This window comes from Hypanus sabinus, unplaced genomic scaffold (assembly GCF_030144855.1).
Source record: "Hypanus sabinus isolate sHypSab1 unplaced genomic scaffold, sHypSab1.hap1 scaffold_389, whole genome shotgun sequence".
In the NCBI taxonomy this organism is placed as follows: domain Eukaryota; kingdom Metazoa; phylum Chordata; class Chondrichthyes; order Myliobatiformes; family Dasyatidae; genus Hypanus; species Hypanus sabinus.
Genome location: NW_026781278.1, coordinates 361461 through 433549, shown reverse-complemented (window position 1 = coordinate 433549; position 72089 = coordinate 361461). Strand labels below are relative to the sequence as shown.

The following is a 72089-nucleotide window of genomic DNA, read 5'->3' as shown; positions in this document are numbered from 1 at the left end:
GATATGCAGAGGATGTTTCCTATAGTGGGGGAGTCTAGGACCAGAGGACACAGATAGAGTGGATGTGGAGAGGATGTTTCCTATAGTGGGGGAGTCTAGGACCAGAGGACACAGATAGAGTGGATGTGGAGAGGATGTTTCCTATAGTGGGGGAGTCTAGGACCAGAGGACACAGATAGAGTGGATGTGGAGAGGATGTTTCCTATAGTGGGGGAGTCTAGGACCAGAGGACACAGATAGAGTGGATGTGGAGAGGATGTTTCCTATAGTGGGGGAGTCTAGGACCAGAGGGCACAGAGAGAGTGGATGTGGAGAGGATGTTTCCTATAGTGGGGGAGTCTAGGACCAGAGGACACAGATAGAGTGGATGTGGAGAGGATGTTTCCTATAGTGGGGGAGTCTAGGACCAGAGGACACAGATAGAGTGGATATGCAGAGGATGTTTCCTATAGTGGGGGAGTCTAGGACCAGAGGACACAGATAGAGTGGATGTGGAGAGGATGTTTCCTATAGTGGGGGAGTCTAGGACGAGAGGACACAGATAGAGTGGATGTGGAGAGGATGTTTCCTATAGTGGGGGGAGTCTAGGACCAGAGGACACAGATAGAGTGGATGTGGAGAGGATGTTTCCTATAGTGGGGGAGTCTAGGACCAGAGGACACAGATAGAGTGGATGTGGAGAGGATGTTTCCTATAGTGGGGAGTCTAGGACCAGAGGACACAGATAGATTGGATGTGGAGAGGATGTTTTCTATACTGTGGGAGTCTAGGACCAGAGGACACAGAGAGAGTGGATGTGGAGAGGATGTTTCCTATAGTGTGGGAGTCTAGGACCAGAGGACACAGAGAGAGTGGATGTGGAGAGGATGTTTCCTATAGTGGGGGAGTCTAGGACCAGAGGACACAGATAGAGTGGATGTGGAGAGGATGTTTCCTATAGTGGGGGAGTCTAGGACCAGAGGACACAGTTAGAGTGGATGTGGAGAGGATGTTTCCTATAGTGGGGGAGTCTAGGACCAGAGGACACAGATAGAGTGGATATGCAGAGGATGTTTCCTATAGTGGGGGAGTCTAGGACCAGAGGACACAGATAGAGTGGATGTGGAGAGGATGTTTCCTATAGTGGGGGAGTCTAGGACCAGAGGACACAGATAGAGTGGATGTGGAGAGGATGTTTCCTATAGTGGGGGAGTCTAGGACCAGAGGACACAGATAGAGTGGATGTGGAGAGGATGTTTCCTATAGTGGGGGAGTCTAGGACCAGAGGGCACAGAGAGAGTGGATGTGGAGAGGATGTTTCCTATAGTGGGGGAGTCTAGGACCAGAGGACACAGATAGAGTGGATGTGGAGAGGATGTTTCCTATAGTGGGGGAGTCTAGGACCAGAGGACACAGATAGAGTGGATATGCAGAGGATGTTTCCTATAGTGGGGGAGTCTAGGACCAGAGGACACAGATAGAGTGGATGTGGAGAGGATGTTTCCTATAGTGGGGGAGTCTAGGACGAGAGGACACAGATAGAGTGGATGTGGAGAGGATGTTTCCTATAGTGGGGGGAGTCTAGGACCAGAGGACACAGATAGAGTGGATGTGGAGAGGATGTTTCCTATAGTGGGGGAGTCTAGGACCAGAGGACACAGATAGAGTGGATGTGGAGAGGATGTTTCCTATAGTGGGGGAGTCTGGGACCAGAGGACACAGCCTCAGAATAGAGAGAAGTCCTTTTAGAACAGAGGTGGGGGGATTTCTTTAGCCAGAGGGTGATAAGTCAGTGAAACTCATTGCTACAGACAGCATGGAGGCCAAGCCATTGGGTAAGTTTAAAGCAAAATCTTAAATATAGCGGAACATAAATATTTAAATGTACCATATCAGAATCAGGTTTATCATCACTCACATATGTCACGGAATCCGTTTATTTTGCAGCTAGAGTGCGGTGCAATAGGTAACATTACTACAGTCCTGTGCAAAAACTTCAGGCATCCCAAGTTAGATATGGCCCTTGTGGCTAAAGGGATCAGGGGTATGGAGAGAAAGCAGGTACAGGGTTCTGAGTTGGATGATCAGCCATGATCATACTGAATGGCAGTGCAGGCTCGAAGGGCTGAATGGCCTACTCCTGCACCTATTTTCTATGTTTCTAATTAAATATACGTGCCCAAGACTTTTGCGTAGGATTGTACACTTGGTGATAGTAAAACCTCATTCTTTTTCAGACATGCAGTGAAAGAATTTGTTGCTGAAGTGTTGCAGGCACATGGTTCATATAAATCTGTGGGTATTGCCATGGCAACGGCGGTTGTGATACCTGACAGGTTAGTCAAGTGCAGCTTATTGTCATACGCACAAGTACACGTACGGTATGCACTGGTGTAGACACAGAGGCCCCAATGCAGAGGGCTGCTGCAGGAGGCTGCAGTGTGTAGACTCAGCCAACGTCGTCACAGCGCAAACTCTCCCCACCATCTTCACGAAGCTGCGCCTCAAGGAGAAGCCATCAAAGAAAATTTATCACCAAAGTACACGTGTGTCACCATATACAGCCCCGAGTTTCATTTCCTTGTGGGCATGCTTAACAAATCTATAAAATAATAACCCTAACAGAAGCATTGAAAGACTCTGCCAACTTGGGTGTTCAACTAGAGTGCAGAAGGAAACAAACTGTGCAAATACAAAAAGAAATAAATAATAACAACAACAATAAATATCGAGAACATGAGGTGAAGAGTCTTTGAAAGTGAGTCCATTGGTTGTGGGAACAATTCAATGATGGGGCAAGTGAGGTTGGGTGAGGTTATCCCTTTTGGTTTGGTAGCTGTTCCTGAACTTGGTGGTGTGAGTCCTGAGGCTCCTCTACCTTCTTCCTGATGGCAACAAAGAGAAGAGAGCATGTCCTATGTGGTTGGGGTCCCTGATGATGGATGACCATAAGACAAAGGAGCAGAAGTCGGCCATTCGGCCCATTGAGTCTGCTCCGCCATTTCATCATGAGCTGATCCAATCTCCGCTTTAGTCCCACTCCCCTGCCCTCTCACCATAACCTTTGATGCCCTGACTACTCAGATACCTATCAATCTCTGCCTTAAATACACCCAATGCCTAGGCCTCCACTGCCACCCGTGTGCTGCTTTCCTGCAATTAAGTTTTATGTAGATGTAGTCCATTGTGGAGAGGGTTTACCCATAATGGACTGGGTTGTACCCATGGCTTTTCCATACAGGTCGTGCCCTCTTCTCACTGTTATCATCAGGTAGGAGATACAGAAGCCTGAAGGCACACACACAACGATTCAGGAACAGCTTCTTCCCCTCTGCCATCAGGGAGGAGTTACAGGAGCCTGAAGACCCACACTCAGCGATTCAGGAACAGCTTCTTCCCCTCTGCCATCAGGGAGGGGGTACAGGAGCCTGAAGACCCACACTCAACGATTCAGGAACAGCTTCTTCCCCTCTGCCATCAGGGAGGAGGTACAGGAGCCTGAAGACCCACACTCAGCGATTCAGGAACAGCTTCTTCCCCTCTGCCATCAGGGAGGAGGTACAGGAGCCTGAAGATACACACTCAACGATTCAGGAACAGCTTCTTCCCCTCTGCCATCAGGGAGGAGGTACAGGAGCCTGAAGACACACACTCAGCGATTCAGGAACAGCTTCTTCCCCTCTGCCATCAGGGAGGAGGTACAGGAGCCTGAAGACCCACACTCAGCGATTCAGGAACAGCTTCTTCCCCTCTGCCATCTGATTTCTAAAGGGACATTGAAACTGTGAATATCACCTCACTACTCTTCTTTTACACCATTTATCCTGAAGAAGACACACTAGTGGCCATTGGGAGCTTAATACAAAGTTCAAAATTATACAACCTTGAGATTTGTCTGCTTACAGGCAGCCACAAAGCAAGAAGCCTGATAGAACCCAAATAAAGAAAAGGAGCAGGACCCAATGAACAAACTGTTCAAACAATAAAATCAAGCACCATCATTCAGAACGGACACAGAGCTCAGAGCCGTCGGAGAAGACCCACAGCCTCGGCCTCTGCACCGAAGAGAGTGGAGTAAATGTTCTGGGGAAGCAAGCAGAACCAGGCCAACACTCCCCTACGCTCCCAACACCCTGCCCATTCAGCCATCTGACCCGGTGCTTCAATCATCCTCACACTAGGACTTGGGCTCTGCTGCTTCGATACGGGCCACATACCTGCACCTCGCTGTCACATTCTGTCCTGTACCCAGCCTTTCCAAATTGGTCCAGCCTCTTTCTCAGAGGCTCCAAAACTCCTCTGCTCCAACTATTCTATGCTCAGCTCACTCTAACTCCACCTCCGCCTCGAACATGCCTCGATCTTGTTTCAACCACTTCCCCTTGACTGTGCCTCAACCGCACTCTAACTCTGCATTGTACCCTCACACCTCAACTCTTTGAGTCAGACCCACCTTCACTCACTTCTTCATTGCTTGTGGTGATCGCCTACCACAATTTTCCACAGAAACAGTGTTATTGATAAAGTGCAAACACGAGGAAATCTGCAGATGCTGGAAATTCAAACAACACACACAAAATGCTGGTGGAACACAGCAGGCCAGGCAGCATCGATAGGGAGAAGCGTTGTCGACGTTTCGGGCCGAGACCCTCACAGACTCTCACAGCTACCTGGACTATTCCTCTTCCCACCCTGTCTCTTGCAAAAAGGCTATCCCCTTCTCACAATTCCTCCATCTCCACCGGATCTGCTCTCAGGATGAGGCTTTTCATTCCAGGACGAAGGAGGTGTCTTCCTTTTTTACATAAAGGGGCTTCCCTTCCTCCACCATCAACTCTACTCTCAAACGCATCTCTACCATTCCCCGCACATCTGCCCTCACCCCATCCATCCGACACCCCACTCGGGATAGGGTTCCCCTTGTCCTTACCTACCACCCCACCAGCCTCCAGGTCCAACGTATAATTCTCTGTAACTTCCGCCACCTCCAATGGGATCCCACTACCAAACACACTTTTCCTTCCCCAAACTTTCTGCCTTTTGCGGGGATCGCTCCCTACACAACTCCCTTATCCACTCATCCCCCCCATCCCTTCCCACCGATCTCCCTCCTGGCACTTATCCTTGTAAATGGAACAAGTGCTACACCTGCCCTTACACTTCCTCCCTCACCACCATTCAAGGCCCCAGACAGTCCTTCCAGGTGAGGCGACACTTCACCTGCGAGTCGGCTGGTGTGGTATACTGCGTCTGGTGCTCCCGGTGTGGCCTTTTATATATCGGTGAGACCCGACGCAGACTGGGAGACCATTTTGCTGAACACTGATGCTCTGTCCACCAGAGAAAGCAGGATCTCCCAGTGGCCACACATTTTAATTCCACATCCCATTCCCATTCTGATACGTCTATCCATGGCCTCCTCTACTGTCAAGATGAAGCCACACTCAGGTTGGAGGAACAACACCTTATACACCGGCTGGGTAGCCTCCAACCTGAAGGCATGAACATTGACTTCTCTAACTTCCATTTATGCCCCTCCTCCCCTTCTTACCCCATCCCTGACATATTTCGTTGTTTGCCTGTTCTCCATCTCCCTCTGGTGCTCCTCCCTCCCCTTTTCTTTCTCCCTAGGCCTCCCGTCCCAAGATCCTTTCCCTTCTCCAGCTCTGTATCACTTTCGTCAATCACCTTTCCAGCTCTTAGCTTCATCCCACCCCCTCCGGTCTTCTCCTATCATTTCGCATTTCCCCCTCCCCCACTACTTTCAAATCTCTTACTATCTTTCCTTTCGGTTAGTCCTGACGAAGGGTCTCAGCCCGAAACGTTGACGGCGCTTCTCCCTGTAGATGCTGCCTGGCCTGCTGTGTTCCACCAGCATTTTGTGTGTGTCATTAATAAAGTATTTAGTTGCCTTCCTTGTCTTATTATCCACCAGTAAGTTGTCGCCCATCTGCAGTAGCACCTTTCTAAACCAATAGAACATGGAAGAGTACAGCACAGGAACGGGCCATTCGGCCCACAGTGTTGTGCCAGCCCAGCTAAAAAGTTAAATCAAAAACACCCAAACACTATTCCCTCCTCCCTACACCATGTCCACATCCCTCCATCTTCCTCACATCCATGTGCCTATCCAAACGTCTCTGAAAAGCCTCTAATGTATTTGCCTCTACCACCGTCCCAGGCAGCACATTCCAGGCATCCACCACTCTCTGAGTAAAAAACTTACCCCTCACATCCCCCTTGAACCTATCCCCTCTCACCCTCTGGTATTAGACATTTCTACCCCGGGAAACAGATAATCCCCGTCTACTCTATCTATGCCACTGATAATCTTGTAAACCTCTATCAGATCTGCCCTCAGCCTCCGACACTCCAGAGAGAACACTCCGGGTTTGTCCGGCCTCTCATGACAGCATGTGCCCTCTGAACCAGGCAGCGTCCTGGTAAACCTCTTCTGCTCCCTCTCCAGAGCCTCAACGTCCTTCAATAGCGGGGGCGACCAGAACTGTACACATGTGGCCCAACCAGAGTTTTATAAAGTTGCAACGTAACCTCCTGACCTTTGAACTCAATGCCTCGACTAATAAAAACAAGCATTCCATAAGCCTTCTTAACCACCTCATCAACCTGTGTAGTCATTTTCAAAGAGCTCATGAAAACTGGTATGGTGTAAAAGATTCTAGCAAATTTCTACAGATGTACCATGGACAGGTTGCTTCACTGTCTGGCAGGTTTCGGATCGACAGAGGCTGCACAGGGTTGTAAGCTCAGCCGGGCACAGGGCTCCCCACCGCTGAGGGGGTTTCTAAAAGTGGTGCCTGACGACCAAAACTCTGCAGTTTAGAAACAGCTTCTTCCCTGCTGCCATCAGATTTCTGAACGGCCCACGGACATGGGCTTGCTAGTCGCTTGAAGCAACACGGATGCAAAATGCTGGAGGAACTCAGCAGGTCAGGCAGCATCTATGGAAGTGAATAAACAGTTGACGTTTTAGGTCAAGACCCTTCTTCAGGACTGAAATGGAAGGGGGAAGATGCCAGAATAAAAAGGTGAGGGATGGGGAGGAGGAGGATAGTTAGAAGGTAACAGGTGAAGGCAGGTGGGTGGAAAAGGTCAAGGGATGGAGAGGAAAGAGTCTGATAGGAGAGGAGAGTGGGCCATGGAAGGAGAAGAGGACCCAACGAGAGGTGATAGGCAGGAGACAAGAGATAAGAGGCCAGAGTGGGGAATAGAAGAAGAGGGGAGGGGGAAGAGGGGATTTTACCAGAAGTTAGAGAAATCAATGTTCATGCCATCAGGTTGGAGGCTACCCAAACGGAATATAAGGTGTTGCTCCTCCACTTTGAGGGTGGCCTCATCTTTGCACAAGAGGCCCCCATGGACCGACATGTTGGAATGGGAATTAAAATGTTCCGCCACTGGGAAGTTCCGCTTTTGGCGGACGGAGTAGAGGTCGCTATTCCTATCTTTTGCACTAATTTATTTAGTTATTGTAAGTTCTGGTAATTTTTTTATGTCTAGACCTGAGCTGCTGCCACTGGAATCGTCTGTGAGAACAAACCTGAATCCCATTCTGAAGCCCGATAAAAACTTACTTGCATCACAGGCCCAGAGCATACAAAACAACAATGAGAATATAAAGCCATTTTAACCATGAATTATACGTGTAGTATGCAAAAAGTGTACGAGAAACGGCTGCATTGCCGTCTGGTAGGGGCTGGGGAGGGAGCTACTGCACAGGGTCGAAGCAAGTTGCAGAGAGTTGTAAAGTCAGTCCGCTCCATCTTGGGTGCTCGTCTCGGCGGTCTCCCGCACACCTTCAAGGAGTGGTCCCTCAGAAATGTGACACCCATCGCATGTCCTTTTCTCATCAGGGAGTGGGTACAGGAGCCTGAAGACGCACAATGATTCAGGAACAGCTTCTTCCCCTCTGACATCCAATATCTGAGTGAGCACTACCTCACCTCTTCTAAGCACAAAGCACACTGCAGATGCTGTGGTCAAATCAAGGCGTACAAAAAAGCTGGATGAACTCAGCAGGTCGGGCAGCATCCATTGAAACGAGCAGTCAAACGGATGCTGCCCGACCTTTCATAATTTCTATTCCGCACCACTTATTCAACTATTTTATAAATATATATACTTACTGTAATTCAGTATTTTCTCAATCACATTGTACTGCAGCCACAAAGTAAAAATAATTCACCGACGTATGCCCGAGATATTAAACCCGATTCTGATTCTGGAAGAACGTAACGAAGACAGAAAGTAAGAAGTGAGAAAGGCCGCTGTAGTGCGACGTGTTGCTACCCTGACGAGGTGATCAGGAACCGAATGGTTGAAGGGAAGGAGCTGCTCCTGAACCTAGTGATGTGGGACTTCAAGCTTCTGCACCTCCTTCCCAGTGGGAGCTGTGAGAAGATGGCCTGGCCCGGATGGTGGGGATCTTTGATGCCTTCTTGAGGCAGCACCTCCTGTAGATACCATGGATGGTGGGGAGGGAGGTGCCTGAGACGCATCTGGTCTCTGCAGCTTGCACGATTGAATTGCCATACCAGACTAGTTCCCCAGGGCCGTGGAATGGACAGCCTGTAACTTAATGGAGGATCATACCCATTATATGTTTGAAGCTAATTCTGAGTAATCAAGGAGATGGGATGGGAAGGAATATTATCCAATCATCATTCTCTCCGGAAGAGAGGGGTCATGATTAGCTATGTTCAGGCATCAGATCACAAGACCCAACAGAGAAAATTAAAAGCCGCCAAGAGGAACATCTCCGCCATTGGTGACATTTACTAGGAACATTTTGTACGAAGGGTACAAAGCATTATTACAGATCCCTCCCACCCACCCCACAATCTCTCTGACCCACTACCGTCAGGAAGGAGGTACAGGAGCATCAGGATTAGGTCTGCAAGACGAGGTAACATCTCCTTCCCTCGGGCTGTGAGACTAATGAATACCCTGCCACCCCCAGGGTCTCATCACCTGGACAGAGAGCTGTTTACCTGAGCTGCACGCTACGTGCACTTTCAATGATATTTTATTAACGTATTTGTGGTAATATTTTGTTTTGTGTGATGTATGTTGTGTGGGTGACCTGTGGTCTGGAGTGATGTTGTTTTGTTTGGTTGTAGATACATATAGTCAGGTGACAATAAACTTGAACTTGGTTGGGTGAGAGTGTAAAATTGTTACTTCCAGTTTAACATTCGTATGTTTACTTGTATTTTTATGTAATTACTTATACACGTGTAATTATGCAGTGAATTTCCAGTAGTTAGAGTCACAGAACCTGCTTCCACGTTACATATAGCTGATTCTTCATTGTCTAGAAGCTTCTCCTCAGCCTTTCTCACGCCATGAATCTATTTCATAGATTACTCCTTATCACTGGGATGTGCGTTTTTCTCGCTGGTCCAGGGGCTTCCGATCTTTCTAATGCCATGGACCAAAACCGTTAAGCAAGGGGTCTGTGGAGCCCAGGCTGGGAAGCGGTGTGAAACGCAAGACAACCACAACATGATTCTTCTTCCTTGTTCTCCTTCTCCTTCGCACTCTACCTCTCTCTCTCTCTCTCTCCCTTACTGCAGAGTGAGTAGGTTATCGTCATTTTATTTGTTATGAACAACCAAGAAAACAGCTGTAATCGCAAGACTTGCGCCTCGTTCTCAACTCCCAAAAGATCCTTCTGGAACAAAATATTGACGCCTGATGGAATGAGGGACAGGGAAAGTTTTCCATACTGTCTGGCTATGCGTCTGATGAAGTTCGACTGTGTTCTTTTGGAACCTGGAGCTTGTGGGATTGACTAAAGAGTGATTTTTCAGTTTGCATGTGGTTATATTGCTGTACAGGAGATTATTCAGCCAGCTGGGTCAATGCTAGGGAACCTCATTGAACATTGAAAGGCCTAGATAGAGGAGTGGCTGTAGAGAGGATGTTTCCTATAGTGGGAAGTTTATGAGAATGATTCTGGGAATGAAAGGGTTAATATTTGAGGAGCATCTGATGGCTCTGGGCTTGTACTCACTGGAGTTTATGGGGGGGGGTGGAATCTCATTATAATATTATAATATTATAAAATATTATAATATTGAAATGCCTTGATAGAGTGGGTGGAGAGGATGTTTCCTATAGTGGGAGGTTTATGAGAATGATCCCAGGAATGAAAGGGTTAATGCACAAGGAGCGTTTGATGGCTCTGGGACTGTACTCATGGGAGTTCAGAAGAGCAAGGTGGGACTTCATTGAAACCTATCGAATATTGAAAGGCCTTGACAGAGTGGATGTGGAGAGGATGTTTCCCATGCTGGGAGAGTCCAGGACCAGAGGGCATAGCCTGAGAATAGAGGGACGTCCCTTTAGAACAGAGATGAGGAGGAATTTCTTTAGCCAGAGAATGGTGAGTCTGTGGAATTCGTGGCCACAGATGGCAGAGGAGGCCAGGTCATTGGGTACATTTAAAGTGGAGCTTGATAGGTTCTTGATTAGTCAGGGCATCAAAGCTTACAGGGAGAAAACAGGAGAATGGGGCTGAGAAGGAAATATTGGTTGGTTCTTGAAGGTAGGTGTTTGGAGGAGGGGGAAGGTGGGTGTGGGAGAGGGAATGAAATGAGAATCGGGGGGGGGGGTGATAGGCAAAAATCAATGTTGGGGAATAGGAGGAGGAGGAAGCTGCAACTGTCCAGAAAATTGGAAATTTATCATAGAACATGGAAGAGTACACACAGGAACAGGCCATTCGGCCCACAATGTTGTGCTGTACCAGCTACAAAGCAAATCAAAAACACACAAACACTAATCCCTCCTCCCTACACATGTCCACATCCCTCCATCTTCCTCACATCCATGTGTCTATCCAAACATCTCTAAAGCCTCTAATGTATTTGCCTCTACCACCGTACCAGGCAGCACATTCCAGGCATCCACCACTCTCTGAGTAAAAAACTTACCCCTCACATCCCCCTTGAACCACCCCCTCTCACTCTCAATGCACACCCTCTGGTATTAGACATTTCTACCCTGGGAAACAGATACTCCCTGTCCACTCTATCTATGCCTCTCATAATCTTATAAACCTCCATCAGATCTCCCCTCAGCCTCCGACACTCCAGAGAAAACAACCCAGGTTTGTCCAGCCTCTCATGACAGCACGTGCCCTCTAAACCAGGTATATCCTGGTAAATCTCTTCTGCTCCCTCCCCAAAGAATCTCATCATCCTCCCTATAGTGGGGCGACCAGAACTGTTTACAGTAGTCGTTCCTCCCGCTGCCGCTCCAGAATTTGCTTAAGTGGTCCTTAGGTTTCAGCAGGAAAGGATGTGGATTGATTTTTTACTAATTGCACACAAGATTTTGTGCTGTCAATTCGTTTTTAATTCCTGGAGGCCGTAGAGCTGGGCTGCCCTGCAGGAGAGAGGATTGGCCGGTTAGACCTCGGAGCTAATGTGTACTCATATCCCTCCAACAGTCATGGCAAAGACTGTCAGCCTCCAAGGGTCAGTGGTAATGAGGGAATAAAAGTCTCTGTGGAGGTCCATTTGAAGGCATTAGTCTCCATTCCAATTACTGTCTGGGGACTTCAAATTGCAATTAACACTTGAGGAACTCACTAAAGGAGAAGCAAAGCAAATTCCCTGGGAATTCCCGTCATAGCTGGGACTCTCTATGATACGCAGTATTTAATCCGAGAGCCAACGTTCCCTCTGCAGCCCTTCTCACCAGTAAATGGGATCGTCTTATTACTGCTCGGTCGATCAGAGGTCTGGATCGAAGCCCAAAGGCCAGTTGAGAGTCTGGGAGTTGAGGCCCAATGGAGAATTTCTGTGAGTCCGCTGGGACCAGCGTCCGCGAATCCGCAAGTCAGCTGGAGGCCGAAGGTGCTCTCTCTTGGCCCAATGGAGAATTTCTGTGAGTCCGCTGGGTCCAGCGTCGAATCCACAAGTCAGCTGGAGGCCGAAGGTGCTCTCTCTTGGCCCAATGGAGAATTTCTGTGAGTCCGCTGGGTCCAGCGTCGAATCCGCAAGTCAGCTGGAGGCCGAAGGTGCTCTCTCTTGGGGTGAGGACTGTATATGTGGGTGGCTGGGTCGGAGGAACAGGACGTGTTTCGGATTTGTTCATCTGTGCTGTGTCGAATGACATCATCATTCTGTGCCGCGCTGTGTGACGTGGGCGATCATGGTCTATCCATGATCGTGATTGTTCTTGGCAAACTTTTCTTTCAGAAGTGGTTTGCCCTTGCCTCCTTCTGGGTAGAGTCTTTACAAGACGGGTGATCCCAGCCATGATCAATACTCTTCAGAGATTGTCTGCCTGGTGTCAGTGGTCACATAACCAGGACTTGTGATATGCACTGGCTGCTCGTACGACCATCCACCACCTGCTCCCATGGCTTCACGTGACCCCAATCGGGGGTCTAAACAGGTGCTACACCTTGCCCAAGGGTGACCTGAAGGCCAGTAGAGCGAAGGAAAACTCTGTACCTCCGTTGGTAGAGGTGTATCTCCACCCCACCACCGACATCAACTCTTACCAAGTTTTACTGATGTACCATATGAAGTTTTCTACCGGGACACATCCTGGCTTGGTACAGTATCTGCTCGGCACGTGACCTCAGGAAACCGCAGAGAGTTGTGGACACTGCTTAGTATATTGCAGGAACCTTCTGTGGATTCCTTCTAGACCTCCTGCTGCCTCGTGTTATCAAAGATCCCAATCACCCCAGACATTCCCTCTTCTCCCCCTTCCATCACGCCTAAAAAAGGCTGAGATCATGTACTACCAGGCTCAAGGACAGCTTCTACCCATTGTTATCAGACTCTGGAACAGACCTCCTAGATCATATGACATAGGCGTCATGTTAGGCCATTCGGTCCATTGAGTCTGCTTCTCCATTCCGTCATCAGTCTTTTATTAACCCTCTCAACCTCATTTTAACCAAGAACCTATCCATTCCACGTTAAATACACCCAATGACTTGGCCTCCGCAGCTGCCTGTGGGAACGAGTTCCACAGAATCGCCACCTTATGGCTAAAGAAATTCCTCCTCATCTCTGTTCTAAAGGGACCACCTAGTATTCTGAAAGTGTTCTAGATACCCCCACTACAGGAAATATCTTCTCCACATCTACTCTGTCATAGTCCTTTCAATATTTAATAGACTTCTGTGAGATTCCCCCCCCCCATTCTTCTAAACTCCAGCGAGTACAGACCCAGAGTCATCCAAAGCTCATGATATGTTAACCCTTTCATTCCCAGGATCGTTCTTGTGAATCTCCTCTGGACCCTCTCCAATGGCAGCACCTCCTTTCTTAGATATTGACCAATATCTGTTCACAATACTCCAAGAATGGTCTGACCTATGCCTTATAAAGCCTCAGCATCACATGCTTTCTTTCATATTCCAGGTCTCTCAAAATGAATGCTAACATTGCATTTGCCTTCCTCACCACTGACTCAACCTGCAAGTTAACCTTCAGCGAATCCTGCACAAGGACTCTCAAGTCCCTTTACACCTCTGATTTCTGAATTTTCTCCCCATTTAGAAAATAGTCTACGCTTTTATTTCTTCTACCAAAGCGCATGACCGTACCCTTCTGGACACTGTAATCCACCTGATACTTCTAGCGTATTTTCCCAGTTGGTCTAAGTCATTCTGCAGACTCTTTTCTTCCTTCAACACTACATACCTCTCCACCTGTCTCTGTAGTGCTTGCAAACTTGGCCACAAAGCTACTAATTGTGTCATTATTGACATATATGTGAAAAGTACCGGTTATAGCATCACCCTGACAGAGCACCAAAGGTCAAGGCACCCAATCAATAAAGGCCCTCTTTATTCCCACTCTTTGATTCCTGCTCACCAGCCAATCTTCCATCCTTGCTAGTATATTTTCTGTAACACCTCCAGCTCTTTGCTTGTTAAGCAGCCTCATGCAGTCAAAGGTCTTCTGAAAATTCAAATACACAACATCCACCAACTCTCCTTCGTCTATCCTGCCTGTTATTTCCTCAAAATGTTCCAATAGATCTGTCAGGTTCCCCATAAGGAAACAGTGCCAATTTCAGCCCATTTTATCATGTGCCTCCTAGTAACCCGTAATCTCATCCTTAAGAATGGACTAATAAGTAATAATAATAAATAATCAATAACATCTTCCCAAACACTGAATTCAGGCTAACTGGCCTATAATTTCCTTTCTTTGGCCTCCCTCCACTCTTTAGGATAGGAGAGAGGCAAAAGGGAATCTCAGACAGTGGCCATGTAAGAAGATGTGACGATTTCATTTAGGTCTGGGGCTGGAGATTTAAAAAGCAGTGCTATGTGGCAGTTTTTGGAGTTGGACTGCACCCAATCAGTGAATGGGATCGTGGGAGAAGCAGTGATTTCACTTAGGTCCACAGTAATTTTTAGAGATGGGCTGTGCCCAGTGTGCAGGATTCATTAGAAAGGGCGAATAAGACAGGGCCAAGTACAGCGGCCATTGTGTGAATGGGCCTGTCTCGGAGTGGTTTTGACTCATCAGGCTGGGGCGAGGTAAGTGCCTGGTCAGTTTCTTCCTCTTTATTCTCCACTCGTCACCTGCAGGGAGAATGGCTCCAGGGGCCGTGTTTTGCTCTGTGTGTGAGACGTGGGAATCCTGGGAGACGTAACCGGGCACACTGAGCTGCAGTTATTCAGGAACTTGGGCTGCAGCTCGATGACTCATATGAGAGAATGAGGAGGCGATGGACAGGAGCTACAGGGAGGTAGTCACCCCTAGATTGCAGGACTGGATGACTATCAGGAGGAGGAGGGGAAATGCACGGTCAGAGGAGTACACCCCTGCGGCCATTCCCCTTGATAATAAGTATACCACTTTGGACACCGTTGAGGGGGATGACCTAACAGGTGGGAGCCACAGCGATTGGGCTTCTGACTGTGGCTCAGAAGAGAAGGGAAAAGAGAAGGACTGCTGATGGTGATGGAAATTCCATAGTTAGAAGAGCAGAGATGAGATCCTGTGGGCGCCATAGAGACACCTGGATGGTATATTGCCTCCCTGGTGCCAGGGTCAGGGATGACTCAGATAGGGTTCACAGCATTCTGAAGATGGAGGGTGAGCAGTCAAAAGTCTTGGTACTTACTGGCATCAATGACAAAGGTAGGAAAGGTGAGGGGGTCCTGAAGAGAGAGTTTAGGGAGCAGTTTAGAAGGCTGAAAAGCAGGGCCCCCAAGGTGGTTGTCTCTGGATTGCTGCCTGTGTTGTGTGCCAGAGATGAACGCTTGGCTGAGGGGAACTGGTGCAGGGGCAGGGTTTCAGATTCTTCTGTGGAACGTATGACCTGGATAAAAGGGATGTGTTACACCGACATCCTCGGGGGCAGTTTTGCTTGAGCTGGTCGGGAGGATTTAAACTAACTTGGCACGAGGATGGGGACCAGAGTGCTAGGGCTGACGATGAGGTCATTAGTTTACAAACCGTGTGTGGCGAGACTGTCAGAAAGGACAGAGATGACAGGGCAAAATTGCAGTCAACAGGGTGAGTTGCAATGTTAAAGGGGGGCAAAATCGCAAAGGACGATGAATACAGGACTGAAGGTGTTCTATCTGAATGCGTGCAGTATACAGAGTAAGGTGGGTGAACTTGCAGCACAGTTACAGATTGGCAGGTATGAAGTTGTGAGCATCACTGAAGTGTGGCTGAAAGTTTATCGCTGGGAGCTTAACATCCAAGGGTACACTTTTTATCAAAAGGACAGGCAAAGGGACTGGTGTGACTCTGCTGGTAAAACTGAAATCAAGTTTTAAAGAGGTGACAGAGGATCAGAAGGTATTGAATTGTTGTGGGTGGAGTTAAGAAACTGCAAGTGTATGAAGACCTCTGAACAATAACAAAGATGTGGTCTGCAGTTCACAATGGGAGATAGAAAATGGATCTCAAAAGGGCAGTGTTTGTTATGTTATGATTGCACTGCTCCTGGGAAACGCTGTCTCATTCTGCCCGGCAGAGCTGATGTACGGTTAGAATGACAATAAAGTTTTTGAATCTTGAATCTTACGGTAGTCACGGGGATTTCAATATGCTGGTACATTGGGAAAATCATGTTGGTGCTGGATTCCAAGCGGAGGAGTGTCCAGAGTGCCTGTGAGATGGCTTTTTCGAGCAGCCTGGGTGAGCCCACTGGAGGATCAGCGATTCTGCTTTGGGCGTTGTGCAATGAACCAGAATTGATTAGAGAGCTGAAGGCAAAGGAATCCTTAGGGGTCAGTGATCATAATACGATAGAATTCACCCTGCAACTTGGGAAGGAGAAATTCAAGTAAGATGTATCAGTACTGCAGTGGGGTAAAGGGAATTACTGAGGCACAAGAGAGGAGCTGGTCAAAATCGATTGGAAGGGAACGCCAGCAGGGATTGCACAGAAGAACTGTCCCAAAAAAGAAGTATTTTGAAGACAGGATGACGCAACCATGACTGACAAGGGAAGTCAAGCCAACGTAAAAGACAAAGAGAGGGCTCGTAATAGAGTGAAAATTAGTGGGAAGTTAGAGGATTGGGAAGCTTTCGAAAACCAACAGAAGGCAACTAAAAAACGTCACAAAGGAGGAAAAGATGGAGTACAAAAGCAATGGCGGACAGACTGAATAAGTATTTTGCATCAGTCTTCACTGTGGAAGACACTAACAGTATGCTGGAAGTTTGAGGGGGTCAGGGGGCAGAAGCGAGTAAACTTGCATTACTAGGGAGAAGAAGTAATGTCTGAATGCAGAAAAGTCACCTGGACCAGATAGTCTACGCCCCCTAGTGTTCGGAAAGAGGCAGTTGAAGAGATCGCGGAGACGTTAGTAATGATCTTTCAAGAATCAATGGGTTCAGGAAGAACGGAAAATTGCAAATGTTTCTCCAGTCTTCAAGAAGGGAGAGAGGCAGAAGGAAGGAAATTATAGGCCAGTTAGTCTGACCTCAGTGGTTGTGAAGATGTTGGAGTTGATTGTTAAGGATGAGGTCTCAGGGTACTTGGAGGCTCATGATAAAATAGGTCAAAGTCAATGTTATTTCTTTAAGGAAAAATCTCGAGTAACAGATCTGTTGGACTTCTTTGAAGAAATAACAAGCAGGATAGAGTAAGGAAAAAAACATCGGTTGTGTTTACTTTCAGAAGGTCTTTGATACTGCGCTACATAAAGCTACGAGCCCATGGTATTACAGGGACAATACTAACCTGGATACAACACTGGCTGATCGGCAGTAGGCAAAAAGTGGGAATGAGGGGAATCTTTTCTGGTTGGCTGCTGGTGACTAGTGGTTTTTCCTCAAGAGTTTTGTGGTGGGACCACTTCTTCTGATATTATATGTCAGTGACGACAGAATTGATGGCTTTGTCGCAAAGTTTGCGGATTAAATGAAGATTGGCGGAGGCCAGGTAGTTTTGAAGAAGTAGATAGGCTACAGAAAGACTTAAACAGATTAGGAAAATGGGCGAAGGAACAGCAGATGGAATACAGTGCCGAGAAGTGTACAGTCATGCACTTTGGTAGAAGGAATAAAAGAGTTGATAATTTCCTAAATGGAAAGAAAATTCAAAAATCAGAGGTACAAAGGGATTTGGGAATCCTCGCGGCAGGATTCCCTAAAGGTTAATTCGGAGGTTGAGTTGGTGGTGAGGTAAGTGAATACGATGTCAGCATTCATTTCGAGAGGACTAGAATATAAAAACAAGGATGTAATGTTGAAGCTTTATAAGGCATTGATCAGACCGCACTTGGGAGTACTGTGAGCAGTTTTGGACCCAATATCTAAGAAATGATGTGATGATATTGGAGAGGGTTCAGAGGCAGTTCATGAAAATGATTCCAGGTTTGAAAGGCTTGTCGTATGAGGAGCGTCTGATGTCTCTGGGCCTCTTCTCACTGGAATTCAGGATGAGAAGGGGACCTCATTGAAACCTAATGAATGTTGCAAGGTCTTGATAGAGTGGATGTGGAGAGAACATTTCCTTTGCTGGGGGAGTCTAAGACCACTGGACATGGCCTCAGAATAGAGAGATATCCATTTAGAACGGAGATGAGGAGGAATTTCTTTAGCCAGAGGGTAGTGAATCTGTGGAATTTGTTGCCACTGGTGGCTGTGGAGGCCGAGTCAAACTACTACTTTATCTTTGTTTACTGTCTTTTCTTTTAATGGTGGCTCGGCTACAGTTTGAGCCTGTGATCTACATCTCGGCGGTGTGTTTTCAGGACAATTGAGCGACCTGGCGCGTTGCTGTCTCCGACTAAGTTTAGTGAAGTAGCGAGCGAAGGAAGATACCAGTCTCTCACTCGATGCTGCCAAAGGATCGTTGGCAAAGTTTAATCGACGCGGTTTGTGGTTTGGACTCTGTAGTTCACGTTATGATGTGCTTCTGGTTTGTGATTGCTGCTATTTTTGTGCGACTTACATCGGGACAGACTGGTCCTGTGGCCCGCAGATACTGAAGACACAGTGCTGGGTTAGGATGAACTCGGCTGGACTGAATGCCTGGACTTCTTTGATAACTTTATGGTTGTGTTGCTTTATATTCTGCTTTTGTGGCTTGCTGTTTTTCCCGTTTGCATGGTTTCTTCTTTTCCTTGTGATTTGGGATTTTCACGTTTTTTCTTTGAACAGGTTTCATAGCTTTCTTTGTTTTGTGGCTGCCTATGGGGAAGATGAATCGCAAAGTTGTGTACTGCAGACATAGTTTGATCCTCCTCGAAGGATTAGAGGTGGAGAGGATCAGCAACTTAAAATTCCTGGGTGTTGTTATTTCAGAGGACCTGACCGGGACCCAGCAATTATGAAGAAAACACAGCAGGGCCTCTCGGTCCTTTGGCGTCTGCAGAGATCTGGCATGACTGCTGAAACTTTGACAAACTTCTATAGTTGTGTAGCGAAGAGTGTATCGACTGGTATGGAAGATCCTACAAAAACCAATGGATTCGGCCCAGTACATCACAGGTAAAGCCCTCCCAACCACGGAGCACATCTATGTGAAGGCAGCTTCCATCAGCAGAGATCAGCTCCATGCTCCCTTCTCACTTCTGAAGGTACAGGAACCTCGGGACTCGCACCACCAGCTTCAAGAACAGTTATTACCTGTGGTGAACTACATATACCTGTCTGGACACGCCCTCTGCTGACTGCTCCTGTTGCTCCTCCCACAGACCCCGGTATAAAGACCATCAAGGCCTGAGCCCGGCCTCTCAGTCTCCAGGATGTAGTATGGTGGTCACTCACTGCTGGTTCCTTCTTTCAGTCAATAAAAGCCGATATCTCACCTTTACGTCTCAGAGTGAGTTATTGATGGTGCATCAATCCCTCACCACCATCAGGCTCCTGAACAAAAGAGGATAACCGCACCTCTCCCACAACCAATGATTACACTTTCAAGACTCCTTATCTCACGTGCTCATTATTTATAGCTATTTATTCTATATTTGCACTGCGGTTCGGTGTCGTTTTTCATTGATCCTGTTATAGTTACTATTCTATAAATCTGCTGAGTTTGCCCGCAGGAAAATGAACCTCAGGGTTGTGTATGGTGACATATATGTACTCTGACTTAGATAATAAATGCACCTTGAATCTTTGATATACTTAAGGAGAGGTTGATAGATTCTTGATTAATCTGGGCACGAAGGGATACGGGGAGAAGGCAGGAGATTGGGGCTGAGAGGGAAATGGATCAGCCTTGATGAAATGGTGGACAGACTCGATGGGCCAAATGGTCTAATTCTGCTCCTGTTATGATCTGGCACTTTATTGTTCACCTGCACTGCACTTTCTCAGTAATGTTTCCCCTTTATTCTGCATTGTGTTGCTTTACCTCGTTCTACCACAGTGCACTGTGTAATGATTTCATCTGTTTGAACAGAAAGCAAGGCAAGTTTTTCCACTGTATCTCAGCACGTGACCATAAGAATCCAACTACAATAGTAGAACTTTTTAAACCATTTAACCTGAATCCTGGCGGTGCACACTCATCACCTCTGGCGCTTTAACCACTCAAGGTGTCCGGGCTGTAGTAATGCAGTTCTGACCAGTGAAGTTCAGGGGGTGACGTGACTGAGAATATTGTAATTTCCTCCTAGCAGTGACCAAGACAAGCTGAGTCTGCTGGACTCCACGGGAGTCCTTCTTGCTAAAGCCAGTGGATTTGACTTGCTTACAGGTTTTACTGAGCATCTCTGGAGGGATCTCTCGCCAACAGCCACTGGATTCAGCAGTGAGAAACCACCTTTCACAGGCTCCATATGACCTGGGTCCTGGCAAACTCCGTGAGGTTGGGATATCTTGCCCACCTGAACCCCGATTTGTGTGAATGCTGTGTCTGTCACTTACTGTCCCCACGCAATTGCTCAGAACATACAGTGCATATGATTATAAAGAAAGTATATTTCAGAATGTAACCTTAACCAAAGAGTTATTAAAGAAAATAAACAGTCAAATGTGAAGCTGTCTTTAACTCGCGCATTCGTCCCTCGGTCTGCGAGAAAGCACACACCACCTCCAAGTGTCACTCAAACAAACGGGCCCCCCCCAGCAGGATAAGCCCTTCCCCCTCGAAGCCAATCATCCACACAAAGCTCCTCATGCCTCAGCCATCCTCCCTCCTTTCTCCTCCTAGCTCCCGTCAAAAAGACCTCAACACTCACCTGTGTTCATCACAAACACCTCTCCACCCAGCGTCCTCTAGAACCTTCTCCCAATTCCACCATCCTGATTGGCTGACACCACATCCCGAAGCTGAACAACCAAGTCTCTTCTCTTGGACTCAAACCCAAACCGGCTGAAAGCACAACAGTGTGCTCTTACAAAACCGCTGAAATGAAATACTTACAGCATGGAGGTAAAAACCTTAGCCAGGGCATTACACCGCAAAGTAAATTTATTATCAAAATACATCCATGTCACCATGTACAACCCTGAGCTTCATTTTATTGTAGGTATACTCAATAAACCTATAGAATAATCTATAGAATATCTAGGTAATGATAGAGATCTAGAAAATTATAAAGCTAACAGGAAGAAGCACAAGAAAGAAATTAGGAGAGCCAGAAGGGGCCATGAGAAGGCCTTGGAGGACAGGATTAAGGAAAACCCCAAGGCATTCTACAAGTACGTGAAGAGCAAGAGGATAAGACATGAGAGAATAGGACCAATCAAGTGTGACAGTGGAAAAGGGCATATGGAACCGGAGGAGATGGCAGAGGTACTTAATGAATACTTTGCTTCAGTATTCATGACAGAAAAGGATCTTGGCAATTGTAGGGATGACTTACAGTGGGCTGAAAAGCTTGAGCATGTAGATATTAAGAAAGGGGAGCTGCTGGAGCTTTTGGAAAGCATCAAGTTGGATAAGTCACTGGGACCAGACACAATGTACCCCAGGCTACTGTGGGAGGCGAGGGAGGAGATTGCTGAGCCTCTGGCGATGATCTTTACATCATCAAAGGGGACGGGAGAGGTTCCTGAGGATTGAAGGGTTGCGGATGTTGTTCCCTTATTCAAGAAAGGGAGTAGAGATAACCCAGGAAATTATAGACCAGGGAGTCTTACTTCAGTAGTTGATATGTTGATGGAAAAGATCCTGACAGGCAGGATTTATGAACATTTGGAGAGGCATGATATGATTAGGAATAGTCAGCATGGCTTTGTCAAAGGCAGGTCGTGCCTTACTAGACTGAACTGAATTTTTTAAGGATGTGACTAATACATTGGTGAAGGTAGAGCAGTAGATGTAGTGTATATGGATTTCAGCAAGTCATTTGACAAGGTAACCCATGCAAGGCTTATTGGGAAAGTAAGGAGGCATGGGATCCAAGGGGACATTGCTTTGTGGATCCAGAACTGGCTTGACCACAGAAGGCAAAGAGTGGTTGTAGACAGGTCTTATTCTGCATGGAGGTCGATCACCAGTGGAGTGCCTCAGGGATATGTTCTGGGATCCCTACTCTTTGTGATTTTTATAAATGATCTGTATGCAGAAGTGGAAGGATGGTTTAGTAAATTTGCTGATGACAGAAAGGTTGGAGGTGTTGTGGATAGCGTGGAGGGTTGTCAGAGGTTACAACGGGACATCAATAGGATGCAAAACTGGGCTGAGAAGTGGCAGATGGAGTTCAACCCATATTAATGGTAAGACTCTTGGCAGTGTGGAGGATCATAGGGATCTTGGGTCTGAGTCCATAGGACGCTCAAAGCTTCTGCACAGGCTGGCTCTGTGGTTAAGAAGGCATACAGTACATTGGCATTCATCAACCATGTGATTAAGTTTAAGAGCTGAGAGTTAATGTTGCAGCTACATAGGACCCTGGTCAGACCCCCCTTGGAGTACTGTGCTCAGTTCTGGTCACCTCACTACAGGAAGGATATGGAAACCATAGAAAGGGTGCAGAGGAGATTTTCAAGGACGTTGCCTGGATTGGGGAGCATGCCTTATGAGAATAGGTTGAGTGAACTCGGCCTTTTCTCCTTGGAGCGACGGAGGATGAGAGGTGACCTGATAGAGGTGTATAAGATGATGAGAGGCATTGATCGTGTGGATAGTCAGAGGCTTTTCCCCAGGGCTGAAATGGCTAGCCTGAGAGGGCACAGTTTTAAGGTGATGGGGAGTAGGTACAGAGGAGATGTCAGGGGTAAGTTTTTTTTATTTTTAAATTTTTTTTAAACACAGAGGGTGGTGAGTGTGTGGAATGGGCTGCCAGCAATGGCGGTGGAGGCAGATATGATAGAATCCTTTTAGAGACTCCTGGACAGGTATATGGAGCCTAGAAAAATAGAGGGCCATGGGTAACCCTAGGTACTTTCTAAGGTAAGGACATGTTTGGCACAGCTTTGTGGCCCAAATGGCTTATATATGTTTTCTATGTTTCTCTATAATAACTGTAACAGAATCACACCCACTTGGGCATTCAGCCAGAATGCAGAAGATAACAAGCTGAGCAAATACAAAAAGAAAGAAACTATATTAATAAATAAATAAAGGTTCAACGGTTCAATTTCATATCACAGATTGTGTACAACATGAAATTCTTACTCTTCACAGACAGCTAGAAAACAGAAATAAACCTCAAAGCATCAATTATCGAAAAATGTTAGAACCCCAAACCACGCTTGCCATCCACACACAAACAGCATCAAAAACATAAACCCTCCCCCACCCACCTCAGCAAAACCACCCCCCTCACCACCTGACAATGCCCCAAAGAAACCATGACGTACGTCCATAAGAAAATAAGCAATAAATATCAAGAACATGAGATGAAGAGTCCTTGAAAGTGATCCCATTGGATGTGGGAACATTTCAATGATGGGGCAAGTGAAGTTACCCCTTTTGCTTCAAGGATCTGGACAAGCTTTTGGATTACAGGGACATTTCAGTTCATGCCTGGGGATGTGTCAGTGCTGAAACCTATGGAACACCAAATTATAGCACAATCCTGGTTACGCTTGCAGAACTTCCTGCCATGTGGTATAAAGTTGGAACAACTTCCTGTCACATGATATTTATGCAAATCAAATGGTTCAATTTAATATCAGAGAATGTACGTGTTATAAAGTCTTACTTGTCACAAACATCCTTGAAACAAGAAACCCAGGATCAGAATCTGGTTTAAAATCACCAGCATTTGTCATGAATATAGAATGATTAACAGATATTAGCATTACACAATTTGTTTTGTGTTATCTGCATACTTGGTCAACCCCAGTTCCCTGAATTTGTACTAACAGAACCTGAGAGATTCGGCAGATGCTGGAAATCCACAGCAATGTGCACAAAATACTGGAGGAACTCAGCAGGTCAGACAGTGTCTACGGACAGAGTAACACACACAAAATGCTGGAGGAACTCAGCAGGTCAGACAGTGTCTATGGACAGAGTAACACACACAAAATGCTGGAGGAACTCAGAAGGTCAGACAGTGTCTATGGACAGAGTAACACACACAACATGCTGGAGGAACTCAGCAGGTCAGACAGTGTCTATGGACAGAGTAACACACACAAAATGCTGGAGGAATTCAGCAGGTCAGACAGTGTCTATGGACAGAGCAACACACACAAAATGCTGGGGGAACTCAGCAGGTCAGACAGTGTCTATGGTCAGAGTAACACACACAAAATACTGCAGGAACTCAGCAGGTCAGAGAGTGTCCATGGACAGAGTAACACACACAAAATGCTGGAGGAATTCAGCAGGTCAGACAGTGTCTATGGACAGAGCAACACACACAAAATGCTGGGGGAACTCAGCAGGTCAGAGAGTGTCTATGGACAGAGTAACACACACAAAATGCTGGAGGAATTCAGCAGGTCAGACAGTGTCTATGGACAGAGCAACACACACAAAATGCTGGAGGAACTCAGCAGGTCAGACAGTGTCTATGGTCAGAGTAACACACACAAAATGCTGGAGGAACTCAGCAGGTCAGAGAGTGTCTATGGACAGAGTAACACACACAAAATGCTGGAGGAATTCAGCAGGTCAGACAGTGTCTATGGTCAGAGTAACACACACAAAATGCTGGAGGAACTCAGCAGGTCAGACAGTGTCTATGGACAGAGTAACACACACAAAATGCTGGAGGAACTCAGCAGGTCAGACAGTGTCTGTGGACAGAGTAACACACACAAAATGCTGGAGGAACTCAGCAGGTCAGACAGTGTCTATGGTCAGAGTAACACACAAAATGCTGGAGGAACTTAGCAGGTCAGACAGTGTCTATGGACAGAGTAACACACACAAAATGCTGGAGGAACTCAGCAGGTCAGACAGTGTCTATGGACAGAGTAACACAGACAAAATGCTGTAGGAACTCAGCAGGTGAGACAGAGTCTATGGACAGAGTACCACACCGAAAATGCTGGAGGAACTCAGCAGGTCAGACAGTGTCTATGGTCAGAGTAACACACACAAAATGCTGGAGGAACTCAGCAGGTCAGAGAGTGTCTATGGACAGAGTAACACACACAAAATGCTGGAGGAATTCAGCAGGTCAGACAGTGTCTATGGTCAGAGTAACACACACAAAATGCTGGAGGAACTCAGCAGGTCAGACAGTGTCTATGGACAGAGTAACACACACAAAATGCTGGAGGAACTCAGCAGGTCAGACAGTGTCTGTGGACAGAGTAACACACACAAAATGCTGGAGGAACTCAGCAGGTCAGACAGTGTCTATGGTCAGAGTAACACACAAAATGCTGGAGGAACTTAGCAGGTCAGACAGTGTCTATGGACAGAGTAACACACACAAAATGCTGGAGGAACTCAGCAGGTCAGACAGTGTCTATGGACAGAGTAACACAGACAAAATGCTGTAGGAACTCAGCAGGTGAGACAGAGTCTATGGACAGAGTAACACACTCAAAATGCTGGAGGAACTCAGCAGGTCAGACAGTGTCTATGGACAGAGTAACACACACAAAATGCTGGAGGAACTCAGCAGGTCAGACAGTGTCTATGGACAGAGTAACACAGACAAAATGCTGTAGGAACTCAGCAGGTGAGACAGAGTCTATGGACAGAGTACCACACCGAAAATGCTGGAGGAACTCAGCAGGTCAGACAGTGTCTATGGTCAGAGTAACACACGCAAAATACTGCAGGAACTCAGCAGGTCAGAGAGTGTCTACGGACAGAGTAACACACACAAAATGCTGGAGGAATTCAGCAGGTCAGACAGTGTCTATGGACAGAGCAACACACACAAAATGCTGGGGGAACTCAGCAGGTCAGACAGTGTCTATGGTCAGAGTAACACACACAAAATACTGCAGGAACTCAGCAGGTCAGAGAGTGTCCATGGACAGAGTAACACACACAAAATGCTGGAGGAATTCAGCAGGTCAGACAGTGTCTATGGACAGAGCAACACACACAAAATGCTGGGGGAACTCAGCAGGTCAGAGAGTGTCTATGGACAGAGTAACACACAAAATGCTGGAGGAATTCAGCAGGTCAGACAGTGTCTATGGACAGAGCAACACACACAAAATGCTGGAGGAACTCAGCAGGTCAGACAGTGTCTATGGTCAGAGTAACACACACAAAATGCTGGAGGAACTCAGCAGGTCAGAGAGTGTCTATGGACAGAGTAACACACACAAAATGCTGGAGGAATTCAGCAGGTCAGACAGTGTCTATGGTCAGAGTAACACACACAAAATGCTGGAGGAACTCAGCAGGTCAGACAGTGTCTATGGTCAGAGTAACACACAAAATGCTGGAGGAACTTAGCAGGTCAGACAGTGTCTATGGTCAGAGTAACACACACAAAATGCTGGAGGAACTCAGCAGGTCAGACAGTGTCTGTGGACAGAGTAACACACACAAAATGCTGGAGGAACTCAGCAGGTCAGACAGTGTCTATGGTCAGAGTAACACACAAAATGCTGGAGGAACTTAGCAGGTCAGACAGTGTCTATGGTCAGAGTAACACACACAAAATGCTGGAGGAACTCAGCAGGTCTGGCAGCTAGCAGTTGAAGTTTTGGGCCGAGACCACTCATCAGGGCTCTTGCTCTAACAACCTTTTCTACAGGTGCAGTGTTTGTATACATCAGGTGATCACTTTCCAACCCAGTTGTGACACTCAAGAGTCTCCGTTCACTGCTCTCCGTCCAGTCATCGTTTCCTCATCCACTCCGTGCTTGCAACTTGTGAAATCCCCGCTGAAGTGGCTTGTTGGCAATATTATTTTCTGCATTTATTTTTTTAATATGTTTATCAACAAATGTTTGTTTTGAAAACTATTCAGCAGAGAATGTGATGTGTATAAATTTAGCATTTGATGTATATTACTGACCTGGATAAAAAATGTGGATGGGAGGGTTAGTAAATTTGCATGTGATACCAAGATCGGTGGTGTTGTGAATAGTGTAGGAGACTGACAAAGAATACAGCAAGATGTAGATTAAAGATTCAAAGACCAAAGCATATTTATCAAAGAATGTATATGTAACCAGATGTTTCCTGGAGTGGGGGAGTCTAGGACCAGAGGACACAGATAGAATGGATGTGGAGAGGATGTTTCCTATAGTGGGGGAGTCTAGGACCAGAGGACACAGATAGAGTGGATGTGGAGAGGATGTTTCCTATAGTGGGGGGAGTCTAGGACCAGAGCACACAGGTAGTGTGGGTGTGGAGAGGATGTTTCCTATAGTGGGGGAGTCTAGGACCAGAGGACACAGATAGAGTGGATGTGGAGAGGATGTTTCCTATAGTGGGAGAGTCTAGGACCAGAGGGCACAGATAGAGTGGATGTGGAGAGGATGTTTCCTATAGTGGGGGAGTCTAGGACCAGAGGACAGAGATAGAGTGGATGTGGAGAGGATGTTTCCTATGGTGGGGGGAGTCTAGGACCAGAGCACACAGGTAGTGTGGGTGTGGAGAGGATGTTTCCTATAGTGGGGGAGTCTAGGACCAGAGGACACAGATAGAGTGGATGTGGAGAGGATGTTTCCTATGGTGGGGGAGTCTAGGACCAGAGGACACAGATAGAGTGGATGTGGAGAGGATGTTTCCTATAGTGGGGAAGTCTAGGACCAGAGGACACAGATAGAGTGGATGTGGAGAGGATGTTTCCTATGGTGGGGGAGTCTAGGACCAGAGGACACAGATAGAGTGGATGTGGAGAGGATGTTTCCTATAGTGGGGGAGTCTAGGACCAGAGGACACAGATAGAGTGGATGTGGAGAGGATGTTTCCTATAGTGGGAGAGTCTAGGACCAGAGGACAGAGATAGAGTGAATGTGGAGAGGATGTTTCCTATAGTGGGAGAGTCTAGGACCAGAGGGCACAGATAGAGTGGATGTGGAGAGGATGTTTCCTATAGTGGGGGAGTCTAGGACCAGAGGACAGAGATAGAGTGGATGTGGAGAGGATGTTTCCTATGGTGGGGGGAGTCTAGGACCAGAGCACACAGGTAGTGTGGGTGTGGAGAGGATGTTTCCTATAGTGGGGGAGTCTAGGACCAGAGGACACAGATAGAGTGGATGTGGAGAGGATGTTTCCTATGGTGGGGGAGTCTAGGACCAGAGGACACAGATAGAGTGGATGTGGAGAGGATGTTTCCTATAGTGGGGAAGTCTAGGACCAGAGGACACAGCCTCATAATAGAGCAGGGGTTCTGAACATTTTGTAACCCTGAGGTTCTGTTGGCTGCGTAAGTCTAGAAGACAATTTTTGGCCCCACCAAAATGTGTGAGACTGAGGTGCAAAACCTCCTGTTTGTGTGGATGCTGCGCGATGTGTTCCCCTGTTACAATTCAGTACCACAAAATAACAGGCAGTACAGCGTTTGGAATTGAACAGTTTAGCTTTATGATTCTTAATTTGACTGAAGGGTTAGCAAAGTAAAACAAAAAGGGCCCATTTTAATGAGCCAGTCTAACACGCACAAGTTGGAGCTCACAGGTTCTCTTACGTTGGTCCTCCATCGATTTCCTCAGGCTTCGTTGACTCTCAGCTCCACTCCAAGTCCACTCCTTTCTGGCATCTTCTCTCCCCATCTTCCACCGAACAAAAGACCCAGATCACCTCGGTCTCAGGTGAAAAGACACTTCGCACTTTCCAAAGCCCCCGTTGTCTCCAGCCATGACCCAAGCACTGCTGTTACACAGAAACCATTACACTGGCAGTGAAACCTTTCCCAGGGTGCTACATGTAAATTATACACTTTGAAATTTGTCTGCCTGCAGTCAGCCACAAAGCAAAAAACTCCAATAACCCAATTTTAAAAATGACCAAAAGCCACTGTGCAGAGAAAAAGAGGAAGAAAAACGCACATCGTGCAACAATAGAAGCAAGCTAACAGCATCCCGAACCAGACTGATTACCAGATCTGCCCCCGGAGCAGCTGGAGTGGGCCCAAGAAAGCCTCGGCCCCCAGTTCATCACACCAGCGGCTGGATCAATTCACAGCCTCATGCCGCAGGGAAAGGAATGAACATTCACGGGAGAGCGAGCGGAACCAGCCCCATCCTCACCCCTGCACTCAGCACTCAGTTTTCCAGTCTGTGTCGGCATTTAAATTGTCCAGGTACCGGGTTGTGCCACGTTCCGGGACCCGAATCCAGGTGCAGCGACACAGTGGGGCCGCCCAGCCCGAAGCCGGTCTCTATCTCGTCGACTTGGCTCTGTGCTTGGGCGATCCAACCTCGCAACCGGGTCAGGTGGACCGGCATCGAGGTTCTTCCACGTCGACTCCTCTCCAAATCACTCAATCCACCTCCACCTCCGGCAGCAGTACGATCTCCGTCTGTGAAGCCAGCAGCCGAAGCACACTGTGCTTCACTATGCTCCAGGACGGCTCACCCCTCAACCAGTCTCGCTTCTGCCTGCCTCCTCAATATGTTTCATGAAAGAGAAGTAATATTTTTAGTGGAATCTCTTGCCTTAGGATTTACCAGTAAGCCGTCACACAACTTCGGTAGCGTCACCTTAAACCAGAAGCTGGACCGGTTACAGATCTGGGCAGAGGAATGGCAGATGGAGTTTAACCCAGATAAATGTGAGGTGTTGCACCTCAGTAGGACAAATGCAAGGAGACAATACACAAGATCCTTAACAGTGTTACTGAGCAGAGTGATCTTGGGATCCGAGTTCAGAGCTCCTCGATAGTAGATATACAGGTCGACAGTGTGGTTGAGAAGGCTTATGGAATATTTGCCTTTAATAGTCAAGGCACTGAGTTCAAAAGTCGAGAGGTTATGTCACAACTTTATAGACCTCTGGTTAGACCACGCCTGGAATATTGAATAGAGTTCTGGTTGCCCCACTATAGGAAGGATGTTGGGGCTCTGGAGAGGGCGCAGAAGAGATTTACCTGGTTTAGAGGGCACGTGCTATCACAAGAGGATGGATAAACTTGGGTTGTTTTCTTTAGAGCGGTGGAGGCTGAGAGGAGATCTAATAAAGGTTTGCAAGATTATTAGAGTGGACAGGGAGTATCTGTTTCCCAGGGTTGAAATGTCTAATACCAGAGGGCATGCATTGAGGGTGAGAGGGGGTAGGTTCAAGGGGGATGTGAGGGGTAAGTTTTTTACTCAGAGAGTGGTGGATGTCTGGAATGCGCTGCCTGGGACGGTGGTAGAGGCAAACACATTAGAGGCTTTTCAGAGACGTTTGGATAGACACGTGGATGTAAGGAAGATGGAGGGATATGGACATGGTGTAGGGAGGAGGGGTTAGTGTTTGTGTTTAAAAAAAATTCTTTTTAGCTGGCTTGGCACAGCATTGTGGGCCGAAGGGCCTGTTCCTGCGCGGTACTCTTCTACATTCTTGAAACATAGGAGCAGAATCAGGCCATTCAGCCCATTGAGTCTGCTCCACATTCCATCATGGCTGATTTATTACCCCCCTCAACTCCTTTCTCCTGCCTTCTCCTCGTAACGTTTGACACCCTCAGTAATCAAGAACCTACCAAACTCCACTTTAAATATACCCAATGACCTGCCCTCTCTGCAGAAACAAATTCCACAGATTCACCACCCTCTGGGGAAAGAAGTTCCTCCTCATGCCCATTCCAAAAGGCTACCCCTCTATTCTGAGGCTGTGCCCTCTGGTCCTAGACTCCCCCACCATGGGAAACATTCACTCTATCAAAGCCTTTCAACATTTGGCAGGTTTCAATGAAATTCCACCCCCCCCCCTCAGTTTTCTAAACTCCAGTGAGCTAAGGCCCAGAGACATCAAATGCTCCTCTTATTTTAACACATTCATTCCCAGGATCTTTCTAGTTACTTCTTCTGGACCCTCTCCAAGTATATTTAGGTTTATCTGGAGAATGAACTGGTACAAGGCACCTGCAGCTTCCATTGTTTGTGGGAGGTCAGTAACAACATCCCTCTGGGGTACAGAGAACTTTGAGATCTGAACATTGACTGGAGGTCAGTGTCCCAAAGCACAGAAACATGTCCTTCATCCCAGCTCACCAATGCCTCCTCGTGTTCTCTGCACTATTTATTTAGTTGATTATTTATTTGCACACTTTGACTTCTTTCACACGTTGATTATTTGTCAGTCTTTGTTCGTCCATCACTGGCAAAGTCCTTCCCCACTGAGCAGAGTTACATGGACTGCTGTCACAAGAAAACAGAATCCATTATCTCAGAACCCCAGAACCCAGACAACGCTCTCTTCCTGCTGCTGTCATCAGGCAGAAGGTAAAGGACCCTCAGGTCCTACACCACCAGGTTCAGGAATAGTTATTACCCCACAACCATCAGGCTCCTGAACCAGTGCGGATAACTTCACTCACCACAATGAGCCTCAGGTCCCACACCACCAGGTTCAGGAACAGTTATTACCCCACAACCATCAGGCTCCTGAACCAGTGTGGATAACTTCACTCACCACAATGAGCCTCAGGTCCCACACCACCAGGTTCAGGAACAGTTATTACCCCTCAACCATCAGGCTCCTGAACCAGTGTGGATAACTTCACTCACCACAATGAGCCTCAGGTCCCACACCACCAGGTTCAGGAACAGTTATTACCCCACAACCATCAGGGTCCTGTACCAGTGTGTGGATAACTTCACTGATCTCAACTCTGAAATGATACAACTACTTACAGACTCACTTTTAAGGATTCTGCAACTTATTTTCTCAATATTATCTCTGAACTTTGCAATGAGGTGAGCCATCTAAGGCAGTAACGCTTGCTTGTGTTTTGGTCGATATGTTACTAAACCAGACGTCCCCAACTATTTTTATGCCATGGACCAATACTATTAAGCAAGGGGTCTGTGGCTGGGAACCCCTGCACTAAATCTTTCCTGACCAATTGCTTTTTGAAAGTTGTTAGGGCCTACCTCAACCACTGCCTCGCAGACCACCCTCTGCATGAAGTAGTCACCCCACAGATGCCTTCTAAATCTTTCCCCTCTTACCTGAAGTTTATTCCCTTTGGTTTAAGTTCCAATTTTGCTGGAGAAAAAGAACGTGTATTCACCCCATCCAAGAGCCACATGATTTGATATGACCCAAGGCACCCCTCAGTCTGGAACAGCCCTAAGCCTGCCCAACCTCTCCCCTATAAGGCCACATGGGATATGAGCAATTTAGGCCATCTGGATCACCAAGTCTGCTCCAGCGCTCCATCACAGCAAATGTATTATCCCTCTTAATGCCATTCGTGTCTTCTGCCCCTAACCCATTCATTCATTCATTCCTTATAACTCAGTCCCAGCAACATCCTTGTAAATGCTCTCTGTACTCTGTCAACCTCATTTATATCCTTCCTGCAGATTGTTGTTCCTTTCCACGCCTGAACTTAGTTTCCTATAGCACATGAGGCCGAGTTGCTAGCTCAACACACAACCCAGCAGGGAAAAGCAAAGCAGCACACAAAATGCTGGAGGAACTCAGCAGGTCAGACAGTGTCTATGGACAGAGTAACACACACAAAATGCTGGAGGAACTCAGCAGGTCAGACAGTGTCTATGGTCAGAGTAACACACACAAAATGCTGGAGGAACTCAGCAGGTCAGACAGTGTCTATGGACAGAGAAACGCACACAAAATGCTACAGGAACTCAGCAGGTCAGACAGTGTCTATGGAGAGAGTAACACACACAAAATGCTGGAGGAACTCAGCAGGTCAGACAGTGTCTATGTTCAGAGTAACACACACAAAATGCTGGAGGAACTCAGCAGGTCAGGCAGTGTCTATAGTCAGAGTAACACACACAAAATGCTACAGGAACTCAGCAGGTCAGACAGTATCTATGGAGAGAAGTACAGTTGACATTTCGTGCCGAGTCCCTCCTGCATTTTGTGTGCATTGCTTGGATTTCCAGCGTCTGCAGATTTTCTCTTTGTTTATGATCAGATGAAAGCGTAGAAGGAGCTGACGGAATCGAACCTGGAGCCACAACTCGAAGTCTGGTGAGGGTGCCACTACAACACCAGCTGGCTAATTCCTGTAGGTAGCTGACCAAAACGGCACACAATACACCACATTAGTGGTGTGTACAACTTCAACATAACATCCCAACTCCTGTACTCAATACTTTGATTTCTGAAGGTCAGTGTGCCAAAAGCTTTCTTTACGACCCTACCTACCTGTGATGCAACTGCCAGTGATATGAAATCTGATTCTGATTCGATGGACGGTGAGCTGGTAGAGGGATTATTGCACTCATGTCTTTGGGTTGTCAACTAGAAGATCAGCACCTACCAGATTCCTTTTCCTTCCTCCCTTCACCTATCACCTCCCAGCTTGTTACTTCACCCCCCCCATTCCCCCTCACCTGCCAACGTGTTCTCCCTCTCCTCCCCCCCCACCCTTCTTATCCAAGCATCTTCCCCCTTCCTTTCCAGTCCTGACGAAGGGCCTTGCTCCGAAACACCGACTATTTCTTTCCAAAGGCGTGGCCTGACCTGCTGAGTTCCTCCAGCGTTGTGTGCGCGCGTTGCTCTGCCTTTCGAATCCCACCAGAGAAAAAGCAGGGAGTGCTGGGCTGACCATGTCCCACACGCTCTCAAACCTCCGTCACTGTCCAATCGGACTCCTGGCCCCCTCTTGCATGGGGTGACCCAGACAGCGGTCACCTCATCTCCCACCCACTCATTTTCTGGTCTACCCCCTCAGGTACTAAAACTCGGGACCACCAGGCTCGGGGACAGTTTCTACCCCGCTGTTAGAGCATGCTTGCACATACCTCTTGTAGAATAAAGATGAATGTTTGATCTCCCAATGAATCTCGTTGCATTTTGTCCACCTGTACTATACCTTCTGTTACTGCATCACTATCTTCCAGGGCCAGCAAGACCGGCAGATTCTTACGGATGCTGATTCTAATAAACTCCAACAGACTTTTATTTCACATTAAACATGATAGCAGTATAATACATCTTTCAGTGAATCCAGTGTGTTCAAAGAGAGTGGGGGGGGAAAGACCCAGAGAGTTCCAGCTTGTCAAACCCTCCAGGAACGTGTAAGCACACTGCTTTGGTTCACAAGCCAGCTCAGAGTCCAGATACCTGCCCGCCATCCGGATCCGAGATCACAATCCGGACCAATTTGCTGGCACACAGACTAAATCCCTGCTTATAATCCAGATCCGGTACTGTGGACCCAGTCACTGGTACAGAGTCCAGATTCCCCCGCATAATGCAGATTGGGATCACGATCTGGACCAAGTGGCTGGTGCGGAGTCCGGGTTCCTGTTTGTCATCCCGATCTGGGAATCTGGACCAAGTCGCTGGAGCGGAATCCGGATCCTGCTCACAATCTGGATGCCCAGAGTCTGGCTTCAATCCTTTTCTCTCTGCTCATACAAGGATGCGCCTGCTCACGCTCCCAACGGATCCTGTCAAGGGTCTAGGGCCGAAACGTCGACTGTTCGCTCCCCTCCGCGGATGCTGCCTGACCTACTGTGTTCTTCCAGTGCTGGCGGGACCGCCAGGGTATTCCCACCAATCAGCCACCAGGGTAGCAAACAATCACCTGCAGGGAGCCCAGGATTGCTCGCGAGTCTCGTCCCTCGAGGTGGGAGGGGTCAACGGTCCCGCCCCGGGTTCACAGATCCCCGTTCTTCTGGCTGCAGTCCACGCACACCCGGACAGGGTGAACCCAGCCCCTGGAGGGCACCGTCCGCAGGCCGGGGGAGCAGGGGCCGCAGAAGCCTCGGCCGCAGGCCCGGCAGTGGTGACGGGAGGTGGTACCCGTGAAGGGCTTCCCGCACCGGTGGCACTCAGTGAGCTGGTTGTCAGGCACCCAGTAATCTGGCCTGGCCACATCCTTAACCAGCCCTGCAAAACAAAAACGCCAACAGGGAGTCACCTAATGTTCGTATGGGGGGGTGGGGAAGAGACCCCTTTTACCTTCCCTACTACCCTGCCCATATCAGCCTGGGTTTGCCCTCTAGAAGGATACCTACCAACACCACAACTCTGAACTGATTCCACGAACTACGGACTCGCTTTCAAGGACCTGGTGGTGTGGGACCTGAGGCTCATTGTGGTGAGTGAAGTTATCCACACCGGTTCAGGAGCCTGATGGTTGTGGGGTAATAACTGTTCCTGAACCTGGTGGTGTGGGACCTGAGGCTCATTGTGGTGAGTGAAGTTATCCACACTGGTTCAGGAGTCTGATGGTTGTGGGGTAATAACTGTTCCTGAACCTGGTGGTGTGGGACCTGAGGCTCATTGTGGTGAGTGAAGTCATCCACACTGGTTCAGGAGCCTGATGGTTGTGGGGTAATAACTGTTCCTGAACCTGGTGGTGTGGGACCTGAGGCTCATTGTGGTGAGTGAAGTTATCCACACTGGTTCAGGAGCCTGATGGTTGTGGGGTAATAACTGTTCCTGAACCTGGTGGTGTGGGACCTGAGGCTCATTGTGGTGAGTGAAGTTATCCACACTGGTTCAGGAGCCTGATGGTTGTGGGGTAATAACTGTTCCTGAACCTGGTGGTGTGGGACCTGAGGCTCATTGTGGTGAGTGAAGTTATCCGCTCTGGTTCAGGAGCCTGATGGTTGTGGGGTAATAACTGTTCCTGAACCTGGTGGTGTGGGACCTGAGGCTCGTTGTGGTGAGTGAAGTTACTCCTCAACCATCAGGCTCTTGAACCAGAGGGAATAACTTCACTGGCCCCATCACTGAAATGTCCCCACAACCAATGGACTCACTTTCAAGGACTCTTCATCTCACGTGCTTGATATTAATTGCCTATTGATTACTATTATCTGTTTCCTTTTGTATCTGCAGTGTTTTTGGCACAGTGGTCGAATGCTCAGTTACTGCAGTCTTTCTCTGATCCTTTTAGAGTTAGTATTCTATGGGTTTATTGTGAATGCCCACAAGAAAACGAATCTCAGGGTTGTAGATGGTGACGCTTACGTAGCTTGGCAATAAGTTAACTTTGAACTTTGAGCATTGTCGATAAAGGTCGTGAAGCATTGTTGGTGGGACCCCTACCACCCATCCCACCATCTCTTTGAGCCACTACTGTCAGGAAGCAGGCCTGCGCTGCACAATTGACTTACATCTTGGATTATATTTTACTAATTTAGTTGTGGTAACATTTTGCTTTATGTGCCATGTGTGACAGATGTTTTGTGGGTAGCTTTGCTTCATTTGGCTGTATATATTTACAGTCAGATTACAATAAACATTGAGACAGCAGGCGCGACTGTCAGAGGCCTCTGCACTCAAATAGTCGCTCTATTTCGATGGTGAGTGGGAGTCTGCTGGCTCCGAGCCGGGGGAACTCGAATAAGTGACGCTGCAGACTGTGACATCGGAACAGCAAGCTGCTGGCCTCCCCTCTCACTGAGGCAGGAGGGGTATCTCTCTCTCCCTCGCTAGTAAGAGAGAGCGGGCCTGTCGGAGATGTTGGGATAGACAGCAGCTCTTGATGGACTCTCGATTGCGGGCTTTGCTGTTCCTCGAGATGGGGAGGTTTGGTGCTGATGCTGAAAAGGGGGAGAGGGAGAGGGAGGGCTGATGATTCGGCTGCTGCTTGTGCGTGGGGGGGAGGGGGCTTTGGAGTTTGAGTGCTTTTCTGGCATTTGTTCTTCAGGTTTTGTTTTCTCTGTCTGGTGGATGTCTGTGAAGAGTAAGAGTTTCCAGTTGTATACATTCTCTATTAACTTGAACTTGGAGGGTCAAGCCTGAGTGACAATCCCCCCTCACCGGAGCATCGTAGCTCACAAAGCTGGCCAAACGAGACTCAGTCCCTCCAGCAGGATCCCAAGAGAGTTCCCCTGCTGGCTGCCCAGTCCCCGGCCAAGAGGTGTGGCTGCCTCACAGAGCAAGGCCCGGTGAAGCCCTGGATTCATTCCCCAGCCCCCGTGCCTGGTTTCAACCTCTCAATCGTAGCCGCAGTGGGGGGAGAACACCAATCAAACCCCTGCTGTCAGGGACGGGTCAAAGGGAGGGGGTGACTAAGGGAGAGTGACGGTGACGGGCCTGGGCCGGGCTGACCCAGGCAAGAAGTAAAGTACAGGAGGGTCTGCAGATACTGGAAATATCGAGCAACACACACAGAATGCCAGAGGAACAGCGTGGAGTCAGTCCATTTGGCCCTTCGAGCTGTGCTACCCCAGCAACCCACAGCCCCAATTTACCCTAACCTAACCACGGGACGATCGACAATGACCAGTTACCCTACCTGGCACGTCTTTGGATTGCGGGAGACCCGGAGCGAACCCTTGCATTCTCGGGGGGGGAGAGACATACAGAACCTGGAATGCCCCGATCAGTAACCATCACGCTAATGTGGTTTCCTGATAGAGAGATACACAAGGGAGGTGAGGGGCAGGCAAGGAGAAGGGGGTCCCTCTCTCACTCTTTTCCCCTCCTCCTACCCTGTCTCCCACAGTCTACTCCAGCCCTACCCTTCCACCTATCACCTCCTACTTCATCTCCCTCCATCCACCCACCTTTCCCCTCACCTGCTCTCACCTATCACCTCCCAGCTTCTCACTTCATTGCCCACCCCCCCACCCACTCACCTTCCCCCTCACCCACTCACCTTCCCCCTCACCCATCACCTACCAGCTTGGAACTATTCCCCCTCCCATTCCACCACCTTATTCTGGCTTCTACCCTCTTTCTCTGTTGTCCCGCTGAAGGGTCTCGGCCCAAAATAACATCTGTTTATTCCCCTCCATTGATCCAGCATTCTGCGTGTGTTATTCGGGCAAACTGTCCAGGAAAACCAACAGTCGACCGAACTGAGCCCAGGAGAGTGGGGGGAGCAGCTCACACTACGTACCAAGGGGATAATTGACGGCTGAAGACATCACCTCCAGAGTGCTCTGGGCCATCTCAGTGATCCTGCGTGCTAGCAATCCGCTACCATCCGCGGGCAGCACCTTCCCTGTGGAGAGATAGAGAACCAGGTCAAAACGAGCGGCAGGGAATGGCCTGAAGTCAGACTGGAGCCTCCCCCTCCCGGTGCATCTGCCTGACAGCACGCACTCCCCCCTCTCTCTTTTCTCGCTGCCATCAGGAAGGAGCTGCAGGAGCCTCAGGTCCCACACCACCAGGATCACGAACAGTTATTACCCCACAACCATCAGGCTCCTGAACCGGTGTGGATAACTTCACCCACCACAATGAGCCTCAGGTCCCACACCACCAGGATCGGGGACAGTTATTACCCCTCAACCATCAGGCTCCTGAACCAGTGTGGATAACTTCACTCACCACAATGAGCCTCAGGTCCCACACCACCAGGTTCAGGAACAGTTATTACCCCACAACCATCAGGCTCCTGAACCAGTGTGGATAACTTCAGTCACCACAACTCTGAACTGATTCCACAAACTACGGACTCACTTTCAAGGTCTTTACAACTCATGTTCTCAGTATTATTTAATTTTTTAAAAATTATATGGATGACTTGTCCTCTTTTGCACATTGGTTTTTCATCAATTCTATTGTAATTCTTTATTTTTTTTGTAAAGTGTCAAAGATATTCAAAAGTTTGTCTGGTCTCTGCCCCCACCCCTCACTAACTGCTGCTGGAGGAGGATGCTGGAGTCTTGTGTCTTGTTCAGGGTTCAATCTTTGCAGTTCAAGGATTGGACACTGTAGTTTATGTGTTTCTGTTCCTACTTTTAAAAATATATTTTTTCTGTTTTGTACTATTTTTAATCTATTTGATACACTTGTTGTAATTGATTTATTTAATTCTATATTATCATGTACGGCATTGAACTGCTGCTGCTAAGTTAACAAATTTCATGACACATGCCGGTGATAATGAACCTGATTCTGATTTTTGCTATTTTGACTGGGGCGGACTGGCCCTACAGTCGATGAACAACACTGCGCTAAATTGAACTGAACTGAACATTCCTAGACTGCTTAAGGACTTTGTGTTTTGTGATTTTTATTTGCCGATTGTGCGACTCGCTGTTTCTGCGTGTCGGATGTTTGACGGTTTCTTTGAACGGGTTCCAGTGTTACTTGGCTTTGTGACTGTCTGGGGGGAAGACAGATCTCTATGCTGTCTACATGCTTTGATACTATGAATCTTTGAAAATACATCTCAGGGTTGTATATGACTCACATGCTTCTGTAATGATTTTACTTTGAAAATCTCCCATCAGGAACTGCCTCACTCTCCCGGCAAGAGGAGAGAAGCCTTTTCTGACTTCCATAAGCTGAGAGAACTAATGCTCAGACAGCTGACTGCGGTAGGGAGCATCTCAATGAATACAGATCAATTAATATGATCAATGGAAGCACTTAGAAAGCAGCTCAGGCCATCAGTTAACAGCCGTCACTGCCTCCTGCTCTCTTTAACCAGCGGAGGAAGCAGGCCCCAACTGTCACTTGGTGTGGAGTGTGTGATTTATGCTCAGGTGCTGTCAGAAGTTCAAGGCCAAGATCAACTGTGCAGAGGTCAAGTCCAGTTGGTGACCAACAACCCCACTGGTGACCTTAACAGGTCCACAGGTGTAGGGTTAGGCCATTTCGTCTGTCAAGTCTGCTCTGTTCAATCATGGCTGATTTATTTTCCCCCTCAAAGTGCAAAGCAAATTTATTATCGAAGTACATATAGGACACCATATACAACTGAGATTCATTTCCTTGCACATGAATTCAAAGATTCAAAGTACATTTATTATCAAAATATGTAGTACACAACCCTGGGATTCGTCTTCCCCACAGACAGCCACGAAACAAAAAAAACACCGAGGAATCCGTTCAAAGAGAAACATCAAACCTGCGCCCCCCCCCCCCCAAACAAACAACAAATAGAGTAACAGCAAAAACAACCGAGCGAAAGCACAGAACATAAAACACAAAATTGAAATCCAGCTATATTCAGTTCAGCTCAGTATTCTTTATCGGCAGTCCACCCCGATCAAAACAAAAATCACAGAAAATAACTTTAAATAAAAGGAGCCACTGGGGGTGGGGGGGGGGGATGGTGAGAGGAAAAAGGGAAAAAGAGACAGAGACGGCCCTCCCCCCCACCTTCAGCAGCAGTGAGTGAGACGCTGGTAGTCGGTGCTGACCACTCAATGACTTCAAACCTCATCAGCGCTTTAATTGGTGAGAAATGGAGTCGATCATGCCCTGCCTCCAGGCTTCTTGGCCTCAAGGCCCCATACTTTGCTCGAAACCTCACCAGACACCATTGGAGACCGAAAAGTGCCAGATCGCTCAATCGGCCTTTGAACCTTTGAAAGCGAGTCCGTTGGTTGTGGGAACATTTCAATGATGGGGCAAGTGAAGTGCAGCCTATTCTCCTGCCTCCTCTCATATCCATTGATGCCCTTACTGATCAAGAACTTATCAACCCACTGACAACCATCTGTGACGATAAATTCCATAGATACACCACCCTCTGGCTCAAGAATTTCCCCCTCATTTCTGTTAGAAACATAGGAAACCTACAGCACAATACAGGGCCTTCAGCCACAAACCTGTGCCAAACATGTCCCCACCTTAGAACTACCAAGGTTTACCCCTAGCTCTCTATTTTTCTAAGCTCCATTTAGCCATCCAGGAGTCTCGTAAAAGACCCTATCGTTTCCACCTCCACCACCGTTGCCAGCAGCCCATTCCACGCACTCACCACCCTCTGAGTAAGAAACTTACCCCTGACATCTCCTCTGTACCTACTCCCCAGCAACTTAAAAATATGCCCTCTCATGCTAGCCATTTCAGCCCTGGGGAAATGCCTCTGACTATCCACACGATCAACGCCCCTCATCATCTTGTACACCTCTATCAGGTCACCTCCCATCCTCCGTTGCTCCAAGGAGAAAAGGCCGAGTTCACTCAACCTATTCTCATAAGGCATGCTCCCCAATCCAGGCAACATCCTTGTAAATCTCCTCTGCACCCTTTCTATGGCTTCCACATCCTTCCTGTAGTGAGGCGACCAGAAATGAGCACAGTACTCCAAGTGGGGTCTGACCAGGGTCCTATATAGCTGCAACATTACCTCTCGGACATTCCTCTATTGTGAGGCTGTGCGTTTTGGGCCTACACTTCCCTCACCATAGAGGAACATCCTCTCCACATCCATTCTATCTAGGTCTTTTTTCAATATTCAATAGCTTTCAATGAGACACCCCCCCACCCTTCTTCCAAACTCCAGTGAGCACAGCCACAGTGCCTTCAAAAGCTCCTCACACATTAACCCTCTCATTGCCGGGATCACAGCTGCAGCCTGACCTGTGTGTGGCGTTTTGTACGCAGAGGCCAACCCTGATCCTCCACTGGCAACACAGAGGCTCCGGGTGTTGGGATTTGACTTTGCTCCCTGCCCTGCCCCACGCGGACATTACCTGTGCCGTTGCCCCTGGCTCTGAAGCAGCTGTCGCAGACGCGGACGGCAGCCGTGCCCCAGCCGCGCTCTGGGACGGGCATGCTCTCGCTGGAGCAGGAGTCGCAGCACCCCTCCCCGCATGCCCGGCAGTGATGTTTCCGCTCCCCGGGTCCGAACGCCTTCCCGCAATGGTGGCATTCCTGCGGGGAGAGGTGGGGCTTCCGTTAGGGGGTAGTCACTGCGGTCCCCAGATCTGCCCACCCGCCCAAGATCCATGGGAGATACACCAGAGACCTTGAAGAGGCCATCTGGCCCATCGAGTTCATACCAGGCAAGAGCGCCAATGGAGTGAACATCACCTTTACCTGTCCTGGTCCAATCATGAAAACAGGCCCTTCAGCCCACAATGTTATGCTGACCTTCAAGCCTACCCAAGATCAGTCTAACCTTTCCCTCCTACATGGCACTCAATTTTTCTACAGTGCAGGCGACCCGGGTTCAATTCCCAGTGTTGACTGCAAGGAGTTTGTATGTTCTTCCGTAACCGTGTGGGTTTTCTCCGGGTGCTCTGGTTTCCTCCCACAGTCCAAAGACCTACCAGTTGGTAGGTTAATTGGTCATTGTAAATTGTCCTGTGGTTAGGCTAGGGGTAAATCTGGGGATTTCTGGCTCAATGGGCCAGAAGGGTCCATCTCAATAAATAAATAAAAACAAATAAATTAAAATTCTGCCCCCTCGTGTTAGCCTGTAACCAGGTGGGTGGGGAGAAGGACAGGCTGTGCCCACTGCTCTCCCATTCCTTCGTCACACCCTTTCAGGGCATCTTACAACATATGGATGCGCTCCATCATGCCCTGGGTGTTTGGAAGTTCTGCAGAATCCTTTCTGCTCTTTTCCCGTGAACAGGTTTCCCTCGTCTTGTTGCTGCCAGGGAGGAGCCAGGAGCCTGAAGGTATGTATTCAACATTTCAGGTTCTTGTCTTGTCCTGTCCAGACTGCACTAACTGCTGCCACTGGGCTATAAACGTGCAGGAGCAGAGTGTGGTTAAGAGCCTTGCTCGAGGACACACACGCTGCATCAGCTGAGGCTCGAACTAACGACCTTCAGGTCGCCAGCCCAAAGCCTTAACCACTTGGCCACACTTCTTCCCCTCCACCAGCGGATTCCTGAACACCATCAATTCCTGCATTGATTCCTGAACCAATGCAGGATGATGAATGAAGTCACTGTCAGGCTGTCTAAGGTCCCTCACGTTTCTGCCTCTACACCACACCAGGCAGTGTGGTCCACACACCCACCACTCACTGTGTAAAAACCTACCTCTGATATCTCCCCCCCCCCCACCCCCCAATACTTTCCAGCAATCATCTTAAAATCACCATCATTACAGGCCACGTGGGCAATCAAGGTCTTTCCCGGTATTCTCTGGCTATCCGCAAGATCTCTGCAGGTATATTTCAGAAAGTGTCCGCTGAGCGCAAGTTTTACATCGTCCCTGCAGGAGAGGGAAGGAGGCAGCATGGAGTGGGAGAAGCATCTCGGACCCTGGAGCACCAGAGTGGGACTTGAACCCTTCACCCCTCTCCACCTGTTCCTAACCCGGCTGGGGAGGGACTCACGGTTATCTGGGAGTTTGGGATCCAGTAGTCCGGGGCGACGTGGTCGGTCAGCCAGGCCGTGAGCGCCCGAGTTGGGCCACTGCCGTACTCGCTGACGGACTGGATGACGTTGCACACGTTGTCCAGCATCCCCCGAGCTCTGTTACTGCTCCCCCTCAGCCACGATTCACACTGCAAAATACACAGACAGACACCACGTTGGCGCAGTCTCACCCCCACAGCAATTCAGAATTTACCATCAACAGACATATACGCTCAGCAATCACATGCCCCTCCCACCGGTGCTGCCCTCTAGTGTTCACTTAGTGAATCAAGCTGGATTGCACTGGTCTGCAGCTGCACCAGCCGGCGTGCGACGAGGAACTGCTACGTGCTTGTTCTTATAGAAACATGGCTACAGGACAACATCCATGCATCATCAATCTGCAGGCCAGGACACTCGGGGGTTTGGACTGTTGCTTCTCTGTGACTGTGCTTTTTTCTGCTATTGTAATTAGGTGTTCAACATATACCTTGTGCTGTGCATGACGGTTGGTATGGGTTTTGCACCTTGACCCCGGAGGAACCCTGCTCCATTTGGCTGTTCAGCTGTGTACGGTTGAACGACAACTGAATGAACGATGTTGATGCAGCTACAACGAAGGCACGGCAGTGTCTATATTGCATTGGGAGTGTGAGGAGATTTGGCATGTCACCAAAGACCCTACAGACATACTGTGGAGTGTGTTCCAACTGGCTGCATCACCGGCTGGAATGCTAGGAGGGTGGGGGTGGCAGCTTCTTCCCCTCTGTCATCCTTTTTCTGAATGGACCTGTGAACACTACCTCACTTACAGTTGTTTTTTATGTATCACCACATAACAACAAATGTCACTACGTAGGCCAGCGATGTTAAACCCAACTCTGATTTGCATATTTCGATAACATATTTACTTTGTGCTTCTGATGGTAAACACAACTTTGACCTTCAGTTCCGAGGCCGCAAGGCAACGGAACCCCCACTCTGCAGTGAGGCACAGGACTCACCCCCAGCCAGATGTGCCTCAGCTCCGCACGCACAACCGAGCCCTCTGGGTCTTGGTTCCCAATCCAGTATTGCCGACTGCGATAGATAATCCCGCAGTTTGGACATTCCAGCACATACCTACGCAGAAACACAACACCCAGCGTTGTCACAGTATTCTTCAGATTCATTTATCACACATTCACTGAAACGTAGCCAGCCGGTGGTGAAGTGGCATCTTCGAGGCCAGCGGTCCCGAATTCAAATCCAGTTGGCTTCCCATCCGTGCTTTGCGTTGGGTTAGCAAAGCGGTCTGATAAAAATCAGACAAAAATGCGAAAGAAACGGTAAGGCTGCTGCCCAACGCACCACGAGGCGTGGAGAGGAGCCACATGGAAACAGAAATGTATCGCTTGTGTTAACGACCAGTGCGACCCAAGGGCGTGCTGACGACAGCCCAGTGCCAACGTAGCATGCGCGCAACGCTCAGCGGACTCTGGCCGTGCAGTGGTCACCAAGACGCCGTGCCTCCCCCCCGCCCCCCCTCAACAATCGCACTCAACTCACCCTGACCAGGCATAGGTGGCCAACCCGAGCCACTGGCCGTCTGTGGAGGAAGAGGTCTTGGGGCTGACGGTCACCTCGAGGCCGTGCTTGAAACAAGTCTGGGTGGAGGAAGAGGAAAGAGACCGAGTGAGCAGAGGACTGGGAGGTCCCTGGGGTGACTGACCCCCGACAAGGCAATCAATGGGTGCTCTAACCCAATGGATGGAAGTGGAGTACAGATCAAAGGGGATTACCTTCCGCCACTCTGAGAGAATATTCTAGATCACTACAATGTGTGACAGTCAACACTTCACTGCCCTGACACCTCTCTGACTCAAAAAATACATCCAATTTTTTTTGCCATGAGCAAGATCTAAGATGCCCACCATCTGGGCCATGCCATCTTCTTGAAGCTACCATCACACAAGTACAGAATGCCAAAGTCCCTCTCCACCAGCTTCAGGAACATCTAGACTCACCTAGACTAGCCGAAAGCTCCTGAGCAAACACCCAAAATGCCAGACTGAGATGTCTGAACGTGAGGAGAATCTCCAAACATTCTCCTAAAGAAAAGGCGTCCTTGCTTCAGAAACCCAACAAAATGATGCTGTGCTGTGAGGGTCCCAGCCCGAAACGTTGACTGTTTACTCCTCTCGGTAGATGCTGAGTTCCTCCAGCATTTTGTGTGTGTTGCCAGCATCTATTAAATCTTCTTATTCTGGCTTCTTCACCCTTCCTGTACAACCCTGGGTTCCTCCAGCATTTTAGATCATACAGTACAGGAGCAGAATTAGGCCATTTGGCCCAGTGAATCTGTTCTGCATTTCATCATGTCTGATCCATTTCCCTCTCAGCCCATCTCTTACCTTCTCCCCATATCCCTTCATGCCCTGACTAATCAAGAATCTATCAACCTCTGCCTTAACTATACCCAATGACTTGCTCTCCACAGCCATCCTTGCAATGAATTCCACAGGTACATCACTCTCCGGCTAAAGAAATTCCTCTCACTTCTATCCTAAATGGACATCCTTCTATTCTGAGGCTGTATCGTCCAGTCCTAGACTCACCACCATAGGAAACATCCTCTCCACATCCACTCTATCCGTGTCCTCTGATCCTAGACTCCCCCACTGTAGGAAACATACTCTCCACATCCACTCTATCTGTGCCCTCTGGTCCTAGACTCCCCCCACTATAGGAAACATCCTCTCCACATCCACTCTATCTGTGTCCTCTGGTCCTAGACACCCCCACTATAGGAAACATCCTCTCCACATCCACTCTATCTGTGTCCTCTGGTCCCAGACTCCCCCACTATAGGAAACATCCTCTCCACATCCACTCTATCTGTGTCCTCTGGTCCTAGACTCCCCCACTATAGGAAACATCCTCTCCACATCCACTCTATCTGTGTCCTCTGGTCCTAGACTCCCCCACTACAGGAAACATCCTCTCCACATCCACTCTATCCGTGTCCTCTGATCCTAGACTCCCCCACTGTAGGAAACATCCTCTCCACATCCACTCTATATGTGTCCTCTGGTCCTAGACACCCCTACCATAGGAAACCTCCTCTCCACATCTATTTCTTCAAAGAATTCCAACAGATTGTTCAGCAAGATTTTCCCTTAAGAAAACCACGCTGATTACGGCCTATTTTGTCAAGTGCCTCCAAGTACTCTGAAACCACATCCTTAACAGTCAACTCCAATTCTCCATTCTTGAAGAGTGGAACGACATTTGCAATTTTCCATACCTCCAGAACCATGCCCGAATCTATTGATCCTTGATCATTACTAATGCCTCCACAATCTCTTCAGCCACTTCTTTTGGAACCCAGGGGTGTGCACCATTTTGTCCAGATGACATCACCATCAGATCTTTCAGTTTCCCTAGCACCTTCGTCTTATTAATGGCAACTTCACTCTCTTCTGTCCGCTTAAACTTTCCAACTTCTGGCCTACTGCTAGTGCCTTCCACAGTGAAGACTGACGCAAAATATAAATTTCAGCTCATCCACCATTTCATTGTCCCCCAATACTCCCTCTCCAGCATCATTTTCCAGCGGTCCAAAATCTACTCTTGCCTCTTTTACTCTTCATGTATCTGAAGAAACTTTTGGTATCCTCTTTAATATTATTGGCTCGCTTTCCTTCATTTTCCATCTTTTCATTCTTTCTGATTTTTTTAGTTGCCTTCTGTTGGTTTTTAAAAGCTTCACAATCCTCTAACTTCCCACTAATTTTTACTCCATTATAAGCATTCTCTTTGGCTTTGACTTCCCTCGTCCACCACGTTTGCATTATCTTGTCTTTAGAATACTTGTTTGGAATACATCTATCCTGTGCCTCCACATTGCTCCCACTATCCTTGCTAGTGTTTCCTTCCAACCAACTTTGACCAGATCCTCCCTTGTGCCTCTGTAATTCCCTTTATACCGCCGAGGCATTTGACTTTAGTTTCTCCTTCTCAAATTGCAGGGTGAATTCTATGATATTAAGACCATAAGAAACACGAGTTGAATTAGGCCATTTAACCCGTTGAGTCTTCTCCGCCATTCAATCATGTCTGAACCTTTCCCCCCCCCCCCCCCCCCTCCTCATTCTCACTCCCTGGCCTTCTCCCTGTAACACTTAATGCCATATCCAATCAAGAAACTATCAAGCTCTAGCCTAAAATCACCCAACAACCTGGCCTCCTCTGCTGCCTGTGGTAATAAAGTCCACAAATTCTCCACCCTCTGGCTAAAGAAATGTCTACACGTGTTTTAAATGGACACATCTCTACCCTGAGGCTGTGCGCTCTTGTCCTAGACTCCCGCACCATAGGAAACATCCTTTCCACATCTACTCTAGGCCTTTCAGCATTCGAAAGGTTTCAATGAGATCCCTTGCATACTTCTGAATTCCAGCGAGTACAGACCCAGAGCCATCAAACGTTCCCCATAAGATAAGCCTTCCATTCCCGGAATCATTGTCGTAAACTTCCCCTGAACACCCCCTGCCCCAATGCTAGCACCTCTTTTCTAAGATGAGGGGCCCAAAACTGTTCACAATACTCAAGGTGTTGCCTCACCAGTGACTTATAAAGATTTGGCATCACATCCCTGTTCTTGTATTCTAGACCTCTTGAAATGAATGCCAACATTGCATTTACCTTCCTCACCACAGACTCAACCTGCAAGTTAACCTTCAGGGTGTTCTGCACAAGGACTCCCAAGTCCCTTTGCATCTCAGATTTTTTTGATTTTCTCACCGTTTAGAAAATAGTCTGCACATTTATTTCTACTACCAAAGCACATGACCATGCATTTTCCAACATTGTATTTCATTTGCCACTTTCTTGCCCGTTCTCCTAATCTGTCTAAATCCTTCTGCATTTTACCTGTTTCCTCAACTCGACCTGCCCCTCCACCAATCTTCATATCATCTTCAAACTTGGCAACAAAGCCATCTATTCCATCATCTAAATCATTGACATACAGCATAAAAAAGTGGTCCCAGCACCGATCCCTGCGGAACACCACTAGTTACTGGCAGCTGACCAGAAAAGGATCCTTTTATTCCCACTCGCTGCCTCCTACCAATAAACCAATGTTTTAACCATTTTTGTAACTTCCCTGTAATACCATGGGCTCTTAACTTGGTAAGCAGCCTCATGTGTGGCATCTTGTCAAATGCCTTCTAAAAATCCAAATATACAATATTCACGGCATCCCCTTTATCTATTCTACTTGTAATTGCCTCAACAAATTCCAAAAGGTTCGTCAGGCAGGATTTTCCCTTAAGGAAACCACGCTGACTTTGTACTATCTTGTCCTGTGTCACCAAGTTCTCCATCACCTCAACCTTAACAATTGACTCTAGCATCTTCCCAACCACTGAGGTCAGGCTAATTGGTCTATAATTTCCTTCCTGCTGCCTTCCTCCTTTCTGAAAGAGTGAAGTGACATTTGCAATTTTCCAGTCGGCTGGCACCATGCCAGGGTCTAATGATATCAAGATCACTTGACCCCCAAGGGTTCCTTTACCTTAAGCTCTCTTCATTACACAACACCCAATCCAGAACAGCTGATCCCCTAGTTTGCTCAACCACGAGCTGCTCTAAAAACCCATCTCACAGGCATTCTAGAAACTCCCCCACTTGGGATCCAACACCAACCTACCAGTTCATTGAAATCCCCATGACTACTGTGACATTGCCCTTTTTACATGCCTTTTCTACCTCCTACTGTAATTTATAACTCACATCTTTGCCACAGTTCAGGGGCTGGTATACAATTCCCATTGGGGGTTTCTTTTAACCCTTGCAGTTCCTTAGCTCTACCCACAAGTATTCTACATCTTCCGATCCTCTGTCATCTAATGATTTGATATCATTTTTTACCAACAGAGTCCAGCCAACCCATCTGCCTTCCTGCCCATCTTTTTGATACAATGTGCACCCTTGAACATCAAGCAACCAGCTATTATCCTCTTTCAGCCATGATTCAGTGATGCTCACAACTTCATACCTGCCCATCTGTAACTGTGCTGCAAGATCACCCACCTTACTCTGTATACCGCACGCATTCAGTCCTGTATTCATCGTCCTTTGCGATTTTGCCCCTCCTTTACAATGCAGTCATCCGGTTGACTGTAATTTTGCCCTATCGTCAGCCTGTCCTTGCTAGTAGTCTCACTACACACTGCCTCCATAAACAAATGCATGTGCATTCAGCATCTGCAGAATCTCTTGCGTAATTGATGCTGTAATTGTTTTGCCATTATGTAATCAGAATGCTCTTCCCCCAGCTGAATGTGATATTAATAACTCGTGTGCTTTTTTAAAGATGCGCTGAAACTGAACTGGGCACTCCCAAGTATGAATCACCACTGAGTCCCTGACTATTGCCCCTCTAAAGGGACAGAGGGTGCCATCAAGTCCTGCACAATGGTCCTTCTGGACTATCGTGGGTGGGAAGGGGGAGACGGACTTTAGATCACATGGCCCTGCTACTCAGCACCGGACAGTCCAGGGGCATCTTGGAGAGGAAACAAAAAACTAGTCGGCAGGTCAGGCAGCGTCTGCAGAGGGTAGAATGCCGTTAGCATTTCTCTCAACGGCCTTCCAGCAGAACAGGAAAGGTGAGAAAAGGCTTTAGTTTTAATTTGCAGAAAGGGTGGGGGTAGGAAGGTTAGGACAAAGGGAATGTCTCTGATAGGGTGTGGACAGGGTTGCTGTGATGACGTGTTATCTAAGAAGCCGTCTGATTGGCAGATTAATGAGGACCACTGAGGGCATCCTGTGTTTTGCCTGTGGAGTATTTTGTGGCGAGGTGGCGCCAGTGACGAACGCCAAAATCCCGTAGACAACTCATGGAGCGGCTAGACATTCTTCTTTAAAATATATTTCTTACCCGGATCTGAGACCAACTGCAGCCTGTAAATTCCACTTTAAGAATGTATCTTTGAGCCGACCGAATGATTTGTCCCTGTTGTCAAATCTTCGGGGATTCAGTGAGGTTGAGCAGGGTCGGTCATCAATTCCTAACGGCAGAATGTGAACCCGCGGCCGGCTCCATTACTCCACTCCGATTAGAGCGTCGAGCAAGATTAAAACTGAAGAGTGAAAACGAACGGGTGTCCTGCTTTTCACCCGTCTCCCTTTCGCCGCTGCCAGTGGAAGGCGCGCGAGTCTTGGGTCGCAGTTCGATTGCCTTGGCGGCCCATGGCTGTGGAATCCTTTTCAAGAGACTCTGCAGTTCGATGACCGATGCCCTCGATGCTGGGCGCAATCCACAGCTGTGGACTCACTTTCCGCGTCTCTGCCGTTCACGCTCCATGCTTTCTTCACTCCTTTTCACGCCACCTCGGCGATGTGACTGCCGTGTTTCAGCGCGGAACTGGCTCTGCACGCACGCTGTGGCCTGCGGCTGCTGACACCGTGCTGAACTCGGAGGCTGCGGGTCCTGGACCGTTCGGGGACCGAGCAGTGTAACGATGTTCAATGCTCACTGTGTTATTCACTTGGTTTTTGCCAGGTGTTTAAATGGACATTTGGTGCTTTCTTCAATCGAGTCCCATGGTGCTTCCTGGTTCGTGGCTGTCCATGGGAACCTCAGGGTTGTATTCTGTATACATACTGAAATAATAAGGGTACTTTGAATCTTTGACTTCTGTGGTAACGAGGGCAATCAGTGACTTAGAAACACAAGAGATTCTACAGATGCTGGAAATCCAAAGTAGCACACACAAAGTGCTGGAGGAACTCAGCAGGTCAGACATTGTCTATGCACAGTGACACACAAAAAATGCTGGAGGAACTCAGCAGGTCAGACAGTGCCTGTGGACAGAGTAACACACATAAAGTGCTGGAGGAACTCAGCAGGTCACACAGTGTCTATGGACAGAGTAACACACACAAAGTGCTGGAGGAACTCAGCAGGTCAGGCAGCATCTATGGAGGGGAATGAACAGTCAATGTTTCAGGCCAAGAATGGAAGGGAAAGACTCAGGAATATAAACAGTTGCAGGGAGGAGAGGGGAAGGAGGACTAGTTAGAAGATAAACACAAGAGCTTCTGTAGACGCTGGAACTCCAGAGCCACACACACAAAATGCTGGAGGAACTCAGCAGGTCAGACAGTGTCTATGGTCAGAGTAACACACACAAAATGCTGGAGGAACTCAGCAGGTCAGACAGTGTCTATGGACAGAGTAACACACTCAAAATGCTGGAGGATCTCAGCAGGTCAGACAGTGTCTATGGACAGAGTAACACACACAAAATGCTGGAGGAACTCAGCAGGTCAGACAGTGTCTATGGACAGAGCAACACACACAAAATGCTGGAGGAACTCAGCAGGTCAGACAGAGTCTGTGGTCAGAGTAACACACACAAAATACTGGAGGAACTCAGCAGGTCAGGCAGCATCTACTACTACGGAGGATAAACAGTCAATGTTTCGGGCCGAGACCCTTCATCGGGACTGGAAAGGGAGTGTGCAGGGGCCTGTGCCAGGGAGGTACAGGTGAAGCTGAAGTTTGCAGAGCTCATATCTGACAGGGCGGCACTCCCTCAGCACGACGGCGAGCCTGGGACTGGTGACTCACGGAGTGAGCCGCACAGGAGACCTTCCCCCACCGCCCAACCCGAGGAAAAGCTACTGGCACGATGCGTGAAGCTCCCACCCACTCTGAACAATGCCCCGATAAATTCACCCCTCCATCCTGGGGGCAAGGAGCGAGGGGCAGCGTAGGGTGGGGTGGGGGACACCGACTCTCGACAGGCCCAGTAAATCCACCCCCCACCCCCCTTCCCGAGGGCAAGGTTGGGGGAGGGGGGGGCACCCACCTTGCAGATCAGCACCTTGTTGTTGTACTGGTGCGTGAAGCGACAGCGCTCGCTGGCAGCGTGAGGAATGCCATCCTTCATGTGGTTCATACTTTGCCCGCACCGGGCCCTGCAACGCACAACGTGGAGGATTACAGAACAGCTTAGGCCCTTCGGCCCACAGTGTTGTGCTGACCTTTAACCTACTCCAAGATCAATCTCCTCCGAAAGGACCACAGCCTTGTCGTAGGGTTTGAGGCTTGAGTGCCTCGATGACCCCGACAGCTGGAGTGGGGGCTTTATGCTCTGGCTCTTGGTAGGGTCGCCCATGACAAACAGGTCAAAGGGCAGAGGCCAGACTAAGAGTGGTCCACCGGTCCTCCAGGTTCGGGGGTTCAGCTCACGGCTGACAAGCAAAACTGTTACTGAAACAGCGATGAAGAATCCTTCTACATCTGAGTGTGACTGTATTCCCAAGTCTCCACCCGGGATTTGCATGACTGACGGGAGTGAAAACCGAGAGGAAGCTGCTGACACGATGAAGGAAGCCCTGAACACCCCCAGAGACGGAGGACCTTCATTGCTGCCCGAAACACCAGCATCCTATCAGGCAGTAGAGTAGTTATCCTGAGATACAGGACAGTAACACCTTGTCGTAGGGTTTGGAGGTTTGTGTGCTTCAGTGACCCAGGGAGTTATGTTGGCTGGAGTCAGGACTTTCTGCTTTGGCTCTTGGTAGGGTCACCCATGCCAACAGGTCAAAGGGCAGAGGCCAGACGTAGAGTGGTCCACCGGTCCTCCAGGTTCAGGGGTTCAGCTCAGGGCTGACAACCCTGACTGGTCAGACAAAACTGTTACTGAAACGGCCATGAAGAATACTTCTATGTCCGAGTGTGATGGTATTCTTGAGTCTCCACCCGGGATTTGCATGACTGACAGGAGTGTAAACCGAGAGGAAGCTACTGACAAGATGAAGGAAGCCCTGAACACCCCCAGAGATGGAGGACCTCAGACATCAGCGGTGTGACGGGCAGTAAGTCAGTAATCAATGAAAAAGTCTCTGACAGGCCAGTCAGTCCAAGCCCCTTATTGTCTTGTATGTCTCTATCAAGTTATCTCTCGTCACACTTCTCTCCAAAGAGAAAAGCCCCAGCTCGCTCAACCTTCCCTGATAACCCAGACCATATCCTGGTAAATCTCCTCTGCACCCTCTCTAAAGCTTCCACATCCTTCCTATGATGAGGCGACCAGACTGAACACAATATCCAAGTGTGGGTTAATCAGTTTAATAGAGTTGTAACATTATCACAGCTCTCGAACTCAGTCCCCGCACTAACAAAGGCCAACACAGAAAATGGCCTTCTTAACAACCCTACTGGGGGACCAGGCACGGTCACACCGCTTTCCAATTCAATAATCAACCAACATTTATTAACTTAATAATAATAAAATGAAATAAATAAATTACTCAACCCCCTTTCCTTCAGATTTGGATTCACAGGAGGGAGCCTGGAGCAATGTGCGAGACAGTAAGGCCATGGGACCTAGAAGCAGAATTAGGCCATTCAGCCCATCGAGTCTGGTCCACCATTCCATCATGGCTGATTTATTTTCCCTCTCTATCCAATTCTCCTGCCTTCTCCTCATAACCTTTGGCACCCTGTCTAATCAACCTCCGCTTTAAATACACCCATTGATTTGGCCTCCACAGTCATGAATTCCACAGATCCACCACCCTCTGGCTAAAGGAATTCCTCATCTCCGTTCTGAAGTGACTTCTCTCGATGTGGAAGCCACGCTCTCAGCTCCTGGACTCTCCCGCTGTTGGAAACATCCTCTTTCTCTCTAAGCCTTTCAATATTCGGTAGGTCTCAATGAGAGGAGGCAGAGGCATTTAAATGCTGCTCAGGACTCACCCACAGCTGAGGCAGGTAGTGCAACACCGGAAATATTCATCGGGAAAGAAGGAGAGAGTTGGGAGTCGATCATCGCTAATCTCCCCGTTGAATCGGTCGCTCAGGGCCTGGAATAGAACATAGAACACTACAGCACAGCCCAGGCCCTTCGGCCCGCAATGCTTAACCTACTTCAAGATCAATCCGACCCTTTCCCTCCTGCATAGCCCCCATCTGGTTGCCACGGTAACACAGCCATTAGCGGGATGCTATTACAGCGCGGGGCCTCGGTGTTCAGAGTTCAATCACAGCATCCTCTGTAAGGTATTCGCACATCCTTCCTGTAAAACGTGCGATCCAGTCTGGGTTGGTCAATGGGTCATTGCAAATTGTCCCGTGATTAGGTTAGGGCGAAATCAGGCCTGTTGGGGAGGGAGGGCCTACACCGCGCGGTATCGCTAAATAAATTAAAAGGTAACGTGAACTGCAGGGAAGACTTGCATTGCTGTGGTGCCTGTCACAGCCGCCGTGGCAATCACCCCTCAGCCCCACCACAAACACTCCACGGAGTCCAGCTCCTGGTGGAGGAAAGGCAGCGGGCAAACAGTGCTCAGCAAGGTCACACGCACAGAAAAAGGAGACGCTGAGGTGAACGGGGCCAGGGTCTGAGGGACAGGGTGGCTGTGTACAGTACGTCAGTGGTATTAAATCCAAACCTGATGCACCGCACCTCTCTCAGTAAACCAATTATCAATGTGTATATTGATCATTTCATAGTGCTTGAACTGGTCCACACCCCACACCTCCTCCTCCCTTGGCACCCCCAATTACCTTCAGTGCCCAGTACACCACAGATGGGGCCCTCCGGGAGCGGGTGGAGGCATTGCCCGCACATCGCCGCACCGCCCGCAGGAAGCCACTGAAGTCCGTGGGCCCGCCCGCGGTCCTCGTGCCAACGTACTCAATGGAGTTGAAGGCGTCGGTGGACAGGCCCAGCTCGTGGAACCGCTTCTGGAGCAGCTGCTCGGCACCTCCGGGGACCCGGGAATCTGCGGAAGGTCGGACCACACTCCTGTTGGTTCACTCTAATGAGGCGGCCCCACCCCCCCCACCCACCGATTTCCACAGCCCCTTCCCCATCCCTTTCAGGAACATCCCGTGGCACCTTACAGACAATTCTGGCTTCTTTTGGAGTACGAGCGGGAATCAGGGATGCCAATTTACACACAGCAAGATCCAATGGACATTATGATGGAATTACTGCAGGTCATGGGTAGCGTAGTGGTCAGTAGAGCACTGGACCATTCAGGAGTCACCGGTTCAATTCCTGCCGCTGCCTGTAAGGAGTCTGCATGTTCTATCTGTGGAATACGTGGATTTCCTCCGGGTGCTCTGGGCTCCTCCCACAGTTCCGTTGGTAGGGTAACTGGTCTTTGCAAATTGTCCTGTGGTTAGGCTAGGGTTAAATCGGAGGTAGCTGGGCAGCAGCACTCAAAGGTCCAGATGAGTCCATTCCGCACTGCATCTCAATCGATCAATAAATAAGGCGTTTCAGGTTGGTAAGAGGCATCGACAGACTTCCCCCTCCCCCCCAGGGCAGAAATGGCTAACACAAAGGGACGCAACCTTACGGGACTGGACCGAACTACAGCGGGAACGTCAGAGGTGGATACTTTTTCCTCCCTCACACACAGAGTCGAGCGCCCTGCCAGGCAAATACATTAGGGACTTTAAAGGCTTAGTTGAAAGTAAAATGGAGGGATATGTGGGAGGGAGGGTTACATTGATCTTGGAGCAAGCTAAGGGACAGCAGGACATTGAGGATATTGTTCTACGCCCCTGCGGCCCAGCTCAGCCACACAGACAGCGTCCACAGGAAGGTCAGAAGAATGAAGGGGTTAATGTATCGTGGCTCTGGGCCTGTACTCACTGGAATTCAGCAGAATTTTATTGATATATTGAGATACAGTGTGGAGTAGTCCCTTCTGGCCGTTCGACCCCCACCACCCAGCAATCCCCCAATTTAATCCGAGCCCAATCACGGGACAACTTGCAATGACCGATTAAACTACCAACCAGTACGTCTTTGGACTGTGGGAGGAAATGGAGCACCCGGAGGAAACCTGCATGGTCACAGGGAGAACGTACAAACTCCTTGTCGACAGCAGCGGGAATTAAACCAGGGTACCTGTGCTAACCACTACACTACCATGCTGCCCACGAGGCGGTAGTGGGGGTAGGATCTCCCCTATCCAATATTGAAAAGCCTGGACAGAGTGGACCTGGAGAGGATGTTTCCTATAGTGGGGAGTCTAGGACCAGAGGACACAGATAGAGTGGATGTGGAGAGGATGTTTCCTATAGTGGGGGAGTCTAGGACCAGAGGACACAGATAGAGCAGATGTGGAGAGGATGTTTCCTGTAGTGGGGGAGTCTAGGACCAGAGGACACAGATAGAGTGGATGTGGAGAGGATGTTTCCTATAGTGGGGGAGTCTAGGACCAGAGGACACAGATAGAGCAGATGTGGAGAGGATGTTTCCTGTAGTGGGGGAGTCTAGGACCAGAGGACACAGATAGAGCAGATGTGGAGAGGATGTTTCCTATAGTGGGGGAGTCTAGGACCGGAGGACACAGATAGAGTGGATGTGGAGAGGATGTTTCCTATGGTGGGGGAGTCTAGGACCAGAGGGCACAGATGGAGCAGATGTGGAGAGGATGTTTCCTATGGTGGGGGAGTCTTGGACCAGAGGACACAGATAGAGTGGATGTGGAGAGGATGTTTCCTATAGTGGGGGAGTCTAAGACCAGAGGACACAGATAGAGCAGATGTGGAGAGGATGTTTCCTATAGTGGGGGAGTCTAGGACCAGAGGACACAGATAGAGCAAATGTGGAGAGGATGTTTCCTATAGTGGGGAAGTCTAGGACCAGAGGATACAGATAGAGTGGTTGTGGAGAGGATGTCCAGTTAGAACGGAGATGGAGAGGAATTTCTTTAGCCAGAGGGTGGTGACTCTGTGGAATCTGTTAACCACAGACGGCTGTGGAGGCCCAGTCATTGGGTATATTGAAAGCGAACAATAATAGGTTCTTGATTAGTCAGGGCGTTAAAGATTACAGAGAGAAGGCAGGAGGATGGGGTTGAGAGAGAAAGCAAATCAGTCACGACAGAATGGTGGAGCAGACGCGATGGACCAAAGGGGTTTACCACTGGTCCACATTGCCTGCCTGAGGTAGCCCAGTCTCAATGTGCCAATGCCATGAGGAAACCCCTTAGGGCATGGGTGCCTTGGGGGAGGTGCTGCTCCCCCTGCTTGCGGGTGGCTTCCAGGGTCCAGTACCAGTCTCCACCCGGAGGGTCCGCATCCTTTCGCACCACGGGGAGGGGGACTTACCGCTGCCCAATGGGTTGGTGTTGGCAGTCTCGTGGAAGATAATGACTGCGGGGCCGAGGCTGGACAGGGGCATGTCCAGGTCGCAGCGAACGGACACGGCCCTGAGCTCGCTGGCAAAGTGCCGGAGAAAGGCCCGCGAGGCGTCTCCCAGGAAGCCGAACAGGTCGTTGCAAAGGCGCTGGGCGCGGCTGCGGTAGACCACCACGTCGGAAACGGCCAGCACCTTCAGCAGCAGGCGCATCTGCCGGGCCGGCTGAGCCGAGGCCCCCAGCAGGCCCTCAGTGTCCAGCAGGAGGAGGGAGAGCGAGGGCTGGAGGGCTGCCCACACCCCCGCCGTGCAGGAGCTCTGGCTGTCCGAGGTGCTGAAGACCTGCCGGCCCCCGAAGAAGGCGGCGTTCAGGGTGTGCGACTTGCCGTCGCCCGTGTTCCCGAAGATAGAGAGGACCTTTACCGTCTGCCCTGGCACGGCCCCCAGTCGCTCCAGGAAGCTCTCCTCGTTCGCCACCTGCCCGACAAGGACAAGCGTTAGCCCGCACGGCCGGAGGCTCTCCCCTGGGTCCAGAGCTTACCAACAGAGAACAGGACACACCCTTTGGACCTCAGAGTTATGCAGTTAAGTATACTTCCCTCCAGTTTTCCCCTTGTGCCTCCTCTGCAATAGCGGCAACCAGACATACACAGCACTTTGACCAACTACACTGTGCCGACCTTTTAAGCAGCTCTGAAGATCAACCCAACCCTTCCCCCCCACATAACCCTCCATTTTTCTATCTGCCATGCGCCTAGCTAAGGATCTCCTAAATGTCCCTAACGTCTCACCACCCAAACAGCACAGACACACAAACACACAAACTCACACTCACTCTCACACACACTCACTCTCACACACAAACACACACACACACACTCACGCACGCGCACACACTCACGCACACACACTCACGCACACACACTCACGCACACACACTCACGCACACACTCACGCACACACACTCACGCACACACACTCACGCACACACACACACACACACTCTCACACACACACACACGCACACACACACACACGCACACACACACACACACACTCTCACACACACACACACACACACACACACACACACACACACACACACACACTGCTCTCCATGTCAACAAAGTAGCTACCCCTGTCATCCCTCTATACTTTCCTCCAGTCACCTTCGGATTATGCCCCTTCTGCTCTGGGAAAACGCTGCTGGTTGTCCGCTCGTTCTACGCCTCTTCTCAGCCCGTACAAGCCCACATCCCTATAGCGGTTAGCGCGACACTCGGAGTAGAGTTCAGGGTTCAATTCCGGCATCCTCTGTACGTTCTTCCCACGAGTGTGTGGGTTTCCTCCGGGCACTCCAGTTTCTTCCCACAGTCCAAAGGCGTTGGGGTTAGTTGGTTACCTGGTTGTTGTAAATTATCCTGTGACTGGGCTAATCAGGGACGGCTGAGGATTCCACATCCGACTACAGTTACTAATGTACTCAACTCTCTGGCAGCAAGCGCATTCCTACAGCACCCCAGCACACCCCCGAAAGCAGTCTACAGCTAACGTACCAAGCTTATTTAATCATTTAGTGACACAGTATTGAGTAGGTCCTTGCAGCCCAACAACCCGCTGATACAACTCCCTGTCCTAATTACTGGACAATTAACCTGCTAACTGGAACGTCTTTAGAGTGTGGGAGGAAACTGGAGCCAAAAAAAATAAATTCAAAGATTCAGTTATTATCAAGGCCTGTATCCATATACGACACTGAAATTCCTCTTCTCCAGGTAGCCACAAGGAAATAACATTTACATCATTCAGTGAGAAGCATCAACACCAACCCTCCACCCCCCCCCCCCCCCCCCGGGCATACAAAAAAGAACGGTTTCCCAATCATCAACCCCCAAAATCCCCTTTCCCCGCACAAAACAGAACAGGAACTCACCCCTAAAAAAATAACACCCCCCCGCACAAAAAAATCTAAGAGACCACCAACTCCCAAACACCCTCCCCTCACACGACACAACGGAAAAGGAACGGGCGTTACAAAATATAAAAACCACATGTCTGAAAAGTCCACAGTCCGTAAGCACCCGGACACAACCCACGCACTCATGGGAAGAACAAACAAACTCGCTTACAGAGGACACGAGAGGTAAACTCACTCCGACACCCCGAGCTGTCATAGCGATGCTCTGCTACTGTGGCACCCAGCCGCCAGCTAATCCGTCAAATAACTCGCAAAACTGAATTTTGATCAGAATAGCAAGACAGCTTGTCTTATGAGGATAGGCTGAGCGAGTTAGGGCTTTTCGTTCTGGAGCGGAGGAGGGTGAGAGGCAACTTTAGTTAGAGCTGTACAAGATACAGCCCTGTGTAAAAGTCTCACTATATAGACGTGCCCAAGATTTCTGCACTGTACTGTAGCAATTTCATGTATCACACTGTACTGTCGCTGCACGACAGAAAAAAAAACAAATTTCATGATAGATGTGAGTGATGATAAACCTGATTCTGATCTGGGTCTCCATTGTGAGTGGGAAGGGGGCAGGGAGAGGGGAATCGTGGTTGGGAAAAGGGAGGGCAGAGGGGAGGAAGCGGGAAGCACCAGAGAGACTAATGATCAATAAACCAATTGTTGGAATCAAATGACCTTGCCTGGTATCAGAGGTAAGGGGATGCAAGGGGAGGTGGTAGAGGCAGAAACATTAGAGACATTTAAGAATCCCTTAGATAGGTACATGGATGAAAGGAAAATTCAAGACTGTTTACTGTCATTCATCAGTACAAGAGTCTAAAGGAGAACAAAATCATTGTTATTCAGCATAAAACACACAAGAACGCACGATATATAAACATAAAACCAACCCTACTGTACAAGTGAGCGCTTACGTGTGGAGCACAGACTGACTAGACTTACATAAGGTGACACGCGATGCTACGCGGGAGGGAAGAGTTAGAATGTTCTTGCAGTGGGTCAGCACAACATAGTGGGCCAAATGGCCTGCAGTGTGCTGTAGTGCTCTGTGTTTAATACCTGTGCTGGTGATGGGGTGTGTATCAGAGAAAGACCTTTTCTCCCCGACACGCACACTCAGCGCGGTGGGCGTGTGGGACACACCGCCAGCGGAGCTGGTCGAGGCCGATACGTTGGGGTCATTTAAGAATCCCTTAGATGGGCACACGGATGGCAGAGAAATGGAGGGGGTAAGTCAGAGGTAATCGTTAAACTAATTCCAGAGTTAGCACAACATCGTGGGCTGAAGGGACGGTACTGTACTGTAAAGTTAAAGTAACTGAGGGTCCAGAACTTCCCTCCAAAACACGAGGATAGGTTGAGTGAACTCTCTTCAGAGGATGGCAGGCGACTTGATGTACAAGATGATAAGAGTCATGGTCCGGGTGGACAGCCGGAGACTCTCTCCCAGGGTGGAAATGGCTAACGCGAGGGGGCATCATTTTAAAGTGATTGCAGGAAAGTTAAGGCGGGGGGAATAAGGAAGATGTCAGAGGCAATTTATTTATTTTAAACAGAGACTGGTGGCTATGTGGAACCCCCAGCCGGGGGTGGTGGTTGAGGCAGATACTGTAGGGACATTTAAGATAAGCAGGTGGATGATAGAAAACTGGAGGGTCGTGTGGGTGGGGAGAGTGAGACTGATTATTATCTATTTACTGACATACCGCAGCCCCTTCGAGCTGTACTGCCCAGCAATCCCCCAATTAACCGCACAGACGGTGAGGCGTCACCAAACACCATTCAGTATGTCTCCCAACAGTACAGAAACCAGCCCTTCGGCCCATCCAGTCTGTGCTGGCCACCAACTCCCATCTACACAAATCAACACCCCCAGATCTACCCCGCTCACCCAACAGCAGGCGGTAACAGTACCAACCTGTCCGCCACGAGGGAACCGCGGCGCCCAGGGAGAAGCGGCATGGTCACGGGGAAACATTCAAACCCCACACAGTTCCAGAGCTCCGGACTGAACCCACGATGCTGGAGCTGGGCTAAGGTACAGCCTTCAGATCCTACACAACTTCCTAGGTGGCATGAACTAGACAGCCTCCAACCTGACAACGTGGACGTGGAATTCTCCAACCTTTCCCCCACCCTCTTCATTTCCTTGGTCTCCTACCTCTCCTCCTCACATGCCTGTCCCCTCCTCCTTCCCTTTCTCCTATGGTCCACTCTCCTCTCCTATCCGACTCCTTCTTCTCCAGCCCTTTACCTCTTCCACCCATCACCTCCCAGCTTTTTACTTCACTCCCCCCCCCACCCCCAATGGCTTTACGTATCACTTTCTAGTTTGTCCTGTCCTCCCCCACCTTCCTCTCCAGTCCCAGTGATGGGTCTCAGCCTGAAACGTCGACTGATCGTTCAGTTCCCAGTTACCATTCTCCCCTTCCCTCGGCTGGCAGCTGGACGGCTATCTCACTCCAACACAAGAAACAAACCCGTTAACCTAACCAGATGCCAGACGTGCCAGGGTTAACGCTGGGTGGACCACCGCAGTAAGCCGGGGTGCCATGGTTAACGCTGGGTGGACCACTGCAGTAAGCCGGGGTGCCAGGGTTAACGCTGGGGCAGCAGGAAGCCAGGGGTTATCAAGGCCGGGAGACCAGCCTGTTGTCCACAGTGGGAAACAGGGATTCCCTTCCTCCAAATTGTCTACAGTTCTGGTCACTGAATTATAGGAAAGATGTCAACAAAATAGAGAGAGTACAGAGGAGATTTGCTAGAATGGTACCTGGGTTTCAGCACCTAAGTTACAGGGAAAGTTTGAACAAGTTAGGTCTTTATTCTTTGGAGCGTAGAAGGTTGAGGGGGGGACTTGATAGAGGTATTTAAAATTATGAGGGGGATAGATTGAGTTGACGTGGATAGGCTTTTTCCATTGAGAGTAGGGGAGATTCAAACAAGAGGACATGAGTTGAGAATTAAGGGGCAAAAGTTTAGGGGTAACACGAGGGGGAACTTCTTTACTCAGAGAGTGGTAGCTGTGTGGAATGAGCTTCCAGTAGAAGTGGTAGAGGCAGGTTCAGTATTGTCATTTAAAGTAAAATTGGATAGGTATATGGACAGGAAAGGAGTGGAGGGTTATGGGCTGAGTGCGGGTAGTAGGTGGGTCTAGGTGAGAGTAAGCATTCGACACGGACTAGAAGGGCCGAGACGGCCTGTTTCCGTGCTGTAGTTGTTGTTATTAATGAAGGAAGGAGAGAGTGCCCCTGGGGCCTTAGGCTCCGTGCTGAACGGCCTAAGGTTGGGCTTCCCCGAGTGGGGTGGGGAAGGTAGGTTTGGGGGGGGGGGGTGAGGGGCTATAGAGGGAATCTGATAGGAGAGGGAAGTGGGCCACTGAGGAAGGCGATGGAGGAGAGGGCGGGGTGGGGGAAAGTAGGAGGAGGCGAGGCGAGGTGAGAGGGCAGAATGGGGGCTGGAGGGTGGGAGAGGAGCGATTACCGTGTAGCCAGGTCGGGGGATACAATGTACCGGCCGGGGATTCCCCGCCGACCCGCCCTCTGCCATGAAACTTACCAGCAGCTGCTCCTCCTCATCCAGCAGCAGGAAACTTTTGGCCCGGTCTGTCCGCAGCTCGTCGCCCAGCTCCCCCATTGCCCGGAGTCCGTGCGGGGCAAGCCCGCAGCCCCTCACCGGAGACCCGGCTCCCTCGGGCGGGGTGAGGCCGGCAGCGAATCAGCCCGGTCGGCTCCGTCCCCGGGGGCCGGTCCACGATCACCGGCCTACGCCGCGGTGATACGCTATATATACAAAAAAACAGCAAATTACTCTGCATATATTTAGAAAGTGAAACTATTGCCAAAAGGGAGAAAGAAAAGTGGGGAGGTAATCAAAAAAAAATAAAGACACAAAAATGCTGGCAGAACTCCGGCCTGCTGAGTTCTGTCGGCATTTTGTGTCTTTATTTATTTCCAGCATCTGCAGATTCACTCGTGTTGTTGCTGGTGAGGCTGTTCACTCGTTTCCGCGGGCGCTCCCTGACCTGCCGTTCCTCCAGCTGGGTGTGTGGGTTTCCAGCAACTGCAGACTTTGTCGCGTTGGTCAGGTGGTGTTCACGGGTTCAATGTCCATTCAGGAATCTGATGGCAGAGGGGAAGAGGCTGTTCCTGAATCACTGAGTGTGGGTCTTCAGGCTCCTGTACCTCCTCCCTGATGGCAGAGGGGAAGAGGCTGTTCCTGAATCGCTGAGTGTGTATCTTCAGGCTCCTGTACCTCCTCCCTGATGACAGAGGGGAAGAAGCTGTTCCTGAATCACTGACTGTGTGCCTTCAGGCTCCTGTACCTCCTCCCTGATGGCAGAGGGGAAGAAGTTGTTCCTGAATCGCTGAGTGTGTGTCTTCAGGCTCCTGTACCTCCTCCCTGATGGCAGAGGGGAAGAAGCTGTTCCTGAATCGCTGAGTGTGTGTCTTCAGGCTCCTGTACCTCCTCCCTGATGGCAGAGGGGAAGAGGCTGTTCCTGAATCACTGAGTGTGGGTCTTCAGGCTCCTGTACCTCCTCCCTGATGGCAGAGGGGAAGAGACTGTTCCTGAATCACTGAGTGTGGGTCTTCAGGCTCCTGTACCTCCTCCCTGATGGCAGAGGGGAAGAAGCTGTTCCTGAATCGCTGAGTGTGGGTCTTCAGGCTCCTGTACCTCCTCCCTGATGGCAGAGGGGAAGAAGCTGTTCCTGAATCGTTGAGTGTGGGTCTTCAGGCTCCTGTACCTCCTCCCTGATGGCAGAGGGGAAGAAGCTGTTCCTGAATCGTTGAGTGTGGGTCTTCAGGCTCCTGTACCTCCTCCCTGATGGCAGAGGGAAGAGGCTGTTCCTGAATCGCTGAGTGTGTATCTTCAGGCTCCTGTACCTCCTCCCTGATGGCAGAGGGGAAGAAGCTGTTCCTGAATCACTGACTGTGTGCCTTCAGGCTCCTGTACCTCCTCCCTGATGGCAGAGGGGAAGAAGTTGTTCCTGAATCGCTGAGTGTGTGTCTTCAGGCTCCTGTACCTCCTCCCTGATGGCAGAGGGGAAGAAGCTGTTCCTGAATCGCTGAGTGTGTGTCTTCAGGCTCCTGTACCTCCTCCCTGATGGCAGAGGGGAAGAGGCTGTTCCTGAATCACTGAGTGTGGGTCTTCAGGCTCCTGTACCTCCTCCCTGATGGCAGAGGGGAAGAGGCTGTTCCTGAATCACTGAGTGTGGGTCTTCAGGCTCCTGTACCTCCTCCCTGATGGCAGAGGGGAAGAAGCTGTTCCTGAATCGCTGAGTGTGGGTCTTCAGGCTCCTGTACCTCCTCCCTGATGGCAGAGGGGAAGAAGCTGTTCCTGAATCGCTGAGTGTGGGTCTTCAGGCTCCTGTACCTCCTCCCTGATGGCAGAGGGGAAGAAGCTGTTCCTGAATCGTTGAGTGTGGGTCTTCAGGCTCCTGTACCTCCTCCCTGATGGCAGAGGGGAAGAAGCTGTTCCTGAATCGTTGAGTGTGGGTCTTCAGGCTCCTGTACCTCCTCCCTGATGGCAGAGGGGAAGAAGCTGTTCCTGAATCGTTGAGTGTGGGTCTTCAGGCTCCTGTACCTCCTCCCTGATGGCAGAGGGGAAGAAGCTGTTCCTGAATCACTGACTGTGTGTCTTCAGGCTCCTGTACCTCCTCCCTGATGGCAGAGGGGAAGAAGCTGTTCCTGAATCGCTGAGTGTGGGTCTTCAGGCTCCTGTACCTCCTCCCTGATGGCAGAGGGGAAGAAGCTGTTCCTGAATCACTGACTGTGTGTCTTCAGGCTCCTGTACCTCCTCCCTGATGGCAGAGGGGAAGAAGCTGTTCCTGAATCGCTGAGTGTGGGTCTTCAGGCTCCTGTACCTCCTCCCTGATGGCAGAGGGGAAGAAGCTGTTCCTGAATTGTTGAGTGTGTGTCTTCAGGCTCCTGTACCTCCTCCCTGATGGCAGAGGGAAGAAGCTGTTCCTGAATCGCTGAGTGTGGGTCTTCAGGCTCCTGTACCTCCTCCCTGATGGCAGAGGGAAGAAGCTGTTCCTGAATCGCTGAGTGTGGGTCTTCAGGCTCCTGTACCTCCTCCCTGATGGCAGAGGGAAGAAGCTGTTCCTGAATCGCTGAGTGTGGGTCTTCAGGCTCCTGTACCTCCTCCCTGATGGCAGAGGGGAAGAAGCTGTTCCTGAATCACTGACTGTGTGTCTTCAGGCTCCTGTACCTCCTCCCTGATGGCAGAGGGGAAGAAGCTGTTCCTGAATCGCTGAGTGTGGGTCTTCAGGCTCCTGTACCTCCTCCCTGATGGCAGAGGGGAAGAAGCTGTTCCTGAATCGCTGAGTGTGGGTCTTCGGGCTCCTGTACCTCCTCCCTGATGGCAGAGGGGAAGAAGCTGTTCCTGAATCGCTGAGTGTGGGTCTTCAGGCCCCTGTATCTCCTCCCTGATGGCAGAGGGGAAGAAGCTGTTCCTGAATCGCTGAGTGTGTGTCTTCAGCCTCCTGTACCTCCTCCCTGATGGCAGAGGGGAAGAAGCTGTTCCTGAATCGCTGAGTGTGTGACTTAAGGCTCCTGTACCCCCTCTCTGATGGCAGAGGGGAAGAATCTGTTCCTGCATCACTGAGTGTGTGTCTTCAGGCCCCTGTACCTCCTCCCTGATGGTGGCAATGAGAAGGGGGCACGTCCTGGGTGATGGGGGTCCTAACTGATGCACAGTGCCTTCTTAGAGCATTGCTCCTTGAAGATGCCCTGGTTGTTTGGGAGGCTATTGTCCCTGAAGTTTGTTCTGCTGCAGCACAGTGCCCCCACCCCCACACCAGACCGAGTTGTAGCCAGTTCGAACGCTGTCTGCGTCTTCGGTGAGAAACCAAATCCCCCTCACGCCGCTAATGCCTTCTTTGTAGCTGCATCGATGTGTTGGGTCCAGGCGAGATCCTCAGGAACGAGAACCTGCCAAGTCTTTCCACCCCGGCGATTTGGCATCGAGAGTAGGCAAGACCAAAGCCAGGCGGGGCAAGTCCAGGAGCACTTGTTGCTCTGTCTATCCTGAGACCTTGTGGCCAGTCCGCCAAGGGACAAGGGATGTGACTTGCAGTCTCCCATGTTGATCCTTCGGCCCAACAAGTCCGTGTCAGCCATGGTACCCACTCAGCCAGTCATAATTTCCTGCCTTGGGACCGTATTCTCGAAGCCCTGCTGCTTCATCTACCGACCCTCGAGCCAAGCACGCGAGTGCACTTCTGAAGAAAGCACGGCAGGACCTCTACTTCCTCAGGAAAACTTTGACAAACTTCTATAGGCGTGTGGTGGAGAGTGTATTGACTGGCTGCATCACAGCCTGGTATGGGAACACCAATGCCCTTGAATGGAAGATCCTACAGAAACGTAGTGGATACGACCCAGTCCATCACGGGTAAAGTTCATCCAACCACTGAGCACATCTACATGAAACTCTGTCGTACGAAAGCAGTATCCGTTACCACCCAGGCCGTGCTCTCTTCTCACTGCAGCCATCAAGCGGAAGGTACAAGAACCTCAGAACTCACACCACCAGGTTCAAGAACAGTTATTACCCCTCGACCATCAGGAGCTTGAACAAAAAGGGATAACTGCACTTACTAGCCCTTCCATTGAGAAGTTCCCACTAACAACTTTAATGACTCTTTATCTCACATTCCTGTTATTCATTGCTATTTATTTATATTTGCGTTTGCACGGTGCTCTATGCTCTACTTGATCCTCCATTCATCCTGTTACAGTTATTATTCTATAGATTTGCTGAGTATGCCCGCAGGAAAATGACTCTCAGGGTTGTATACAGGGGTTGGGGTGGTGGGGGCTAAGCAGGAGCTATACCTTGCCCAAGGGTGACTGCAGGCTAGCAGACGTAAGGAGCGCCTTACACCTCCTTTGGTAGAGACGTCTCTCCAACCCCTCCACCCAAAGTTAAGAAGTATAAAAACATAAATAATTAATTCAAAGAGAGAGCGAGTAATGAGGTGGTGTTCATGCACCGATCAGAAATCTGATGGTGGAGGGGAAGAAGCTGTTCCCGAAACTCCTCAGACTGAGCAGCATCCGTGGAGGAAAATAAACAGAATCGGAATCAGCAAACACGAGGAAATCTGCAGATGCTGGAAAATCCAGCAACACACACAAAATGCTGGTGGAACACAGCAGGCCAGGCAGCATCTACAGGGAGAAGCACTGTCGACGTTTCGGGCCGAGACCCTTCGTCAGCACTAACTGAAAGGAAAGATAGTAAGAGATTTGAAAGTAGTGGGGGGAGGGGGAAATGCGAAATGATAGGAGAAGACCGGTGGGGGTGGGATGAAGCTGAGAGCCGGAAAGGTGATTGGCGAAAGTGATACAGAGCTGGAGAAGGGAAAGGATCATGGGACAGGAGGCCTCAGGAGAAAGAAAGGGGGAGAGGAACAGAAAGAGATGGAGAACAGGCAAAGAGTGATTGTGAGAGAGACGGGGTGGGGGGGGGAGGGAGGGAGGGAGAGAGATAAATAAGGAAGGGATGGGGTAAGAAGGGGAGGAGGAGCATTAATGGAAGTTAGAGAAGTCAATGTTCATGCCATCAGGTTGGAGGCTACCCAGCTGGTGTATAAGGTGTTGTTCCTCCAACCTGAGTGTGGCTTCATCTTGACAGTAGAGGAGGCCATGGATAGACATATCAGAATGGGAATGGGACGTGAAATTAAAATGTGTGGCCACTGGGAGATCCTGCTTTCTCTGGCGGACAGAGCATCAGTGTTCAGCAAAATGGTCTCCCAATCTGCGTCGGGTCTCACTGATATATAAAGGCCACACCGGGAGCACCGGACGCAGTATACCACACCAGCCGACTCACAGGTGAAGTGTCGCCTCACCTGGAAGGACTGTCTGGGGCCCTGAATGGTGGTGAGGGAGGAAGTGTACGAGCAGGCCCACGTCGTATATTCATTGTCTTTGCAGCAGCGGTGCAATGCGATACATAATAATAGAGAAAAATCTGTTAGTTACAGTGAGCGTATATAAGATATGTAGTTAAATTAATAAAATAAATAGGAATAAAAAAGTAGTGAGGTAGTGTCCATTTAGGAATCGGATGGCAGAGAGGGAGAAGCTGTTCCTGAATCACTGACTGTGTGTCTTCAGGCTCCTGTACCTCCTTTCTGACAATGAGAACAGGGCAGGTCTGGGTGATGGATGCTGCCTTTTCGGTGCATCGCTCCTTGAAGATGTCCTGGATACTACGGAGGCAAGGAGCTGACTGAGTTTACAACTCTGCAGCTTACTTTGATCTTGTGCAGTATCCCTGCCCGTTCCTGCCCGTTGCACCCTGTTGGAATGCTCTCCACGGTACACCTATAGAAGTTTTCGAGTGTCTTTGGTGACAGTCCAAATCTCTTCAAGCTCCCAATGAAATGTAGCCGCTGCCTTGCGGTCGGCATTTTGGACTGAGACCCTCAATCAGGACACTGCTCAGTTCTCCCCTCTGCACTCAACATCTTCTCACCAGCCAATCACCTTCCCCCTTTCTCATGTGCTCCACTCTCCCCTCCTGTCCAATTCCTTCCTCTGCTGCCCTTCACCTCTCCCACCTACCTGGCTTCACCTATTGTCTTCCAGCTGTCCTCCTTCCCCTCCACCCACCTTTTTATTTCGGCATCTTCCCCCTTCCTCCCCAGTCCGGATGACGGGTCTCAGTCCGAAAAATGGGCTCTTTATTAACCATATAACAATCACAGCATGGAAACAGGCCATCTCGGCCCTCCTAGTCCGTGCCGAACTCTTAATCTCACCTAGTCCCACCTAACCGCACTCAGCCCATAACCCTCCACTCCTTTCCTGTCCATATACCTATCCAATTTTACCTTAAATGACACAACTGAACTGGCCTCTACTACTTCTACAGGAAGCTCATTCCACACAGCTATCACTCTCTGAGTAAAGAAATACCCCCTCGTGTTTCCCTTAAACTTTTGCCCCCTAACTCTCAAATCATGTCCTCTCGTTTGAATCTCCCCTACTCTCAATGGAAACAGCCTATTCACGTCAACTCTATCTATCCCTCTCAAAATTTTAAATACCTCGATCAAATCCCCCCTCAACCTTCTACGCTCCAATGAATAGAGGCCTAACTTGTTCAACCTTTCTCTGTAACTTAAGTGCTGAAACTCAGGTAACATCCTAGCAAATCATCTCTGCACTCTCTCTAATTTATTGATATCTTTCCTATAATTCGGTGACCAGAACTGTACACAATATTTCAAATTTGGTCTTACCAATGCCTTGTACAATTTTAACATTACATCCCAACTTCTGTACTCAATGCTCTGATTTATAAAGGCCAGCATTCCAAAATCCTTCTTCACCACCCTATCTACATGAGACTCCACCTTCAGGGAACTATGCACTGTTATTCCTAGATCTCTCTGTTCCTCTGCATTCCTCAATGCCCTACCATTTACCCTGTATGTTCTATTTGGATTATTCCTGCCAAAATGTAGAACCTCACACTTCTCAGCATTAAACTCCATCTGCCAACGTTCAGCCCATTCTTCTAACCGGCATAGATCTATAGATCTCCCTGCAAGCTTTGAAAACCCACCTCATTATCCACAACACCTCCTACCTTAGTATCATCGGCATACTTACTAATCCAATTTACCACCCCATCATCCAGATCATTTATGTATATTACAAACAACATTGGGCCCAAAACAGATCCCTGAGGCACCCCGCTAGTCACTGGCCTCCATCCCGATAAACAATTATCCACCACTACTCTCTGGCATCTCCCATCTAGCCACTGGTGAATCCATTTTATTACTCCAGCATTAATACCTAACGACTGAACCTTCTTAACTAACCTTCCATGTGGAACTTTGTCAAAGGCCTTGCTGAAGTCCATATAGACTACATCCACTGCCTTACCCTCGTCAACATTCCTCGTAACTTCTTCAAAATATTCAATAAGGTTTGTCAAACATGACCTTCCACGCACAAATCCATGCTGGCTACTCCTAATCAGATCCTGTCTATCCAGATAATTATTAATACTATCTCTAAGAATACTTTCCATTAATTTACCCACCACTGATGTCAAACTGACAGGTCTATAATTGCTAGGCTTACTTCTAGAACCCTTTTTAAACAATGGAACCTCATGAGCAATACGCCAATCCTCCGGCACAATCCCCGTTTCTAATGACATATTAAAGATCTCCGTCAGGGCTCCTGCTATCTCTACACAAACTTCCCTCAAGGTCCTGGGGAATATCCTGTCAGGACCCGGAGATTTATCCACTTTTAAATTTCTTAAAAGCGCCAGTACTTCCACTTCTTTAATTGTCATAGGTTCCATAACTTCCTTACTTGTTTCCCACACCTTACACAATTTAATATCCTTCTCCTTAGTGAATACCGAAGAGAAGAAATCATTCAAAATCTCTCCCATCTCCCTCGGCTCCACCCTGATTCTCTAAGGGACCAATTTTATCCCTCACTATCCTCTTGCTTTTAATATAACTGTAGAAACCTTTCGGATTTACTTTCACCTTATTTGCCAAACCAACCTCGTGTCTTCTTCTAGCTTTTCTAATCTCTTTCTTAAGATTCCTTTTACATTCTTTATATTCCTCAAGCAATTCCTTTACTCCATGCTGCCTACATCTATTGTAGACATCCTTCTTTTTCCAAACCAAGTTTCTAATATCCCTTGAAAACCATGGTGCTTTCAAACCTTTAACCTTTCCTTTCAACCTAACAGGAACATAAAGATTCTGTACCCTCATAATTTCACCCTTAAATGACCTCCATTTCTCTATTACATCCTTCCCATAAAACAACTTCACCCAATCCACTCTCTCTAAATTCCTTCACATCTCCTCAAAGTTAGCCTTTCTCCAATCAAAAATCTCAACTCTAGGTCCTGTCCTGTCCTTCTCCATAATTATATTGAAGCTAATGCTATTGTGATCACTGGACCCGAAGTGCTCCCCAACACATACATCTGTCAGCTGACCTATCCATTCCCTAACAGGAGATCCAACACTGCCCCATCTCTAGTCGGTACTTCTATGTATTGTTGCAAAAAACTATCCTGCACACACTTCACAAACTCTAAACCATCCAGCCCTTTTACAGAATGAGCTTCCCAATCTACGTGTGGAAAATTAAAATCTCCCACAATCACCACCTTGTGTTTACTACAAATATCTGCTATCTCCTTACACATTTGCTCTTCCAACTCACGCTCCCCATTAGGTGTTCTATAAAACACTCCTATCAGTGTCACTACCCCTTTCCCATTCCTCAATTCCACCCAAATAGCCTCCCTAGAGGAGCTCTCTAATCGATGTGTAGACATTTCTTTAGCCAGAGGGTGGAGAATTTGTGGACTTTATTACCACAGGCAGCAGAGGAGGCCAGGTTGTTGGGTGATTTTAGGCTAGAGCTTGATAGTTTCTTGATTGGACATGGCATTAAATGTTACAGGGAGAAGGCCAGGGAGTGAGAATGAGGGGGGGGGGGGGAAAGATTCAGACATGATTGAATGGCGGAGAAGACTCAACGGGTTAAATGGCCTAATTCAACTCGTGTTTCTTATGGTCTTAATATCATAGAATTCACCCTGCAATTTGAGAAGGAGAAACTAAAGTCAAATGCCTCGGCGGTATAAAGGGAATTACAGAGGCACAAGGGAGGATCTGGTCAAAGTTGGTTGGAAGGAAACACTAGCAAGGATAGTGGGAGCAATGTGGAGGCACAGGATAGATGTATTCCAAACAAGTATTCTAAAGACAAGATAATGCAACCGTGGTGGACGAGGGAAGTCAAAGCCAAAGAGAATGCTTATAATGGAGTAAAAATTAGTGGGAAGTTAGAGGATTGTGAAGCTTTTAAAAACCAACAGAAGGCAACTAAAAAAATCAGAAAGAATGAAAAGATGGAAAATGAAGGTAAGCGAGCCAATAATATTAAAGAGGATACCAAAAGTTTCTTCAGATACATGAAGAGTAAAAGAGGCAAGAGTAGATTTTGGACCGCTGGAAAATGATGCTGGAGAGGGAGTATTGGGGGACAATGAAATGGTGGATGAACT

General features: G+C 48.9%; 1 protein-coding gene across 2 annotated transcripts; it reads right to left on the bottom strand.

Annotated features, from left to right (window-relative positions):
• Positions 1 to 33319: 33319 nt before the first annotated feature.
• LOC132388724 (zinc finger FYVE domain-containing protein 1-like) lies at positions 33320 to 63146 on the bottom strand. 2 transcript variants are annotated; one of them, XM_059961111.1, is made up of 12 exons: positions 63034 to 63146; positions 62568 to 62791; positions 57016 to 57520; positions 54451 to 54668; positions 53641 to 53747; positions 51746 to 51854; positions 44430 to 44527; positions 43886 to 44003; positions 42860 to 43030; positions 41259 to 41439; positions 37721 to 37825; positions 33320 to 34752 (listed from the first exon to the last, which is right to left on the bottom strand). In XM_059961111.1, the coding sequence occupies exons 2-12, from the start codon at positions 62643 to 62645 to the stop codon at positions 34520 to 34522; spliced, it is 1923 nt and encodes a 640-aa protein (XP_059817094.1). In that variant the 5' UTR covers positions 62646 to 62791; positions 63034 to 63146; the 3' UTR covers positions 33320 to 34519. The 2 variants fall into 2 exon arrangements, with proteins under 2 accessions (XP_059817094.1, XP_059817095.1); XM_059961112.1 differs by lacking the exon at positions 63034 to 63146 and adding an exon at positions 37115 to 37229 and having other exon boundaries at positions 34609 to 34752; positions 62568 to 63026.
• Between the last annotated feature and the right edge of the window lie 8943 nt (positions 63147 to 72089).

Bases quoted from the DNA above. Each gene is read 5' to 3' on its own strand.
- LOC132388724 (XM_059961111.1), bottom strand. From the start codon at position 62,645: ATGGGGGAGCTGGGCGACGAGCTGCGGACAGACCGGGCCAAAAGTTTC. The intron at 44,528-51,745 runs GTGGGTGCCCCC...TCCTCCACCCAG, and splicing joins ACAAGGTGCTGATCTGCAAG to ACTTGTTTCAAGCACGGCCT. The intron at 34,753-37,720 runs GTACGTAGTGTG...TTTGTTTTGCAG, and splicing joins AGCCGTCAATTATCCCCTTG to GGCTGGTTAAGGATGTGGCC.